The sequence below is a fragment of the Capra hircus genome, chromosome 2, assembly GCF_001704415.2.
Source record: "Capra hircus breed San Clemente chromosome 2, ASM170441v1, whole genome shotgun sequence".
Taxonomy (NCBI): Eukaryota; Metazoa; Chordata; class Mammalia; order Artiodactyla; family Bovidae; genus Capra; species Capra hircus.
In genome coordinates this window covers 97,335,111-97,407,199 of record NC_030809.1, presented here as the reverse complement: position 1 = coordinate 97,407,199, position 72,089 = coordinate 97,335,111, and the positions used below count along the sequence as shown (strand labels likewise).

Below are 72,089 nucleotides of genomic sequence, written 5' to 3'. Positions count from 1 at the left end.
TATTCCTTGAAAGGTGCTAATAAGAGAATGAAAAAACAAGCTGAAAGCTGGGAGATAATAATTGCAAGACACATATTTTATAAAACACTTAATTCAGAATACATGAGGGATTCTCAGGACTCAATGACAAGGAAACAAAGAACCCAGTAAGAAGTGAGCAAAAGACCTGAACAGGAAGATACCTGAATAGAAGTAAGCACACCAAAAAAATGAGGAAATGCTTATTATAACCACAAGGACATGCCACTGCGTACCTGATTCAATGGCTAAAAGACAAAACAATGAACAAACAAAAAGCAAGATGACAATACCAAGTGCTGGCAGGACTGCTAAGTACCTGAAGCTCTTAAATATTACTGGTAGGAATATAAAATGCTACTTTGAAAAATACTGGTAACTTTCTATAAATTTAAAATACACTTTGTATAAGATGTGGTAATCTCACTCCTAGTTATTTAAAGAAGAGAAATGAAACTTATTTTATATAAAAATCTGTATATTAATATTTCTTACAGAGTTGTTCCTAATCAGCAAAAACTGGGGAAATATGTCCTTTAACTTGTGAATGAATCAACAAACTCTTGAGCCTTCATTCAATGAACTTTCTTTAATTAAAAATTTAAAAAATTTTCTACTTCTGTTTTGTAAATAATTCATTTGTATCTTTTTTTAGATTCCACTTGCAAATGATATTATATGATATTTGTCTTTGTTTGACTTACTTCACTTAGTATGATAATCTGTAGGTTCATCCTCATTGAATGACTTGTATGCAACAACATGAATGAATCTCAGATGCCTTAAGCTGAATGGCAGAAGCCAGAATCAAAAGGCTACACATTTATTCAGCATTCTAGAGAAGGCAAATGTATAAGAACAGAAAACATCATTTGCCATGGGTTGGGGTGGAGGGGGGAGTTTTCTAAAAGGTGTAAGAGGAAATTTGGGGGAGGCATGACTGAGCTGAAGTTGTCAAAACTGAAATCTGTATACTAAAAAGGAGCAATGTTACAGTATGTAAATCATATCTCAATAAACTTGACCTACTTCCCAAACTGGAGGGCATGTAAAGTCAGCAGACAGTTGTTCAAATTGGTTAATCAAGAACAGCACTGTATTTTTAGATTAATGCCCTAAAATAAGATAATACAAAAATAATTAAGAGTAGATGCCTCTGGAATGTGAGACTGGACAGATCCTTTTCATTTCAATTTTTCCTAACCTACTTTATTTTTTTTTTAAGTTTAACCACTTGCATTTATAACAACAAAACAAATAATTGATTACAAATAATTGATTTACTTTTGTTAACTGCTGTTATATAAGTAAGGGGTTTCTGTACATATTAAAATGTTTTTGTGTGTATCATCTTCAGTCTGTAAAATGGCATAGAGTGAAATGAAATAAAATTAGGATAAATAAGTCTATGTTTCATTCATTAGCATGGATTAGAGATTTTTTCCTTCTCTTAGGAAATTGCAACTGAGGGTCATTATCCATACACAGATAAAGTCCATTGTAAAAGTGGTATTGCTTACCTGCTTTTTTAGGTTAAAGTATTTGGTTCAAATTGAAAAGTCATTTATCACCTTCAGGAGAGCACTTAGGGGCTGCTTTGGCTCTTTTTGTTGGTTTACTATAACATTAAGCTTGCTTATGGAGAATTTTGCTTACAGCTGCAGTCTATACAAAGAGCCTTTAATGCATTAACAAACCTTATTTTGCTGAGTCAGGTTAGAGGTACCCCTTGCTTAATACAGTGTCATGCACCCAGTGGGCAGTCAGCATTTTCTTGATTGTCTTCCACACACTCAGGGAAAGTCACCATGCCGATTTTGACCCTCTTCTAAGACAAAAGATGAGAGGAAATGTTATAGAAAGATCATCAAGCTAGGCTAGTTTGTTGGTTTACGTCCTCGAGATCAGGTAAGCTTCCAGTGTAGAGCAGGGGTCATTATATTATATTCATGTATGTGAATTTTCAGGGATAGCCTTATTTTCAAATATACTAGCCTATTTTCAGAGCACAAATTTAAATTTTTGAACTTGGAAGTAGAGTTACTATAAGCCATGGAGTAACACGGTAGTGCACACGTGGGTGAATACCAGACTCTACGATCAGTGTTTTTTTAAAGGCATATGCAGAAGAGTTGGCTGAAGATATTCCTATGATATCCTCAGTGACTATCGGTGAACTAAGTACTTTAACAGAATGTGAAGTGATGTTAAAATCTTGTTGTTTCTGACTGCAGGATTAATATGTGTTCATTATAGAAGATTAGGGAAAAGTGTTGAAAAATGTGAAAATCATCGTTTAGTTTGATACTTCAGAGATAATCACTATTAATGTTTTGATATATTTCCTCCTAATCCTTATTTCTATGCATATGTATGTAAATTAAGATCATATCCTATATGTTTTATGATTCTACTTTTCATTTGATTTTATGATTCTACTTTTCATTTGATAGAGTAGTGAGCTGCTGTAATTAAATGGGCTTCCGCCGTGGCTCAGTGGTCAAGAATCTGCCTGTAAAGCAGGAGCCACAGGAAACTTGGGTTTGATCCCTGGGTCAGGAAGGTCCCCTGGAAGAGGGCATGGAGACCCGCTCCTGTGTTCTTGCCTGAAAAATCCCACGGATAAAGGAGCCTGATGGGATACAGTCTATGTGGTTGCAAAGAGTTGGACACAACTGAAGTGACTGAGCGTGGTGCTCTAGTTAAATATTATTAAATACAGAATATTATGCCATCATATGTATTACCAAAATTTATTTAAACATTTTGATTTGGAGATATGTAGGTTATTTCCATTTTTTACTTTTGTGAATAATAATTCTATAGTAGAAATTTTAAATAAAATTTTGTTTTTCTGATTATTTCATATAGAGGAAGTGGGAATACAACTGCAAAGATGATAAACATTTTTAGGACTCGAGGCAAATATGTCAAATTGTACTCCCTAAAGTTTGTAAATGAAACTCCATCTGTGTATGAAGATGAAATTTAATTGATCCCTTCTTGTCATTTCTGGGTGTTATAACTTACAAAATAATATTAAATAAAAATTATATCTTTGTTGTATTAATTTTCTGTTTTGATTATTAATGAGATCGAATCTTTCCATGTTTATTGACAGTTTTTCTTTCTCTGTTCATCTGCTTCATTCATTTCTCTACAACATACTTGTGTTTTTCAAATATATTTTGTCAAACTGAAGAAGTCATTGATTCTACTTTTTAGTAGAATCATTTTTGTGAAAAAATTTAGTATAGTTAATTATAGTATTATGATTATAGTTTAGTATAATTTTATATAAAATTTGAGAAAAATTTTAGTATAGCAATCAGTATGGGATTTAAGATTCTAGATCCTTCTACTCTTTGATCATACTACGATGCCAACATTTTTTGTTTTTGTTTTTAAGACAAAGAAAGTCTATTTGGAGTTGAAGCTGCTGATTTTATCACATTAGTGCTGCAGTTTCACTACCAAAGAAAACGTTAATCAAAGCCATAAAGAGTTAAATAGTCACAGTTATATTCAAGGAGTGTGGTTTGGGCTTTGAATGATGAGCTCTGAACAACTAATAGTCAATAACTTATAATAGGAACTTAATTTTTAGGTTTTTAACATCTGTGTGTCACGTGTCTTATATAAAATAGCTCTCTAACACCAAACCTTGTGAGATGAGAATTATTGTCCCTGCTTCCCCAGTGCATAGTCATGTTGAGAGAGGTGTAGAGACTTCCTAGGCTATGCAGCTGGTCAGGCGAGTGACTCAGGACTTCAAATACAGATGTGGAGTCTTCTGAGGCTGAGAATCCTCGCCCTACACCTTGCTGAATTCCCACAATGTTAAATGCAAATGAAGAGAGCTACAAAGATAAGGGTTGTTTTTTATTATTTTGCTATAGTTTTTTGTTTTGTTTTTATACTGGCTTATCATGACAATAGCAGCCAAACTCAGGACAACCTGCCTTAGACTTTGTCTGTTTTTTGGCTTAATATGAGTTGAGCCTTCCAAGGTCCTCTAATTTCTTGTATTTCTTCATTTTTATGTCTTGAAATATATTTGCATAGCTGGAAAAAAGCAGGGAGTTATTTTGTTTAATAATACTTTGATAAACAAAAATGTTAGTTGCTCAGTCATGTCTGACTCTTTGTGACCCCATGAACTATAGCCTGCCAAGCTCCTCTGTCCATGGAATTCTCCAGGCAAGAATACTAGAGTGGGTTGCCATTCCCTTCTCCAGGGAATCTTCCTGACCTAGGGATTGGCCCCCGGTCTCCTATATTGCAGGCAGATTCTTTATCCTCTGAGCCACTTGGAAAGCCCAGAAAGAAAACATAATTCCAGAGAAAGCCATGTAAGCCACCTTTCATAGCAGCTATGATAATCCCTCAAAGTCTGAGAATTACATATATTTTTTAAATTATGAATTTAAAAATTCCATCTCCCATTCATCAGCTTCCACTCCTACTCAACTTTTTTGAATAAAGGAGCAGATAATGCTGCCCCTTTTATGCTTGTACAGTGTAAGTTTTCTTCATAGTATCCAAGCTAAATAAACTTTTGAGTTTTAGGGTCAGTGTGGAAAAGTTGGGATCAGCCCTAGAGAAAACTTCCTTTTAAATCACTTGCCCTCCTCTTCCCCTTTCAACTCTTCACTTCTCTATTTTTAGTTAGAGCAGCTTCTAACTTTGTATAGTTTCCTTTTATTTCTAGATTGAGAATTATCTATTCTTTACCATATCTGATCATAGAAATGAAGAAATGTGGATTGTGATAAAAATTTCTGACAAGTGAGCCCTTGAGAACTCTGAAGACTAACTTCAGTTTTATTTGCTACTTTCATTCCAAATGTGAGACTGTCTTGTCTCTTTTTCTATCTGCCTATTCTTTTAGTCCTGTAGTTTGGTAATTATTACTCTTTTACTGATTGATTATTTTTAATTGCCTCTTTTAAATAAACCAGAACTTCTTTAGCTTTTAAAACTTTATATTTGTGTCAACTTTCTGTGTTTTATTCCATTTTTCACAAATAGATGAAATATGTCTTCTGCTTTCCTTTCATCACCAAATTCTCTGTGGTCTTCTCCTACATGATTTATATCTTCTCAACTTCAGTGAGCTTGAAAACACAAAACTAGGCTTCTACGATTCAGTGGAATTCCAAAGTATAAACTGATTATACAATTCAGTCTTTATCAGAATAATGTAATATTCTTCTGAACAGGTTTCTTTGAGAACTAAGATTCTAATATAACTTTTTTGTTCTCTGGATATGCATTCATTCACATTGCTCTGTCTCATACGGCCTGGTGGCCATCAATGCATTCACCATAAAGTCATAGAACTTTAGAACTGGGAAGGACAGTGTGTGTGTGTGTGTGTGTGTGTGTGTGTATTAGTTGCTTAGTCTTGTCTCACTCTTTGTGACTCTCATGAACTGGAGCCCACCAGGCTCCTCTGGCGATGAAATTCTCTAGGCAACAGTCCTGGAGTGGGTAGCCATTCTGTTCTCCAAGGGATCTTCCTGACCTAGGGATCGAACCCAATTCTCCTGCATTGCAGGCAGATTCTTTACCGCTTGAGCCACCACTCTTTCTTGGGTGGATCAGTTGAGGTCACAGAAGCCTCAAAGTTCATGTTACTAGAGCCAGGAATAACAGCCCCATCTCCTAAATACACTGGGCTGAATCAGGACTCCTGGGCTATTCTTTTCTTTACATAGGTTCATTTCTCCATGTAACAGAATAGCAATCTGTGCTTATCACTACAAGATGTTGCTGGAAATCATATCCTTCAGGAGTTGGTTATAATTGGTAATAATCTCATGGAAACAATATTAAAATTATGTGATTGTTCTGATCAAGACTTCATCATAGATTTGAGAAACAGTATATTGAACATAGGTCTATAATAATTTAAAAAAACACCATTGTCCAATAAAATAGACTTAAAAGTGCAGACTGATCAAATACAGTATTAATATCGGTGTCCCTATAATGGTGGAAGCATTTAAACAATGAATTAATGGCAGGTGAGCATTTGCCTAGGGTGAGCTCATTGAGTTGAGCCCAGAAGGCCCAGCAATCTGTTTTCTGAGCAAAGAAAACAATCGAACACTGGTCTCCTACTATTAGCTTTCTTTGTAGCTTGGGATGCATGGCTTTTATTATTCAGCTTTATTCAGGTTTTGTTTTTTTTTCTAACATTTCATATTGAACAGAAACAGCACTATGGATGTTTGCATCTTCCATTTAAGAGAAAATTCCTGTGTGGATTGTGGCCATTAATCATCAAGAAAACAGTTTAGAAACAGGTTGAACACTCTGAGTTCCACTTTTTGATGCACAGTCCACCCCCAGATTAACAGTTTGTATCAGAAAAAGACAAAGAAATGTAACGGGGTGTCATTGCCTTCTCCAAACATGATAATAGCAATTATTTTTCAACATTTGAAAAATTTAAAAGATATCCTTCATCTTTTAAGCCCTATCCTTAGATCTATGACTTATATCCTTACTTGGCTGGTTTTATAATTCCCTTTCTTTTTGAAAATGATGGTAATAGAGATTGCTTTTTTTTTTTTTCCCAGTGTTCTTCCTTGGGAAAGCAAAAATTTAGTTCAATCTTTGATTAAGTCCTAGAATTATTTTTGAGATTTTTACAGGTGGGTGATATCCCCAAATCTAGTAATCAGTATTGTCAAGTATGATTTTATATGAACATCAACATAACTGCTCAATGGGCAGTGGGATCTTACTGAATATGCCAGTACGACTTACAGGCTTAATTATAAATTTTTCTTTTCTCACAATTTGGAAAAACTTTGCTAGCAGTATTTGGATAGCTGGGATCTTGTGGGGGCAAGCAAGAGATTTCTTTTAATAAATTCTCATCTAGCAAGCAGCAGCTTTCAAAGCCCTTCCCCTGGGCTAGGGGTGTGACAGTCTAGGGAATCGGAGAGCAGAAGCCCACTTTTCCAATGGAGAAGCGCATTCAAGTCACCACTGCGTTGATTTGTTTCTAGATAAGTCGTGCTCCCTGTGTGTATGTGTGTCCAGCCCCTCAGTCGTGCTCCACTCTGCGACCCCTTGGACTGTAGCCCCCTGGGCCCCTCTGTCCATGGTCTTCTCCAGGCAAGAAGACTGGAATGGGTTGCCACTTCCGTGTTCCTTACCACTTGTGGCTCAGCTGGTGAAGAAACCGCCTGCAACGCGGGAGACCTGGATTCGATCCCTGGGTTGGGAAGATCCTCTGGAGAAGGGAAAGGCTATCCACTCCAGTATTCTGGCCTAGAGAATTCCATGGACTAGTCCATGGGGTTGCAAAGAGTCGGACACGACTGAGCGACTTTCACTTTCCTTACCACTAGCGTCACCTGAGAAGCCCGTACTTTCTATTTTAAATGTCAAATAACAGAAAACCAAGGGCGGCAGATTAACGAGGCTTGAGAACGCTCTTCGGGAATGGTTCCCGTAAAAAGTAGCCGGCATCTTCTCTCTGGTGCCGCTAGGTGGCACCCGGGATCCCCGGGAAGGCATCTCTGGACTGAGACTGGGCAGGCAGGGGAGAAGCCAGGCTGAGCAGACACACGGTCCGGAATTCACTCACGCCAAGGCCCGGCTGACCACCCTTCGGGTCCCGGCGACCCCGGGGAGGACCTGCAAAGCCACCAGGCGAACAGGAGGTGGAAGTTCCCGGGCCCTGCGCTGGGGGAGGGCTCCGACCCCCAAACTGCAACTCTGGGGAAGGTGACCGAACCTTCCCAGATAGTAGCAGAGTCCAGAGGGGCCTTGGGAGGGTGGTGCTCCGGACGCCAACATGCTTGGACTGGGAATGAAGTTCCATCTGCTGAGTGGGTGTTACAGGAACATACTGGTAAAGTGGAGACAAGTTAGTGCCCATGTATTTCACTCCACAGGAGGAGCTATTTCCCCACTGTCCAGTGGGTGACGACTGCCCGTGGTTTCCCCAGGCTGGTGGGACAGATTGGAAGCTAATTTGAGGACTGCCGAGAGGGTGGGGTGGGACAGGTACTCTGAATGGCGGAGGTGGGGGTGTGTGGGGGGAATGGGGGTGGGTGATGGCGGTGGGGGTCGCGGGGAGACTGGGGATGGTGAAGAATTATTGTGTTCCTCAAGACTCACCTCAAAGAAGCCTCCCCTATCTATCCTGCCCCCTCCCCTGCTGAAATAAGTAACGTTCAGCCGCTGTGTCCTAATACACTGTATACCACCTCTGGCTCCGTTTAGCACACTGTAGTAATGTCCTTTCGGAGAAGGCAATGGCACCCCACTCCAGTACTCTTGCCTGGAAAATCCCATGGACAGAGGAGCCTGGTAGGCTGCAGTCCACCGGGTAGCGAAGAATCGGACACGACTGAGCGACTTCACTTTCACTTTTCACTTTTATGCATTGGAGAAGGAAATGGCAACCCACTCCAGTGTTCATGCCTGGAGAATCCCAGGGACGAGGGAGCCTGGTGGGCTGCCGTCTTTGGGGTCGCACAGAGTCAGACACGACTGAAGCGGCTTAGCAGCAGCAGCAGCAGCAGTAATGTCCTTTAACACTGCCATTCATTTAGAGAATGGTCTTTTTGCTCTTCTCCCTGCCTCCTTTCTTACCATGGTGTTTGATACATAGTAAATATTTGTGATGGTTAATTTTACAAGTCAACTAGACTAGACCATGGTACCCAGATTTTTGGTCAACCACCAGTCTGGATATTGCTGTGAAGTTATTTTTAAGATGAGATTAACATTTAAATCAATAGTCTCTGAGTAAAGCAGATTCCTCTCCTTTACTGGGTGGGCCTCATCAAATCAGTTAAAGGCATTATGAGGAAAACAAACTGAGGTCTCCAGAAGAAAGAATTATGCCTTCAAACCATCTTCAGACTTGAGGTGCAACATCCACTCTTCCCTAGGTCTCCTTCCTGCTGGCCTAATCTGCAGATTTGGAATTGTCAGCCTCCACAATCTAGTGAGCCAGTTTCTCAAACTGAATCTCTCTGTTTGTAGATATAGATGTTTATAGATATATGTATACATGTGTGTATGTATGCTCTACTGGTTGTGTATCTCTGGAAAACCCTAACTAATACAATATCCTTTTAAAAAAATCTAGTTTACATTTATCACCATATATCATAATAAGACTTTATTTTCAGATTCCACATATAGATGAAATCGTGTATTTGTCTTTCTCTGTCTGCCTGTTTTCGCTTAGTACAATGTTCAAGGTGCATGCTTGTCACAAATGGCAAGACTTCATTTCTTTTTATGGCTGAATAATATTCCAGTGTATGTGAGAGTATGTGTGTGTGTATACCATATTTTCTTTATCCATTCATCTGTTGATGGACACTTAGGTTCTTTCGCTATCTTGGCAATTGTAAATAATATTGCAGTGAACATGGGTATCCATATCTTTTCATGTTTGTATGTTTGTTTTCTTTGGATACATATGCAGAAGTGGAATTGCTTAATTGTATGATAGTTCTGGGCTTCCCAGGTGGCTCTAGGGGTAAAGAACCTGCCTGCCAATGCAGGAGACATAATGAGCCACAGGTTTTATCCCTAGATCAGGAAGACACCCTGGAGGAGGGCATGGCAATCCACTCCAGTATTCTTCTCTGGAGAATCCCATGGACAGAGGAGCCTGGAAGGCTACAGTCCATAGGGTTGCAAAGAGTCAGACACAACTGAAGTGACTTAGCATAGAGCACACACGCGTGATAGTTCTATTTTAAATTTTTTGGAGGAACTGTGACTCCATAGTGCCAAGGTCATGATGTGGGAAAGAAACTTGTTATTTAGAGCTATAAAATAGGGACAAGTGGGTCTAGGAGCCTTAGTTATAAGAAATGACGTTCAGGGATTTGGAAGAATCCAGACTTTCTAGCCTATTAGGTTATAGTAACAATTGTAGATTTTGTTTTATTCAATGTAATTGGATTGTAATTAGAATCCATTGAGAATTAGTCTTCCCTTAAGGAGACAGAACAGATCTCAGGACTTCAAATAAAAGTTTGATAAAGGGCCCCTTAGGCTGCCAAAGTAAAAAAATAGCTTCTCAGCTTAAGTCAGAATTATATGGGACGTTAGCAGAAGAAACGTGTCTTGTGATTAGGAACAACCTTTTCTTTGACATGCTTTGCTATAGGAGACTCCAAATAGAGTCAGTCCTTTTCTTCACTACATGATTATAGTCAAATCTAAAGTTGTAATTGTGTATATATTGTGATTTTAGGGATTAATCGAATCTTGATGTCTACACCAATTCAGAGAGGCTTTGAAATTTCCTCTACTTCTCCCAAATATCATGTTGACATTGGAAAGAACAATGGATTCTCATATGATAAATATAGGGTAAGATAAACTTTCATATTGACTGGAGAAGTTTTGTTGGATTATAAATTGGTAGGATCAGCTCACCCACTGAAATATCAATGTGTGAATCTGGGATTGCAAACCTGTCCTTCACTGGGTGCTCATGTTTCTAACCCCAGCTTTCTGTCTGTCATAGATACGGTAACCCTAAAGTTACTTAAGTTGAGAATGAGCTCAGAGTCACAAAGGGCTGTAAAACTGGAGGGGTCTTTGTGTGTGTTAGTCGCTCAGTGGTGTCTGACTTTGCGACCCCATGGACTGTAGCCATCCAGGCTCCTCTGTCTATGGAATGCTCCAGGCAAGAATACTGGAGTAGGTTGCCATGCCCTCCTCCATGGGATCTTTCTGATCCAGGCATTGAACCCAGGATTTGGGTTGAGGATATTCTGAGCAGCAAGTACTCGAATTCAAGATGTGCTGGACTCTTCCTAAACTGAACCTTGCAACTGGAGGTGAAAGCAGTTGTCCTGGGTAGAATCTCTCCTATTAGGGTAGTTCCATTCCTTCTCAGTTAGGAGAGTGAGACCTTCTTAAACAGGGAACATAATAGCCACTTGCACAAAGGAATAATTTTCCTTTGTGTTTGGTATACAATATTTTAGGAGTTTTGAATTTCTTTGGATATATCTGGGCAAATGGAATTCTAGAAGTTGAATTTCGGCTGAAGGGTCATTTGGCCAAAAAGTTTGCATTTGGGACTTCTCATGTGGCACTAGTGGTAAAGAACCCGCCTGCCAAAGCAGTAGATGTAAGAGATGTAGGTTCGATCCCTGGGTTGGGAAGATCCCCGGAGAAGGACATGGCAATGCCACTCCAGTATTCTTGCCTGGAGAATTTCATGGACAGAGGAGCCTGGCGGGCTAATAGTCCATGGGGTTGCACATAACTGGACATGACTGAAATGACTTAGCACTAAACTAAACTAATATTTTATTAAAGCTACTTTCTTTCTCTATTCTTTCTTGCCATTAAGAAAGGCAAATACTTTGAAATGACTACATGACAAGAAAATAAAAATTTGAAAAGAAATAAAAAAGAAAGATCCCTGACTGGTTGCCTTTGACCCTGTCTAGCTTTATTTTGCAGACAGTAATTCTGGGTGTCCTGGCTCCTTTCTTGTTGCTATACTTTTCATATTCAGCACACTGATGAGCTTGAATTATTCTTTTGTTAACTCAGAAGGCTGCAAATGATAAAAGGCAGCAGGTCAAACTTGAGACAGTTTTCTAAATGAAAAAAATATTTTGTTTAATATCCAACTCCCAAATTAGGGACATTGAATCAACTAATTTCTGGAAAAGAAGAAAGGGCATGTATCAGAAATTTAGGTAAGGCACTGGCTGATAGATGTGTTAGCATACAGCCCCCAAATGTAGGAAATCAGTTTATTGAAAAGAATATCTAATTCAAAACAACTAATATTTCCCCACTGAATATTATGAGTAAGAATAGCACACAAACACAAGTGATACATTTGGTTCTTTTATGTAATCTGATGTTTTTTGCATTTCCAGACACCAGGATATGCTTGCCCTCACGTGTAAATATGGATGAACATTTATTTTCTGGTTGATTAGGAATGTTCACATCCTTTGGTTTCATGTGGGTAACAGATGTCTTGTGGGTAACAGATGTCTTGGCTTTTATAGACTAATTGGCAAAAAGGGGGAAGAAGAGGATAATTAAAAGGGTGGGAGGAGACACAAGAAAAGTGCAATCTTCCTTGTGGGGAAAAGTCTAATAGGCCTTCTTATTACGGGTAATTACCTTCTTCTTCAACTTCATTTGCTATCCCTTTCTGTATGACTCAAGTACAGTATAATGAGAAAGTATAAAATAAATAAATGTTAAGTCTGGCCTGTTGTCTGCTAACAGATTATCCTATCGTAGAATATTCTAGTGCAATTGACTCAATTAACGTCAGTTTTTTTAAAAAACAAAATATGAATGTGTCTTGTCTCTAATGGCAACCTATGTTTTAACTGGAAACACTAGAATTCTGTGTTGAGTCATGCATTTTTTATTTCCCACCAATTCACTATGTGCAAGATTAACTATGTTGTAGATTATGTGTTAGATACACATCTTAGGTTCTTTTTAATTTGCTGTTTGTTCTCTGTCAGTGATATACAGTAGAGCTAATTAACTTAGAGTAAATGAGGACATTTAGCAATTGTTTGAAGCCACTATCATCAATAAATTCTCAATTTTGTCAGTGTTTTCCATTGTGCAGGATTTAAAGTAAACATGTCACTTGTCACTTACTATGACTTAACTGTATCACTTTGGTCTGTATTATTCTTCTGATTGGTACCTTTTACTTTAAACTGAGGGATATTTTTATAGCCTGTTAAACATTCAGTAAGTATCTACATTATTCCTTGATAAGAACTATTATGTAATCGTTTCTATAAGGAGCTAGTAATGCTTCCAAGAGAAAGTATTGATTAGGTATACTTAGAAACTTACACTTAAAAAACACTGAAACCAACTGAAAGGTAAGGTTATTTATACTAGATGTAAGGCACAGGATATTTGACCACCAGTCTCTCAATCTCATGAACGGAGGAGCCTGGTAGGCCGTAGTCCATGGGGTCGCTAAGAGTCGGACACGACTGAACGACTTCATTTTCACTTTTTACTTTCATGCATTGGAGAAGGAAATGGCAACCTACTGCAGTGTTCTTGCCTGGAGAATCCCAGGGACGGGGGAGCCTCATGGGCTGCCTTCTATGGGGTCTCACAGAGTCAGACACTACTGAAGCGATTTAGCAGCACCAGCAGCAGCAGTTCTCAAAAAATAGGTAGAATTTGTTTAAAAAGATTATTTGAACAATGAAGATAAAAATCTCAATTGTCCATTGTTAAGTAATTTTAATTTGTTTTTGCTGTATTAGAATTATATGTTATTCTAAAAGTAAAATATTATTTTCTTATATATAAAATATAAATGTTATAATAAGTTATATTTCGTTTACCATTGCTAGCAACTGGTGAGGTGGGAAGATGATTTTTGTACTCATCTTGTTTTTAAAATAATATCAGCTTTGGTAGGATAGAAACAACATTGTTTAGGTAGTCTAATGACTGACACATCAGTTCAGTCAGTTGATCTTTTTGAGCCTCATTTCATTGTCTGTGAAATGGAGAGAGTGATAACTAACTCCTGTGGTTGCGCTGGGAATTGTACGCAATGATAAGCACATATGAGACTAGTGTATGTTTAGCTGCTGAGGACCTTATGGTTGTCTTCACTCACTGGACCCATATCCGTAAGTTATGTGCCTTGATTTCCAGGTCTGATGAGGAATGTAGTAACAAATGGTTCAAAACTATGTGTGGGGACATTTATTCTTCCCAACTTCAAATGCTTGAAGTATGAGGCTGAAGAATAACCACAGTAGGGTGGGTTGTTTTTTTTTTTTAACTTTAAAAGAGCTTTCCATACTTTGTGGTTGTAAATTTCCATAAGTTGTAATTTAATAGAATCGTAAAATAAATAATACTCAGTGAAACTTCAGGATTTCTGGACCTACTGCCCCTCCCCTGGTTCATTTCCCATTTTCAGAGGAAGGCATTGAAACCCTGTAAGGTTAAAGACCTTCTTCAAAGTCAATCAGCAAGGGAGCAATAGAGCTAGGACTGGAACCTTCATCTTTTCCTGAACTCTTTATCTGTACCATCACCAGATCATCCTGCTGTGTCATCATTTGGGATCTAGCCTGGGCCATTAAAAGAATGAGAACATTCAACTCACTTGGCAGTATGAAGGAGACGCATTTCTTTGTAATGTTTTTCCAACGGTCTGTGTACCTAGTTCTTTCAATCATTCCTATATGAATTACAAATGTATTTTGATTGTTTCATAGAACAACTAGCTCTAACTCCTCCAGTATAAGGAGACATAGTCACCAATTACATAGTAATTAGTAGTCACTAATTGACATAGTGCTCTCTAGGTATCAGGCATTATTCTAAGGGCTTCACATAGATTAATTATTTTATTTTCCACAACAGCACTATGAGGAGGAATCCCCTGTCATTCATATAAGGAAATGGAGGCACAGAGGAGGCAAGCAGTAGCCAAATATGAAGGTCTCTGTCAAATTTGAATCAGAAGATGCTAGAGAGAGAGATTCTACTGTCAGAAGATACCTGGGTGGATGGATCTTTATTATATGAGCTCTGTTTTATGCAGAAAGAGTGCCTTAAAACCTTTCAAATCATCTACATTTTATATATCTAGTTCTATTGAATCCCAATCAGTCTACATTATAAGGTTCTACCACAGCACATAAATATCAACAAAAGATTATATTTATTTATATTGATAACCAGTGGTATAAATATAACCAGTTATGCTTGGTCCAGTGTTGATAACAAAATGGTATTTTATTTCATGATTGTAAGTCCCTTAGTATGTAATAATAAAAACAGTTATGGAGATAGTATTTTACTGGTCAAGAAAAATTATCAAAAGAAGAGAGAATTTCTATTAATCAATATGTGGTTTTTCTTTCTTACACATGCAATTATATAGAAATATTATCTGTATTGCTTACATTGATATTTGAATTTGAGCATAAAAATAGCCATTAATGTATCAAATATTTTACAGGTAGAAAATCAGCTCCAATTTGAGTAATTAGCAATTTCAAGACTAATTTGAGTAAAAACGGTTGGATGGAAAAACTTTGGACATTCATTTATTGCAGAGGGGTGTTGTGATTTAACAAAACCTTCATTAAGTAATGATACAAAAGGCTTATTCAGTACTTTTCTATTTAAAAGTAATTCAAATGAAATCTGAATAAGTTACTCACAACCACTGGATTGTTCATGATAGATATTTTACATCAGAACAGAAGTACTCTACTACTTTGATCATGTGAGTTAATATGGGGTGTGTGTGTGTGTGTGTTTATTAAGTGGGGAATGTTGTGCAAACTTGCGAAGGGAACAGATTGACAAAGTCTAATTTTTGTTGATGTAGATTTATTGCATTCTACAATTGATGTGTTTTGCTCTATTGAATAGATGTGTTCATTAAAGAAACTTGCCTGGAGGTCATGGTCTGTATTCAAATGACTCTCATTCTAAGATAGTGAAAAGGGGGATATATAATGGCTCATCAGTGCCTTAAAGGTACTGTGACAATACAATACTGTTAAAATATCATAGAATATAAATGTAAAGAGTCACACAATTTTTTAAAGCTGTGGCTATCTGCGGTTAGATCTGTGTTTTTAGCACGTTGACTTTAAAGTTTAAAGGAGAAATTGTAAATGAACAGAATACATTGGATTGTTTGGATAGTGAGCTCCTTAAACAATGCTTAAATGCTCTATAAATGATGCTGGACTGCACTTTCAGGTTGCTGTGTTACTGTATCCTAGCGTTTCATAGGAACTATTGATTTAGGAATGAGCTGGTTGAGTTTGAAAAGGAGGGATTTACACCAAGGGTGAGAAAATTGTTTAAAGATATAGTATCAACTGAAGAGATTGCTTATAAAAATATAAGCAATAGTAAGTGCTGATTGGGCAATGCTTTTGATAAAGCGCATGGCCGAGAGAGTAACAGCTTTAGCATGTACGTGTTATCCAGTGCTATTAAACTGCCTCTCAGTTTTCATGAAGATTGACTTTCTTTGCATGATAACTTTCGCATCTTAAAGCGTTTTGCCTTATCTTTTCCAGGTTTGAAGTGTGTTTGTCTTTTGTGTGACTCTTCAAACTTTACCTGCCAAACAGAAGGAGCATGTTGGGCTTCTGTTATGTTAACCAATGGAAAGGAACAGGTGATCAAGTCCTGTGTCTCTCTCCCAGAATTAAATGCACAAGTCTTCTGTCATAGTTCCAACAATGTTACCAAAACGGAATGCTGCTTCACAGATTTTTGCAACAACATAACACTGCACCTTCCAACAGGTAAAGGGTTTATCTTTGTTCTTTCCAAATTTCATTTTACTCTTGGGAAATTATAAGCATGATAGAAATCAAACTGTCTTATGTTTCTTTAAATAACAAAATCTGTTTTAGAGTTCTTTCTATTTTTTTGCTAAAATTCTCTAGAGCCTAGCTGAGGTTGATTTTTTAAAAATTGTACAAGACTGTCGAAACACTGACAACAGCATAACAATTTTGAAGAAATCTGTCCACATGAATTGTATTTTTTGAAGTGATTAATGAATCTAGAATAAAATATAAACTTTTCTGTATCCTTTTAAAGGAAAGAAATTAAAATGTATATCAAGAAAAAAGAGAAAAAAGAGCAAAAGTAAAAATAGTAGATTACCAACTTTTATGGAAACAGAATCTTTTTCTCATGGGTGCCTTCTGCATATCTTCGTCTGACCACACTCAAGTGAGAGCACTTGTTAGCAGAAAGACAGAGTAGAATTTGACCTTCTATTATTGTGTGAATATATTGCTGCCTTTCCCACAATTTCATGGAGTTTCATTCTAATTTATAAGATACAAAAATCTTAATCTGGCCTTTTATCTGGAATCTGAAATTTGAGGGACTATTAAAGAGGTAAGCAATTCAAATTAAAAACTAATTTATAACATGAAAATGTCCTGATAGTAAGTTTTCTTTAATATGTTAGTATATATACAGAAATAGATATCCTTCTTCACAAATGAATGTTTGAAAGTACTGTTATCCAGTCTCAGATATTCATATATCACCGTATTCTACTATAGTATTTTAACATATTATTATTATTAATAAATTAACGGCTCCTTTTTTTTTTGCTGGAAAACATTTACTTTATGCAAAAAACAAGTTTACTTGGCATAAATAGAAGATAACTAAGTAAATAAACAAACAAATGTACTGACTGTATTTCTGGTAGCTATTTTACATTTTCTTTTTAAGAGAAGATAGTCATGTTAAAAACATACTGACATGAAATGAGACATTTTGATACATAATCAGAAAAACTAAGAGAACCAGAGAAGAAAATCTGGTGTGATTTAATGTTATTTAGTATCATATTGGTTTACCACTTCAATAAAATCATTTCATATACCACTGTTGATACTTGTCACATTCTCTGGGAAACATTATTCTAAAGCATTATCTATTATTATGTGTTACAACCTCAGAGGAATATTTCATCCCTGAAAGCTACTAGGAGTCTTGGATTTTGCCCCACAATTATTCTGTCTCAGATTCCACAGACTTCCTTGATTTGGTAGTCATTTGATACCTATTGTGATACAAGAATTTGTTTTCCATATGCTTTTTTCCCTGGTTTTGGTAGACTAGAGACATGAAGATCCCTTATATTTGATGATGTTCTTCCCATGACCAAGATCAAAAAGACTGAGGGGAAGGAAATTCTCCATATTAGTCTGTGGCAATGACCTCTTTAATGTGTCTTCTCAATAAAGAATTATCCATAAGAACATTTTCTGCCAGTCAGTAGGGGTACAAGATAATATTGTACAACAAAATGTCTAGGAGGACAAAATGTTTCACATACAGCTGGGCAAATTAAAGGTACTGAGTGCAGTAAGGATGTGAATCCTTCCCAGTTCAGCTCTAAATTCTGCCTAACTACTGAGATGCCTGTATTCTACCTTCAAGTCCAGTTGGGAACCAGCCTTTCTTAAAAAAATAAAAACAGTTTTATTGAGGTATAATTTAGATATAATGAAATGCACACATCTTAAGTGTATGGTTTGATGTGTTTTGACACATACATTTATGTAACTGCCACATTTCTATTACGTCAAAATGTCCTCAGGCAGTCTCCACTTTCACCAAAGCCAGGAGACTGATTTTCTAATCCTTGTAGATTAGATTTATTTTTCCTGGAGTTTCACATCAGAGGAGTCCTATGGAGGAGATTATTTTGCACTTGGCTTCTTTCATTCATCCTGTTTTTGAGATTTATTCAGGAAGCTTGTTACCTTTTAACTGCTGGGTAATATGCCTTTGTCTGTTTTGCTTTGTTCTTTTTACACACCCATCCACAATGGGGATTCAGGTTGTTTCCACTTGTGGGCTGTTGTTAACAAAGCTGCTGTGAACAACTGATTACTAGTCTTTGGATATATGTCATCTTCTCTTGAGAAAGTATCTAAGAGTAGAATTGAAGGGTCGTATGCCAAAGCCTTTGACTGTGTGGATCACAATAAACTGTGGAAAATTCTGAAAGAGATGGGAATACCAGACCACCTGACCTGCCTCTTGAGAAATCTGTATGCAGGTCAGGAAGCAACAGTTAGAACTGGACATGGAACAACAGACTGGCTCCAAATAGGAAAAGGAGTATGTCAAGTCTGTATATTGTCACCCTGCTTATTTAACTTATATGCAGAGAAAATGCATCATCATGAGAAATGCTGGACTGGAAGAAACACAAGCTGGAATCAAGATTGCCAGGAGAAATATCAATAACCTCAGATATGCAGATGACACCACCCTTATGGCAGAAAATGAAGAGGAGCTAAAAAGCCTCTTGATGAAAGTGAAAGTGGAGAGTGAAAAAGTTGGCTTAAAGCTCAACATTCAGAAAATGAAGATCATGGCATCCGGTCCCATCACTTCATGGAAAATAGATGGGGAAACAGTGGAAACAGTGTCAGACTTTATTTTGGGGGGCTCCAAAATCACTGCAGATGGTGATTGCAGCCATGAAATTAAAAGACGCTTACTCCTTGAAAGAAAAGTTATGACCAACCTAGATGGCATATTCAAAAGCAGAGACATTACTTTGCCGATTAAGGTCTGTCTAGTCAAAGCTATGTTTTTTCTTGTGGTCATGTATGGGTGTGAGAGTTGGACTGTGAAGAAGGCAGAGCGCCGAAGAATTGATGCTTTTGAACTGTGGTGTTGGAGAAGACTCTTGAGAGTCCCTTGGACTGCAAGGAGATCCAACCAGTCCATTCTGAAGGAGATCAGCCCTGGGATTTCTTTGGAAGGAATGGTGCAGAAGCTGAAACTCCAGTACTTTGGCCACCTCATGCAAAGAGTTGACTCATTGGAAAAGACTGTGATGCTGGGAGGGATTGGGGGCAGGAGGAGAAGGGGACAACAGAAGATGAGATGGCTGGATGGCGTCACTGACTCAATGGACGTGAGTCTGAGTGAACTCTGGGAGTTGGTGATGGACAGGGAGGCCTGGCGTGCTGCAATTCATGGGGTCGCAAAGAGTCAGACACGACTGAGCAACTGAACTGAACTGATGATAACTATATGTTTAATTTTTAAATCTAATCTCCCAAATAGTTTTCAAATTGCTTGTACCATTTTGTATCCCCAATAGAAATGTCTGATAGTTCCAGTTGGTCCATACATTTTAGCACTTAGTATAGTCAGTCTTTTAAATTGTGGACATTCAAGTGATTGTGTAGTGGTATTTCATTGTGGTTTTCATTTGCATTGCCTTAATGATTCAGTCAGTCAGTTCAGTTCAGTCGCTCAGTTGTGTCCGACTCTTTGTGACCCCACAAATTGCAGCACGCCAGGCCTCCCGGTCCATCACCAACTCCCAGAGTTCACTCAAACTCACGACCATCGAGTAGGTGATGCCATCCAGCCATCTCATCCTCTGTCGTCCCCTCCTCCTCCTGCCCCTAATCCCTCCCAACATCAGAGTCTTTTCCAATGAGCCAACTCTTCACATGAGGTGGCCAAAGCACTGGAGTTTCAGCTTCAGCATCATTCCTTCCAAAGAAATCCCAGGACCGATCTTCTTTAGAATGGTCTGGTTGGAGCTCCTTGCAGTCCAAGAGACTCTCAAGAGTCTTCTCCAATACCACAGTTCAAAAGCATCAATTCTTCGGCACTCAGCTTTCTTCACAGTCCAACTCTCACTTCCATACATGACCACAGGAAAAACCATAGCCTTGACTAGACGAATCTTTGTTGGCAATGTCTCTGCCTTTGAATGTGCTATCTAGGTTGGTCATAACTTTCCTTCCAAGGAGAAAGCGTGGATTTCTTGGCTGCAATCACCATCTGCAGTGATTTTGGAGCCCCCCAAAATAAATTCTGACACTGTTTCCATTGTTTCCCCATCTATTACACGTGAAGTGATGGGACCGGATGCCATAATCTTAGTTTTCTGAATGTTGAGCTATAAGCCAACTTTTTCACTCTCCACTTTCAGTTTCATCAAGAGGCTTTTGAGTTCCTCTTCACTTTCTGCCATAAGGGTGGTGTCATCTGCATATCTGAGGTTACTGATATTTCTCCTGGCAATCTTGATTCCAGCTTGTGCTTCTTCCAGCCCAGCATTTCTCAGGATGTACTCTGCATATAAGTTAAATAAGCAAGGTGACAATATAAGCCTTGACGTACTCCTTTTTTATTTGGAACCAGTCTGTTGTTCCATGTCCAGTTCTAACTGTTGCTTCCTGACCTGCATACACGTTTCTCAAGAGGCAGGTCAGGTGGTCTGGTATTCCCATCTCTTTCAGAATTTTTCACAGTTTATTGTGATCCACACAATCAAAGGCTTTGGCATAGTCAATAAGGTAGAAATAGATGTTTTTCTGGAACTCTCTTTCTTTTTCGATGATCCAGCGGATGTTGGCAATTTGATCTCTGGTTCCTCTGCCTTTTCTAAAGCCAGCTTGAACGTCTGGAAGTTCACGGTTCACGTATTGCTGAAGCCTGGCTTGGAGAATTTTGAGCATTACTTTACTAGTGTGTGAGATGAGTGCAATTGTGCGGTGGTTTGAGCATTCTTTGGCATTGCCTTTCTTTGGGATTGGAATGAAAACTGACCTTTTCTGGTCCTGTGGCCGCTGCTGAATTTTCCAAATTTGCTGACATATTGAGTGCAGCACTTCATGTTAAATTATTTTTTCTTGTGCATATTAGACATTTATATTTCTTTCTTTATAAAGTGTAAAATCTTTTGCATATTAAATTCATTTTTCTTGTTATGGATGACTTTAAGATTCTTTATATATTCTGAATACAAGTCCTTCATCTGACAGGTTTATTATGAGGATTTTCTCACATTCTATGGATTTTGACATTTTGTTTCCTTGAAGGTGTCTTTTGGAGAGTAGAAGATAAAATTTGAAGTGTACTTTATTTTTTAAAAAATTATTAATGGTTCATATATTTCATGTCCTAAGAAATCTTTATGTATCCAAAGGTCATAAATTTTTTCTTTTATGGCTTCTTCTAGGAATTGTAACATTTTAGCTTTTACATTTAAGCCCATGTTTAGTTTAAATTTAATTTTTGTTATTTTGTGAGGTTAAGTGGAATATTTATTGTTTCCATGTGTATTTGAAGTTGTTCCCAGCATCATTTATTGCAAAATCCATCCTTTCAATTTCTTTGACCTTTTGATTGAAAATAAAGTGACCATATGTATATGGGTATCTTTCTGGCCTCCAAATGTCTATACTTATGTCACTATGAAACTTATGTCACTCTTGATTATTATAGCTTTAAAGTAAGTATTAAAATCAGATAATATGACCCTTCCAACTTCGTTCATTTTCAAGTTGATTTGCTATCCTCAGTTATTTGCATTTCCATTTTAGAATTGGTAATTCCCTGGAAGTCCAGTGGTCAAGACTACAGTCCCACTGCAGAGTGCACAGGTTTGATCCCTGGTTAGGGAACTCCGGGATACTGCTGCACAGCCAAAAAAAGAAAAAGTGGAAAAAATAAATTTTTGAATCATTTTGAGAACTTTCTTAAAAATAACAATGCTGAATTTTTTATTAGATTGAGTTGAGTATGGATTAGTTGGAGAAAATAGTCATGTAACAATGTTAACTTTTTTGATCCATAAACATAGTATATTTTTCCATTTATTTAGTTTTACTTCAGTTACTCTTAGTACATCTTATACATATTTTGCTTGGATTTTTCTCTAAATATTGCATGTTTTTGATGCTATCATAAATGGTATTTTTGACATCTCCATTTCTAAATGTTAACTGCCAGTATATGAAAATAAAATTAATGTTATATATTGACCTTATATCCTATAAGCTTATGAGAATAACATATTTTAGTAGCTTTTAAAAAATTCTCTGACATTTTCTACATACAGAATAATTTTGTCTGTGAGTACAGTCAAAATTACATCTTCCTTTCTGGTCTCTATGCATTTTATTTTATTTTTTTCTTGCTTTTTTTGCACTGACTAGGATCACCAATATGATGATGAGTAGGAGTGGTTAACGTAAATATCCTTGTCTTTTTCCTGGTTCTAGGAGGAATGCCCTCACTCTTTTACCATCAAGTATGAAGGTATTTTTTGGTTTGTTTGTGTTTTGGTAGACCATTGTTATCAACTGAGAAAATTTGCTTTTATTCCTGGTTTGGGGAAAGTCTTTTAAAAAATCATGAATGAATATTAAGATTATAACATGATTTCTTTACTGATATGATGGATTACCTTGATTAATTTTCAAAGATTACTTATAACTGGGAAGGTATGTACGCTAGTAATTAATTTGTCTACAAAGAAATGCTTTGTGACCTTTAATGATATCAAATTTCTTTAATAAACTAAGAATTTGTTTCCTTTAGTGACATGGTATGATAAATTGACATTCAGTTGAGTAGGATTGCATGTGCAGTCATCTTGTATTGGATGTTCTCTCTGTGAGGTAGTGCTGAATGGTTATTAGCTGTGTTTGGAACAGCAGCTGTTGGAGAGGAGTTGGAGTTGGGGACCCTCAGACTGAGCAGTGACACAGCCAGTGCCAGTAACTTTGCTATTTTTGTGTCATCAGTAAGTGTGGTTGATATCCCCTGCTTTGCCTAAAGAGAATGTATCCATTTCAAATGTGATCATGTATATATGAAATATATAAATGTGCTCTGAAAAGCAGACAGTGTGACATTTCTACAGTACTTAATACACTGCATCACACTCATGAGTAAACTGGTAGGAGAAAAGGTCGAGAGGTAACCAGAACAGGGTGAAGAAAATCTGGGACTTCTCTTTTCAGTTGCAGCTGAAAGCCAAGTGGGTGCTTGCCTCTTGGCTCTTTCAGCCATCACCCTAGACTACGGGGTCGCTTCTGGATAGCTGACTTGGTGTAGATATAGTGACTACTCTTGTCATGTTTCAGCCATCTCTTTTCTGTCCTTGAGTCCTGCTTATAATGATTGAGCTCTGGCTATATTTCTTTGTGACAAAATTCCTACCCTCAATACATCTTGTGACTGTTTTCTCCTCAATTCCTCTTCCTGATGGTGTCCTTATAACTCAGCACCTGGAAATCTGTAGTCACAAACTCTTGCCCTCCTAAAATCCTTCTAAGTGTTTGATTCTAATTCTTCGTAGACTAGGAGCTTTCGTACAGGTTTCCACTATGACACACAGAAACACATTTTGTATAATTTCCCCCATATGCACATATATCTGAAATAGAATTTTACAAAATATTCTTACTTGTAAAATGTGTAAGATACTCCATGCTTTCATTAAGTAACCAAGATTTGATTTAGATCACATAAAATTCAATCACTTGCCCTTAAAAAAGTACTTCTTTGTTTGACATTGCATGCAGGTTTAATCCTTAGGAGTTAATTTTTTTGATAGAAGTAATTTTATAGTTTGGTAGACATATAACATTAGAAAAAAATCGCTTGTTTCCCTGGAGCTTATTCTGTTAGTATATTTGATGTCACTGGAGTGACCTTCAAGTTCAACTATTATCACAAATATTTAGAGGGTTTTTTCTTATGTAAACTTGAAAGCCAACAATCATTTCCAAAAACAGTTGTGTTTTGACTAGTGCTTGGAGTTCATGTCTCTGCTAATAGCAAATATGTTATTATTTTCATTAGGCAGCATACCAAATATATTTAAAAATTATAATTAAATACAGGCAATGCAAATCAATTAAGCAAGAGAAACATATTTTATGTAGTGTAACCTAATTTCTTATTACCATTTATTTTTAGACCAGATAAAAACAACTCTTTTAAACTCCAAAAATATCCACCCACCTTTCCAGATGCTGCTTGTCTTGCCCTGACTCCAGTGACTTTAGATTTAGTACTTCTCAGGCTTTATTAAATTTCTTTCACAGTAACTCATGCAGATTGTCCATTCACAACTCCCTCTGAAATTAAGAGAGAATCCACTTTGGTAGGAAAAATTCAGCTTCAAAAGTAAATGATGTATTATTAACTCTTAAAGAATATTTCCATTTCAATAAAAAAAAAGGACTTATTTACCCAAATGTGTACTTTTTGGGTGGAGGATGAGGGAGGGAGGTTGTTTGTAGGGTGAAAAAACAAATAATAAATGAAAGGGTTACATTTTTTGGAAAAAGTTCCAAGAGATATTTTGGTTGTGTGTCCCTATAATGGGTTCTGTCTGTGAGCCCTCTAATAAATTTCACAGTTTCTTCACTGATTTAGTTTAAGTTGGACGTTTTGTATCTATTCTTCAAGCTTCTTAAATTATTTTCCCTATATTTTCTAATATTTGAGTCTCTGATCATTTTAATATCTACAGCTCCTATGAATTTGAATCTGCTGATTTCTATTCTTGGTTGGCCACTTTCCTTGTGTGTTTTGTAATTTTTTGATTATGAGCTCATGTTTTGAGAATCATATCTGGAGGAAACTTTTTTTAAATATAAATTTATTTATTTTAATTGGAAGTTAATTACTTTACAATATTGTATTGGTTTTGCCATACAAATATCATATATAGAGGATATAATATAATACAATATAATATAATATATATATATCATATCATATCATATATAGAGGAAACTTTTGAGGCCTATTTTAAAATATATTCCTCCAGAGGAGATTTATATTAGCTTCTGCCAGGTATCTGGAGGTGCTACCAGCTGAAATCTATTCAGTGTTTTGATTAGGTTTTTTTTTTTGCCAACATATAGCATGAATTCTGGCTCTAAGTATGCCTATACAGATGCACACTTATGGTGAGAATCTCTTTAAGAGATGTTTTTTTTTCCTGCTCTACTGAAAGTGAAGATTGAGACAAACAAATAGATGAATATAGACCCAGTGTCTCTCTGCAGAACATTTCCTATTTAGTTTCATTTTCAGTGTAATACCATTCATTTAACTGATTTATACTAGGATCTCTGACCTGACCTTTTGTGATTTCAGGAACCATGTTTTATCGCCTGATAAACTAAGCACTTAACTACCAAGGACTAGGAGATGCCTCCAGGGTAAATGGACTTCCTAGTGCTCAGATATCTCTTTGGATCTGAATTTTATTTTTGGTTGCTGAGTAATTCATTTATTTCCCTACCAGGTTAATCATATAATAGAAAAAAATTTTCATTTGTATTTTATTCAGCATTTTTTGTGTATGCTGTACTAAGAAGGGCTTCTGTGGACATCTAAAGTGTAACTTGGCAGAAGTGGAAATTCCATGATGGTTTATTTTTGAAATGATGCTGGCGTAATTATCTATCCATCTGGAAGACGACAGGGCTGTACCACAGTGTCATACCATATACAAAAATAAATTACAGCTTGATTAAATATCTAATTGTGAAACATAAAACAATTTAAATGTCAGAGGAAAATTTAGGGAGAAAAAAGATTTTTATGACTTTACAGTATGGAAGCTGTTTTAGATAAGACAGGAAATCCAACTGTTATAAAAGGAAAAGACATAATTGACTACATGGAAACTAAAATAAAAATGAATAATAAAAGATAACATAAGTGAAACTAAAGATAAATGAAATATGGTATAGAAATATTTGTATTATATATGACTAGAAAAAAAGGTAACTATTTAAAAAGTAATGAGCCTCTGTGTGTGTGTGTGTGTGTGTGTGTGTGTGTGTGTGTCCATGTACATGGCAAGAGAAGGAGTGAAAAGAGGGAGGAAAGAGTGTTAAATGAAAAAAATGGGCAAAAAACACATTTTACAGAAATTTTATAGAAGAAAATATTCAAAGTGGTCAAGTATTAAAAAGATGATCACATACTGAAAAAATAAATGTTGGGGAGAGGCAAACTGTAGTAACATACCATTTTTTCCCATCCATTGGATTGGTAAAAGTTAAAGGAGGATGTTTTCAACTAAAAGTGTCAGACACTTAGATAATATCTTAACCAATGAGGGAGTTCACAGCCTCAACATGATAAGAAATCTGAAATAGGTTCTTTCTTTGATTTGTTAACATACAGACTCAACAATGTCAACAGCCTACGTTCAGTTTTCTTTTCCTGAGAGTCAGTGAACATCATCGTTGTTTACAGTATTATTATCTAACTTTCTGATACTCTTATTTGGAAAGCTTTTTCCTCCTGCATATCTGCTTTTTCTAGCAAGGGAAATGTTGGGTTTTGCTACTAGCAATCTCAAGATTCAGAGAAAAGTGAAAAAACACGAGTGGCTCAATTTGAGTCGTCTAATAGAAACTGCCATGTTTAGCAGAAATATCAAAGGTCTCTTTCCTTACTACCAGTTTGAAATGGATGTAAATTCATCTCCTTCTAACCCCAGGGAGGAGGCTTAGATTTATTACTAAGCAGAACGGGGGTGGGGGGGGGCGGAAACCAAAAACAAAGATAAAACAACTTTAAAAGAAACCCAAAACCTTATTTTTAGAAAGGTGCAGACATAGCCTAGCCATCACAGAGATTTTACACCTGAGTTTCCATTGCCTGAGTGGTACTCTCCAGAAGAAAAGCTTAAAAAAAAAAAAAAAAAATTTGACCCAGATTAATAGTGTCCCCAGTGGCCTGCCAGAAGAAAGTTCAGACTCTCTGGAGAGAGGTAATTTAATATTAGGTCTCAGAGAGACACACACAAACACTTTTGCAAGGACATGAGGAGTACATAGTGAAGAACAAGCACTCCAAGTTCACAGGGTTTCAAAATGACATGAGCATGAGCCAGCGGAAGAGGGCACAAGGTTTCATATGTTGGAGTTATCAGACAATAATCATAGAGCACCCATTCTTCTAAGTTTAAAGAAGCAAAAGGAACATTTAAAACATTTCTTAGAGAATAGGAAATTGTAAAAATATAATGGACTAGTAGATTTGAACAATAAAAGAAGAAAACTTTTTAATATTAAAAATACAGTAACAAAAATTAGAAAATTAATGTATAGGTTTAACAACAATTGGTACAACAGCAACTGAAGAGAGAATTAGGGATCTGAAATACAGGTCAAAAGAAACTATTTTGTATGCAGTAATATAGAGAATACAAAATAGAAAATATGGAAGAGAGGATGATAATTAGAGGAAAGTATGAGAAGGTTTGATATGTGCTTTGATATACATATATGTGATATATGTGCATTAATATACAATGCATATATTAAATAAAAATGTTGACATTTCTATTAGTAGCAGGTAAAATTATATTACTAGAGTTAAAAAAGATCCCTTTTTAATGTCTAAAGTTTCAATATATGAGAAATTCTTAATAAAGTAAAATTTTTGTGTGCTTAAGAATATGGTCTCAGAAATAGAGAAAATATTTACAGATGTATAAGGAAAAATAGAGAAGTCCATGATCTCAGAAGGGGATTTTAATATACCATTGTTAAAAAAAACAGTGAGACTACATGAGGCTGAAAACAACATGATTTATGAACAACCTAACTTTTAGAAAATTATAACAGAAATTATAATAGTCTTATGACATATCTGTAAGGAACATTTCAAAGCCCAAGAGGTTCTACCACAAAATTCCACTAAATTTCCAGGAATAGATAATTGTGTAATTATTACACAAACTCCTCCAAACCGTGCACAAAGAGGAAACACTCCTTAACCCATTCTGTGCATAACTTTGATATCAAAACCCTACAAAGACAGTATGAAAAAAGAAACAGCAAGTCATTCTCATCCATGAACATTATATGCAAATACCCCAGGCTTCCCTGGTGTCTCAGACAGTAAAGAATCCACCTGCAATGTGGGAGACCTGGGTTCGATCCTTGGGTTGGGAAGATTCCCTGGAGAATGACATGGCAACCCACACCAGTATTCTTGCTGGAGAATCCCCATGGACAGAGGAGGCTGGCGGGCTATGGTCCATGGGGTCTCAAAGAGTCGGACAGGACTGAGCGACTAACAGCACAACACATGCAAATATCCCGACTTTAACCTGTAACAATACAGGAAAAGGGATTCTGGGAAAAACAATACAAGGACAGAGAAGTGATTATTCCCCAAATCAGGATAATGATACCCTGGGGGATGGGAAAGGATCTGATCATGTGAGTTATCTCTTGAGTGGGGAACAGGGAAGGGATAATGGGGCCAGAGATGTATGGGGATTTATAATTCTATGTTGTATGTATATATTATATGCACTTTTCTGTGTATTTGTTATATTTCACAACAAAAGAGCAAAACATCAAGTTTCAAAGTAACTTTTGACAATGGGTGAATTTACAAAACTTAGGCATTTTCTTAACATATGGAGTTGATATTGGAGAACTACCAGGTTAAGGACATTATTCAGTTCTTTCCTTATAAATTTTTATGCTGTCTGTTTTGCTGCACATGTGTTCTTTTTCTAATGGAAAAAAATCGAATGGCTCAAAGTTTACGAAGGCTATTAAGTATTTCAAAGACATCTAGTTTCCTCCAATACCCATTTAGTAGCAGAACCTAGACTTAGATGGGTGTGCGGCTGTCTAACTAACTGACAGTATTTTGAGCTACTCTTAATGGTAAGTGTGGCCATATGACTAAGTTCTGGCTAAGTTGTGGCAGCGTTTTGGAGAACTTCTGAAAAGACTCATTTATAATACAACTGACACCTTATTATGCCATCTTCCATCATGCTGCCTGGAGGTAAATGGTAAAATATAGGAGCTTGCTTGTACCATGAGGATAATGACTACACCACAGGAATGGAAGTGGGAGATAATAGGAGCCTGACCAAAAACTTCATGGAGCCAACCTGCTAGCATTGGACTCTTGTTATTTAGTCTCTAAGTCATGTCTGATTATTTTGTGACCCCAAGAACTGTAGCCCGCTATGCTCCCCAGTCCATGGCATTCTCCAGGCAAGAATACTGGAGTGGGCAGCCATTCCCTTCTCTAGGGAATCTTCCCACCCAGGAATTGAACCTGTGTCTCCTGCCTTGCAGGTGGGTTTGCTTACTGATGAGCCACCAGGGAGGCCCAAACATTGAACTACCCATCTTCAAATTTTTTTTATGTGAAAGAGAAAGGGAAACTTCTGTATAGTTTCCTCTGTCGTTACTAGCTAAACCCAGTTTTAATGAATATAGAAACAGCAAAACAAGTCATCCAGAGTTCTACCTACTTATGGGTTGTATTTGACCTACAGACAGCTTTCATTTGATGTATGTAGTTTCTGGGGGAAAAGTGAATTTCTTTATAATGTTAAACATTGAGTCATAATATAAAAATATAGATACCTGGCTTATCTTGGGGCTTCCCTGATAGCTCAGTTGGTAAAGAATCCACCTGCAATGCAAGAGACTCTGGTTCAATTCCTGGTTTGGGAAGATCCGCTGGAGAAAGGATAGGCTACCCACTCCAGTATTCTTGGGCTTTCCTTGTGGCTCAGCTGGTAAAGAATCTGCCTGCAATGCATGAGACCTGGGTACGATCCCTGGGTTGGGAAGATCCCTTGGAGAAAGGAAAGGTTACCCACTCCAGTATTCTGGCCTAGAGAATTCCATGGACTAAAAATCAGAAGATTTGGCATCCTTGAAGTCTCCCTCTTGGTATCAGATGGCTGAAGCAGAAATGACTGACTTCCATATTGGGCATGAGCTTTCCTTGTTCATTCATTCACTCATTCAGTCCTTATTGAGCTTATATCCTGGTAACCTTGGGCTTCCCTGGTGGCTCAGATGGTAAAGAATCTGCCGGCAATGAGAGAGACATTGGTTTGATCCCAGGGTTGGGAAGATTCCCTGGAAGAGAGCATGGCAACCCACTCCAGTATTCTTGCCTGGAGAATCCCCATGGACAGAGGAGCCTGGAGGGCTACAGTCCATGGGGCTGCAAAGAGTTGGATGAGACTGAGCAACTTTCACTTTCAGAGTTCCTACTTTCAGTAGTTTAATATATTTTCTATTTTAACATAGTCGAGTTATTCTGTTTAATACAATTTTATGTCTGGCTTTCTTTTCTTGTTATTAAAACATGTCTTTTCCTATGTGAAGGAGTCATATTTTGTTGCTTGCTTCTTTTATAGCTGTGTTACATTGTAATTTGTAGCAGAAATGATTTTTGGTAACTGTAGGTGACATCAGAAAGATGCTCAGAGAAACAGTGGTGATGTCAAATAGTATCAAGAGCGCATTAAAACTGTCATCAAAATTCATCCAGGATAAGGTCAGGAAACCTAGGCGAGAGAAACCTGTTATTTATACTGTTAATTTTTATAAGACTTGCTATTTAGTTTATGCTTGCACTGCTTACCAACCTTCATATGGAAATAGACTATTCAGCAAAGCATTCCAGTTCTGAGTGTCTTTGTTCCTCTGTTGCTACCAAAACATACAGTGCTTTAAAGGGTAAGTGTAATAAGAATTTCTGATTTTTCCTTTTGGAGTTCAGTACACTATTTTAACACTATTGTATTTTTGACTAATTTAAATAATTAGTTTCAATCCAGAAAATATGTGCACAACTTTAAAATGTGAGTACTTTCTTAACCTCAGTACAGTTTTCACCTTCCTGTTCTCAGTTGTGTAAAGAAAAAAAGAACAATTTGTTATTTATATAACCTAGGGTGGATGGACAACGCATATTGATTAGGTGCATGTCTAAATTAGACTTATTGAAACCAAACTGAAGGATTGCATTTAAAGGAAGATAAAGGGCCAAAACATTAGAATTGAATTTATCAAAAATTAATAAGTTTAAAGCATGTTATAATTATAAAATTTTGCGGACTCAGATACCAAGTATTATTCTTTGGGGAGTTGAAAAGTCTCCTTATTTCAATTCCTTTAAAGAAACCCATTGATGTCTCTGTCATGGTTTTCTATTTTAAACGTAAATTCATAGCTCTAGGCAGTGTAAGGTGGCAGGACATGCTGAGAAATACTCATGGGACCCCTTGTGGAATTGTTCTGCCATCACATCAACAAATCCGTTTGTAGCTCATTCTCTGAGGACTCACCCACACCTGACAGGTGTGCCAGACAGGCATATTTTTTTCCCTATGAACTGAAAGATGCTATAATTTTTGCATTTTGGAAAGCATCTGAAATGTAAGCATACAAAAAGTCAAACTTGTGCTCCAAGAGATTAATATAGGAAGCATTTCTTGTCTCAAGGAACAAGTACACTGATTTTAATTATGAAATTTGTTCACAGGGATATAATAGGAAATTGAAAGTGAAATTTATAAGCAATCCTAAATTGAGGATTTTACACTATATAAGCCATACTCTTCTCAATTATGTAAATACTATTACCTGTTTATTGAAATACTTTTGCGGGTCATTATAACATACAGATATTGTACTGACTGAAAATATCATTATCTCAATGTCACTCCTTTCAAGTGAACAAGCTGCCCCATGTGAATGTGTTATGTGTTCAGTTCAGTCGACAGTCGTATCCGACTTGGCGACCCCACAACCACAGCACACCAGGCCTCCCTGACCATCATCAACTCCCAGAGTTTACCCAAACTCACGTTCATTGAGTCGGTGATGCCATCTAACCGTCTCATCCTCTGTCGTCCCCTTCCCCTCCTGCCTTTGTGTTATCTGTAGGAGTAATTATATTAGCTGGAACTTTAAGGCAGAGAAGTGTAACTTTTCCTTCACCATCAATATTTTAACTGCTTTCTCTGAACAATGCTCTCAGCTATGAGATTGGGTGCTGTTTCCAAGGAACTTTCATTTTTTCTTATGGAAAAGATGGACTAATTAAAAAAAAAACCTAACATATTCCTTGAGTAATTACTATCTAATTTCTTTATAGAAATGTATCATTGAAGAATAAAGTGAAAGTAAAAGTGAAGTCTTAGTTGCTCAGTTGTGTCTGACATTTTGTGACCCCATGGACTGTAGCCTGCCAGGTTCCTCTGTCCAAGGAATTCTCCAGGCAAGAACACTGGAGTGGGTCGCCATTTCCTTCTCCAGGGGATCTTCCTGACCCAGGGATCAAACTCAGTCTCAATCATTGCAGACAGGTTCTTTACTGCCTGAGCCACGAGGGAAGCCTCATTTAAGAGTACTCAGTTCAGTTCAGTTCAGTTCAGTTACTCAGTTGTGTCTGACTCTTTGTGACCCCATGGACTGCAGCACGCCAGGCTTCCCTGTCCATAACCAGCTCCCAGAGCTTTCCCAAACTCATGTCCATTGAGTTGGTGATGCCATCCAACCATCTTATCCTCTGTCATTCCATCTCCTCCTGCCTTCAATCTTTCCCAGCATCAGAGTCTTTTTCAGTGAGTCAGTTCTTTGCATCAGGTGGCCAAAGCACTGGAATTTCAGCTTCAGCATCAGTCCTTCCAATGAATATTCAGGACTGATTTCCCTTTAGGGTTGACTCGTTTGATCTTCTTGCAGTCCAAAGGATTCTCAAGAGTCTTCTCCAACACCACAGTTCAAAAGCATCAATTCTTCAACACTCAGCATTCTTTATAATCCAACTCTCACATCCATACGTGACTACTGGAAAAACCATAGTTTTGACTAGAATAGAATAGACTAGAATAGTAGTATAATACATGCTACTATATATAAAATAGATAATCAATAAGGATCTACTATATTAACACAGGGAACTCTACTCAATACTCTGTAATAACCTATAATGGAAAAAGAATCTGAAAAAAAGATGGATATATGAATATATAACTAAATCACTTTTCTCTACACCTGAAACTAACTTTGTAAATCAAACTTTGAACAAAACTTTGTAAATCAAATACATTCTAATATAAAATGAATAAATAAAAGACTATGTGTTTTGATGACAGATTAATAAACTAATCCTGGTACATGTCCTGAAATGAAGAAAAACTGTGAAACCAATTTTAATTTTTCTACATTGTATTAGTCTCACCTCTGCTTGAGTCAAAGGTCTTCCTACCCCTGATGCCAAAGATTATATTCTTCATTCTTCAGTCTAATATTCCTATTTCCTTAAAATATAAAGTAATTATTATTCTTAAATTCAGGTGCTGGTGGACAAAAGAAGATTTGAAGCTTCTCAGTGTTCCTCCCAGAAACCAGGAGGACAAGGAGAACTAGCCAGGAAATATTTTAATGTGTGGAGCTCCCTGTCTGTTCCACACTCATGAAATCCGGCCACATACGTAGAACATGTATGCAGATAGCCATTTACAGATTGAGCACCGAATGATGGAATGGCCCCGTCAATACCTCATCTGATTTGGTCAAAAGGCAGAAATAATTCTCCTATTATTTCTGTCACTGTTAGGGTTCAGTTGAATGTCTAGAGCAGAAAATATTCTGCCACTGTTCACCTACTCGAGGTTCACATTAATCAGAAACAACCTGTTTGACATGACTATTCTCTCTGTGAAGAAGGGGGACCATATAATGCCCCCTCTAGTGGAGCATATTGGAAGGATCTAACCAAATTAACTTTTTTTTTTTTTTCCAAATTAACTTCTAATTGGACTTTTCCTGATAACATTTATAAGGGTCACTGTGAAGGTGATGGTGGTGGTGGAGGGACCCTGTAATCGGGAGTAAAAAATTACATCGACGTGTCAGACAAATAAAACCAGCATTTGCGATGTAATTCCTTCGACCCATTCTTCTTCCCATGTGTGTACTTCACGCATATAAGTTTAGTTACATATTCTTTATATCAGACTGATTCATCATGAATGGAACTCTTCATTATGATCTTTTTATCCCCCATATCTCTTGCTCCTATAAAGTTTTCTCCATAGTTTTGCCTGCAGACCTGGCCTGCCCTGCTGCAGTCCATAGCGTCACGAAGAGTCAGACATGACTTGGTTGACTGAGTGACAACAAAGTTGTTTTGGAATTGCACCCTGGATGGGTCATGTATCCTTTGTAGATTTTAAACTACACAAAGATATGGAGTCTGCCCAACTTCCTGCCTCCAACCCCAGAGTTGTTCTCAGAGGAATATTATACAATACACACCAATCCTTTTGGTTCCAGGTTTTGAACCAATGTAGTAAAGCAACAAGAAATAAATTAGACATGTACTTTCATTACAATCAAGCAAATGTTTGAAATAATGCTACCCATATTTAAAGGAGCTTTGAAATGGCAGGTAAAGTAGGTTAATCATGAAGATTTGAGAAATTTCTCATTTCTTAACATGTCATTCTGTTTTTGACAAAAGAAATGCCTGTTGAGCTAATTAACAAGGTAGCTTTGAATATCTTTAATGTATTTCTTTTTTCTGTTTCAGTTGCAATTATTTCTATAGTTTCCCCCCAGAAATGTGTGAACTAAACAAAAAGCTCTTTAATTGAATTCAAAGGTCAAAGAAGTTTATAGGGTAGATAGACGGACAGTACATCACCATGTCATTTATATGTTCCTGGTGGCATTTCTTCTGGTGCCAGGATAGAAACAGACCCATCAGGAGGCATCCCAGCAACACTGTCTTTTTGGTTATTTATTCTGAGAACATTTCAAAGCCACAAGCTTGGAGAAAGAAATGCTTCTCTTTTGTGGGGGAGTTGGTGGTAGTTGGGAGGCAGTCGAAGGTTTGATATTTATATTAATACATTCATGGATTCAACCTTGCAATAATAGCATCTTTTCACTTGAGGAAAAATTTAATGAAAGGAAGAAGAGCAGTTTTAATGATAAATTACTCTATGGTTTCTTTAGGGATGTTTTGGACCCTTTTAAATTGATGTAGCTGCTTGCTATAGCAACTTTTGGGAAGGAAGCACTAACCTTGAAATGGTTCATAAAAATTCACATTGTCTGGATGAAGGCCTCTGTTTTCTTTGCGCGAATGTGTTTTTAAACAGCTGTCCAGTCCGTACATATCTTTTCAGTCTCTGTATCTTCATTTTCTATACATCTCTCCATTGTAATATCTTAGTTTCTATTCAGTTGAATGTCATTCACATACAGTTAAGAAATATACCTTTAAGTTGAACATAAATATAATACAGACTTTTGTGCCGTGGTCAATACGAGTTATTTGAAGCAATTGATCAAGTCCACATCTCTGCCTAGTTCTAAGGCATCTCCTCCTCATAGCATGTACTAAGGAAATGCAAATTAATTGATGTGAAGGTCACATAAATCTCATACACATTGATGATTTTTCATACTTTTCATAAACAGAAAAGGTCAGCAGGGGAGGAAACACAGAGCCCATCCTCACATTTTGTCATTTTTTTCTTTTAATCTTGAGGAGTTTGTTTCCCTAAAGCCAGAAATAGGAGATGGTGAGGAGGTCATGAAAGCTGTCCTGGGAGAAGCTGAGGTGTCTAAACTGGCTCTGAACTTCATCTGAGCATTGGTGACCACCACTGCTTTCACCATCACCAGTCTCACTCTTTTTTTTTTCTCTAGGGAATTTGTAAATTCACAAAGATTAAAAAATGTCTCCTTTCTTTCCTTCTTCCTTCCTCCCTTCCTCCTTCCTTCCTTTCTTCTCTTTTTCCTCCTTTGTTTTTTTCTTTTTCCCTTTGGTCTTTGTTCTTTAGTTGCTAAATCGTGTTCAACTCCTTGTGACCCCATGGACTGCAACCTGCCAGGCTCCTCTGTCCATGGAATTTTCCAGATGAGAATAGCGGAGTCGGTTATCATTTCCTTCTCCGTTTTTGGTGTTATTTAGCTTCTTACAGGGGCTTCCTAGGTGGCTCAGTGGGCAAAGAATCTGCCTGGAATGCAGGAGACATCAGAGACACCAGTTTGATTCCTGGTGTCCAGGAAAATCTCTTGAAGGAGGGCATGGCATGGAGTAGGTACTCCAGTATTCTTACCTGGAGAATCCCATGGACAGAGGGTCTCGGAGGGCTACAGTCCACGGGGTTATGAAGAGTTGGACATGACTGAATCGACTGAGCACGTCCAAACACACCTTCTTACAATCTTTTGACTTCTGCACGATTCCCTCTAGCTGTGCGGAATCTCCCACCTAATGCATGCCCTTCTTCCTGCCCTATCTGTGCTTCCTTCCCCTGCTCTGTCTTGGTTTAATGTATTGCAGAACTTATATAGCAGAGACTTTTGTAAGCTAAGCACTCCTCCATCTGGGCTAGTACCTGTCTCTATCTTCCCATCTTCTTCTATTTAATTTACTAGAGAGTGAAATAACTAGAATTAGCAATGCAGCACTCCCAGAACTCACTTTTGGTATTAATATATACCCCACCATGGAGCTATTATTCCGTGGAGAAATCATCTCAGTTGACATGGCCTGAGAAATTAGAAATTGTCATCAAATAGGAGTTCTCCTATGATCAAGACTGTAAAACCTGCTAGAAAAATTAATAGGCTCATCCAAGATAACTTACCAAAATGTATTCTTACCATGAATTTTTCTACCATGACTCTTTCTACCATGACTCATTGGGTGTAGACTACAGTTTTCTTCATTTGTCCCTTGTAGCGATTACAATCAGCATTTGGTTTAGAAGATAGTTTTACAGATGTTTGCCTTAAAAATTGCTCAGTGCTTAGGGAGCTTTCTGGATGGTGTTGCTAGCCTTTTTCTAGCCAAGTCATCTCTTTTTCTTACTAACTCATATCAGTAAATTTGTTCACAAAAGTAGAAACATTGCCCATCTGTAATAAACATCCCTGAGTGCAGTACCCATCACCAGAGAAGAGCACTTTTATAGATATTGTGCTATTTTCAGGCTTGCTGACCTTTTGCCTCTTTATTGGTTGCTATAGTGATGATCTGAGCTCTGCTTAATAGAGCTTTACTAAAATGAAAGCAATCAATAAGCTTTTTAACTATAATGTTTATATTGATAGTTCCTAGTAACATGTATCAAAATAAAATTTATCCATATAAATGTATCCAATAGTGGAATTTTATTTTTTAAAATCATGTGTCAGTACATGTTTATGTAAATTGCAAATTATTAAGTGCATTCTGTGGCTTTCTTAGAATTCTTGAACTACTTCTGTGAGGACATAAAAATATGGATGCAACTTGAAATGTAGATTTGAAAGACTATTTTGAAGTGGACAATAAGACTTTTTCATAACAGCAAATTTTGAAGTTTCTTATTCTAAAGAGTTTCTAAACTCTTTTTTTATTTTTATTTTAACCTTGTCCTAAGAACATTCAAGGCCAAGCTGTCCTTCTATGCACCTGTACAACTTCTAATGATTTCAGAGGAACCCTGTGACACTCACAATGGTTTGATCTGCCAAAATTCACCTGGCAAAGTAAATAGAAGAGCATGAAATATGTTTCCAAAGCTCACTTAACAGTTTTAAATCTTTTATTCATTAGTAGTAGATAGACTACTATTTTTAGGATTATAGTGAAACTTTTGTGAACACATTTTTGAGGATTTTGATGGTTTTTCCTTTAGAATTAAATAATATTTATTTTTGAATTATGTTCTCATATTCTGATTAACATGTTGTAAGTGAAATTCAAGTACATTTAATATAATAAGCTCTCTTGGATTGTCATTGCAAAGAAGAAAGTCTGAGAAATGACTTAGTTCTTCCTCTCATGAAGAACTAGCATATGTGCTTTGGAAGGAATTGGATAATAAGTAAATGAATATATGATGTTCCAGATAGTGATAAGATTCAGGAAGTTAAATAAATCAGGAAAAAGGTATAGAGAATAAACAAGCAATAAGAAGGAGATGCTATTTTAGAGTTGTCAGCCAAAACCATCATCTTCTGCCTCAATTATTGCATCAGGTTTCTAATTGGGCTGTATGTATTCTCCAGGTAAGCATCTTTACAGCAAACATTTTTGCAGCAAACAGTTTTTGTCATATAACTAATTGGCCTTAAGGTAATTTTGCTGTAGAAGATGAAATAACTGGTTGACACTTTGGTGTGATAGTTTAGTTTCATTTCTCCATTGATGGAGTGCCCCCATTTTTATATTAGATGAATGTTAGCTGTCATACTGGTCTATAGAGAGATAAGTAGATGGTCATCTTAAAACATTGGATGACAACAATTATTGAAATGTGAAATAAGAGAAGGTAAAGCCAAATTGTGTACAATACTAGAAAATGATAACGTTGGTTTTCAAATCCTTCGGTGACTTGAAGGTGCAGAGTTGAACCTACATTTTCCATGCAACTTTGGGATGTCTGTCAGTGGACATGGACTATCAACATGTGACTTATCTATCAACATGTGATAGTTTGCAAGAACAAACAACAACATAGAGGCTTTCACAAAGCAATACAAAACTCAGTTACAAATATACACCCTAGTATTTGGAGACTGATACCTCTCTTTCTCTTCTTTTTTAAATTTCTTACTGTTTTTTGGCTGTGGTGGGTCTTTGTTGCTGCATGTGGGCTTTCTCTTAGTCGCCGCGAGCAGGGGCTATTCTCCAGTTGCGGTGCATGGCCTTCTCATTGTGGTTTCTCTTGTTGCAGAGCACAGGCTCTAGGGTGCACAGGCTTGAGTAGCTGCAGCACATGGGATCAGTAGTTGTGGTTTCCTGGCTCTAGAGGGCTGGCTCAGTAGTTGTTGCACAGGGGCTTAGTTGCTCCACGGAACATGCGATCTTCCTGGATCAGGGATTGAACTAGTGTCCCTTGCATTGCAAGGCAGACTCTTAACCATTGGACTATCAGGGAAGCCCTGGTACCTCTCTTAAGGAAGGAATACATTTTAGTGAAAAAGTGTTACACTAAACGAGGAGATGAATCGGCAAGCCTATATATATATATATATATGTAAAATACTATGAACAAAAGACTTGGAAGACAAGTTCTTAGGTACAACTCACTAAATAAAATTATTTATGCAGTACACACCATGAACCTTTGCACATTTTAAATATATTCAAATATTTTATATTTAACTATAAAATATTTAAAACTGTATTATTCATTTTCACATTTCATTTTTTTTTTAATGTTTATTTATTTATTTTTTGGCGACACCAAACAGAATATGGGATCTTAGTTCTCCAGCCAGGGATTAAACCCATTAAACACTGGAAGTACGGAGTCTTAACCACTGGATGGCCAGGGAAGTCCCTCATTGTTTCCTTTTTAATGTCACCCTTTTATTTTTTGTTATTTTATCTTTTACAGCAAAACTGCCTTGTGGCCAACTGGTTATTCAGCAAAAATATTTGTGGCAAAAATGCTTACACTGAAAATACCAGACACGTTGTAACTGGTTTCTTAGCTTTTACTTTCATGCCCCTAGCGTCTGTTCATACAGCAGCCACTCAGTATATATTAGATACTATCTTTTGTCTGTTCAAAAGTCTGCGACAGCTTCTACTTGGAATAAAATTCAGAGTCCTTTCAGCCTGCAAGAGCCCACATGATCCTTCTCTCTTTGACCTCACTGACCCCATATCCTTTCACCTTTCTCCTTATTTACTGTGCTCCAGGCAAAGATTATTCCTGAACTGTGCCCAGTAGGTCTCTGCCTCAGGGCTCCTTGTTACACCTGATTTCCTTCTGCTGAGAATAGGCTTCCTGGAGCTACTTCCCTTATTGCTCCCTGATACCTCCCCGCAGTGGCCTTATGTGACCATCTGTCTATAAGGAGCATCCCACCATCAGTCTGTGTCTGCTCGACTTTATTTTCTTCGACTTAAGATCTCTTGCTTTTGTATCACATTTCCATCTGTGGGTGAAGTCGCTCAGTCATATCTGACTCTTTGCGACCCCATGGACTGTAGCCTATCAGGCTCCTCCGTCCATGGGATTTTCCAGGCAAGAGTGCTGGAGTGGATTACCATTATCTTCTCTAGGGGATCTTCCCGAGCCAGGAATCGAACCCGGGTCTCCCACATTGCAGGCAGACCCTTTACCGTCTGAGCCACCAGGGAAGCCCTTGCTTTTGTATCACGTTTCCATCCGTGGGTATGTGAGCATAAAGCACCACAGAGCAAGCATTTGGGCTATCACTCACTACCCTATCTCCAGCACCTGGAATAGTGGCAACGTGTTGTAAGAGCTCAGTGATCATTTGTGGCAAAAAGGAACAAACATGCCTTAAGGATGGATGACTGAAACATGGGGAGAAAATAGTCATGAAATGTTAAATGGTTTGGAAGCTTTAAAAAGGATCCCAGGTGCTAGTGCTTTCCACGATCCTGATACTGTCTCCCACTGTCACCTGACAGAACCTAACCGCAGTTGCGTCCTAACCTCGACTCTCTTTCCCCACCTTTGCTTTTTACCACAGAAACTCTTTACCAACTAGCATGATTGAATATTGTGTAGCTGCACATTATAGATGTGAATTTTTGGTGACTGTATTTCCAGTTATAAAATACTTAACATGAATTGACTTATGGTCATGTTCTTTCTTTTCTTAATTAAAGCATCACCAAATGCCCCAAAGCTTGGACCCATGGAGCTGACCATTGTTATTACTGTGCCAGTTTTCCTCCTGTCCGTAGCTTCAGTGCTGACAGTATGGGCATGCCAAGCTCGACAGTGCACCTACAGAAAGAAAAAGAGATCGAATGTGGAGGAGCCCCTCTCTGAATGCAATCTGGTAAATGCTGGGAAAACTCTAAAAGATCTGATTTACGATGTGACTGCCTCTGGATCTGGCTCTGGTATGTGCCTGTTGTTCATTTTTTCAGTAAGAAAAACTCTTATTTAAAAATAAATCCCTTTTTTTTCTTAAATTTTTTTATTGTGGTAAAAGTCACATAATATACAGCACACTATTTTAACTATATTTAAGTGTAGAGTTCAGCGGCGCTAAAGACATTCACATTGTTGTACAACTCTCACCATCTTCCCATCTTCTGAAATGTTCACCTTCCTAAGCTGAAGCTATGTCCCCATTAACCACTAACTCTCCATCCCCTCCCCCGTCTCTCCCGCCTATCCCCCATCCCCTGGCATCTACCTATGTACTTTCTGACTCTATGACTTTGAGTCTTCTAGGTACCTCACTTTTTAACAAAAAAGGGGCCCAAATATTATTAATTCCACTGTTTAAAATACTTGAAATGGTACATGGTAAATTCTGGCATAGAAACTTCTTTCAGGATTTGATGAAGAGTAAAAACTGTCCTGGCCTAAAGAATTAAATCTTCTCAGTTGCTTTTTGTGCCTTTAGGTATTCAGATTCTCATTTTCACATGCTTTCAGAATTTATTTCTGAAGACAGGAGTTTCTTTTCTCAGCCCTCTGCCACTTTCTGGTTAGCAATAATAGTTGTTGCTGTCTTGGTCATGTTTCGGGGGCACAAAAGTGTTATAGGGCTTAAGCATTGAATTCTGGGGAAAAGATATTAGTTATGCAAAGTAGTGTTCTTTGCTTGTGATTATGAAAGTCTTTGGAATCTGTAATCAACCCCTGGGATGTGTGTGTGTGTGTGTGTGTGTGTGTGAAGTTAATAGGGAGCTGACCTGAAATTCAAATCAAGAATATGTTCTTAAAGCTTAGAAACAGAAGACAAAAGGGAAGAGTACAGCATTTCTGTGTTGGCTGCTGCTGCTGCTAAGGTTATATGATAACTCTTTCCATCTTTAATGGAACTTCAGAACCCCTGATGAAGCTGTTCAAAATGCCAGGCTGTGTTTTGGCTTAAATGAGCCTTTCTCATAGCACAAAGCATCCAAGGGCTTTTTGTGTTTCGGGTAACAGAGCAGCTTCTCCCCAGTAATCACAAACTCCCTCAGATGGCAGAGGACTCCCAGCCATCATGTGTTATGCCCAGAGTCCGAGTCCCTAAAACTGAGAGAATAAGACATCCACAGCAATGCAAAAGCGTGATGGGGTTTTATTTCTAGCTCAAGCTAGGGCTCCCGCCACATCCAACGCGGTGGAGTGGAGCAAGGAGCCCTGAGCCCAGATTTACAACAGTATTTATAGGTTTTAGAACAGAGAGTTGGCAAGGGCTGATTGGCTGCAGGAGTTTCCTAGTATTTACTAATTGGCTAATCTTTGTTGGCTGCAGGGGTTTCCTGGTATTTACTAATTGGCTATTGGCTGCAGGGGGATGTCTTTTACGTCCTGATAAACTCAAACCAGGTTACAGGGAGTATGCTGATTAGACAAGTCCTGGCATCCACGGGGATGACCTCACTGGGCAATGACTCAGCCTTTCCCATGGGTCCTACCTTAGTCCCTGAAGCCTATCATGGCATTTGTTAGGTCCCAACACATGTATATTTCAGCACATGGTGCTGCAGAAACATGAACTAGGGTGAGCATCAGTGACCCATTTCGGTCATTCCTGCTTTGGAAAGATCATTAAGGATGATTACCCCAAACAGATTTTGAAAACCTCCCTTGCCCATGGCCTTTAGGAGCATCCAGGCAGGCACAATTAACAAGGGCAGATGACAGAGGAGAGGGTAGCTTCTGTATGGGCATCCATATTTAACACAAAGCAGCTTTGGACTCAGAAGTGTTTATCAGAAGAGAGACCTAATTACACCATCCAGAAAGCCCAAGTAGTTTCCTGGCTCTGGGGGCATGATCGCTTGCTGACTGACCAAAGCCTCAGTGTTTACACCACCACACAAATCAGGAGACATGTTTTCAAAGGAGGAATATTGAAAAGAATATTGCCAAACTGTGAAGCTTGTGAAAGAAATCCAAATTATGTTGCTGTATAGAAAGATGGCACTTTTTCTTTTCTTTCTTTCTTTATTTTAACCATTTATCATTTATTTATTATTATTATTATTATTTTACTTTACAATATTGTATTGGTTTTTGCCATACATCAACATGAATCCACCACGGGTGTACATGTATTCCCCATCCTGACCCCTCCTCCCACCTTCCCTCCCTGTACCATCCCTCTGGGTCATCCCAGTGCACCAGCCCCAAGCATCCTGTATCCTGCATCGAACCTGGACTGGCGATTCATTTCTTATATGATATTATACACGTTTCAATGCCATTTTCCCAAATCATCCCACCCTCTCCCTCTCCCACAGAGTCCAAAAGACTGTTCTATACATCTGTGTCTCTTTTGCTGTCTTGCATACAGGGTTATCGTTACCATCTTTCTAAATTCCATATATATGTGTTAGTATACCGTGCTGGTGTTTTTCTTTCTGGCTTACTTCATTCTGTATAATAGGCTCCAGTTTCATCCACCTCATTAGAACTGATTCAAATGTATTCTTTTTAATGGCTGAGTAATACTCCATTGTGTATATGTACCACAGCTTTCTTATCCATTCATCTGCTGATGAGCATCTAGGTTGCTTCCATGTCCTGGCTATTATAAAGAGAGCTGTGATGAACATTATCCTCAATGGTGAAAAACTGAAAGCATTTCCCCTAAAGTCACTTTTTCCTTAAAAGTAAAACCTGTTAGGATTTAATACTCTTTCTTGCTTGAGTGTTACATTCTGGGGTCCACTGGGCCTTAATTTCTTGAGCCCTGGAGATGGTCTAGGTTCAGAATATCGGCCCAGAAAGCTCTGATTTGTGCCAACTTCCTTGAAATCTTGTATAATTTCTGAAATGTTTAAGTGATTAAATAGCCATCTATTTCATCCCCACCAAAACATTTCAGTTCATATGAAGATGTAAAGCAGAAATATATGTTTTGGAGCTACTCCCACTTTTAAAATAATTTGTTTATTTTCCTACATATGGTTGTAGTGGGTCTTTGTTTCTGTGAGGGCTTTTCTTAGCTGTGGTGTGGGCTTCTCATTGCTGTAGCTTCTCTTCTGGCAGAGTGCAGTCTCTAGGGTGCGCATGTACTTGCAGCATGTAGGTTCAGTAGTTGCAGGTTCTGGGCTCTAGAGCCTAGGCTCAATAGTTGCGGCTCATGTACTTAGTTTCTCTTTGGCAAGTGGCATCTGCCTGGACTAGGGATTGAACCGGTGTCTCCTGCATTGGCAGGCAGATCCTTTGCCACTGAACCAACAGGGAAGCCCTGGAACTACTTCTTGAATATGTTTAAGATGATCAAGGATTTCCCTTTCTAATAAAAATAATGGAGATTTTATAACTGGAAGCTTAGTATTTAGTTTAAGAAAGTATTCATGAGCCAGGGCATAAAATCAGAAATTAAGTTTTTTTGGTATTTTTGTTCATCTGGAAACCTAGATCTAGACTTAACTAATTGCTGGACCCTCTCTTTAGATTATTCTAAGTTCTTTCTTAAAAGAAAGCTGTAAATGTACCCAGACATGGATGATTTTTCAAATGATCAACTTAAAAGCGTTCTAGAGATTTTTCTCCAAAGCCAGTGGCATATGTTTGGCAGTAACTAGTGGATAACAGGAATGGATGGCTATATTGCCTTGGATCACCAGGGAGAATATATCCATGTGTAGCAAGGCTTCTGTCACAAAAACTCACCGATCAGAAGGAAATCAGGCATTTTCCTTCCCCTCTGCTTCTCTTCCCTGGCCAGTGACTTTAAACAAGAAGCAACTTTGTCAGGTATTGAGAGATAAAAATTGTGAAGCATATCCCAACCTGATCAGGGACAAATTTCAAAGCAATACAATGCCTGCAAGAGAGGAGAACTGACTGAGGTTTGACTGCATTGTCTTTGAGAGATGATGGTGTCTCAGGTGGCTTCAAAGAGGCTGGGTAGGTTGCTGGTTTCTGTTGTGATATTACACTCCTGATAAATGATGATGTTTCTATCAGGTAGGGCTCAGTTTCTACGTGCTGTATGCTAAGTCGCTTCGGTTATGTCCGACTCTTTGGACCCCATGGACTGTAGCCCATTAAGCTCCTCTGTCCATAGGGTTCTCTAGGCGCAATACTGGAGTGGATTGCCATGCCCTCCTCCAGGGGATCTTCGATTTGCAGGGAAAACCAAAGTCCGTGTGTTTGCAAAGGAAATCTTTAAGAGTGTAACACTTACTCAGATTATTTTTGGTGGTTGCTTTCAAAGATCCTGAAGCAACTTTCATTGAATTTTACTCTCTCAACTTAATTGCTGTGCTGATTACCTTAGATGATATCCTACTTTGTCCCTGGTCTGGAGTATTGATCATGTGCCTAATAAGTTTGCAATTTAAATATTGACTTATGTAGTTTTCTAGCCAGTTGTCATTGTTGTGTTTTCATAGGTAGTGATTGGTCATGGTTATGCTTTTTTGAATTTGTGCGTGCAAAATAAGGGGAGGGAGGAGAGATATCGAAATTGTAATTTGGGTTAATAATTGTTCGTACAACTCTCGTTATGTGTCAGGTGGTAAAACTGACGATAGCTTACAAAAATAGCCTAGAAAGTTTGCTGCTAGAAATGTTTCCAATAGGCAAGGATTGTAGTCATATCCATTGAAATGGTGAGAGAGCAAGAATTTGGATTGAAAGCCAGTGTTTTAGTTGTATGTCTGCCTTCCAGTTATTCCTGGGCAAGTTTTTGATTACCCTGCAGGCCCAATTTTCTCATCTGTAAAATGATAACATTGAACCAGGTGATCGCAGAAGAAGCTTCTGGCTGTGGGGCTTTGTGGCTAATTGTTGAGACGTATAATAGCAGACTTATAGTCTGTGCTTATTTAGTCATAGTGTGTGGTTCTCATGAAGAAAAGAACATTTGAACAAATTGTGGCTCATTTCAGGACTGGAGGTGAAGCCTACAGGAGCTTACAGGATTGATGCTATCAGGGTTTCCCAGCCATCAGAGTACAATGATCACTAAACATCACTCTTCTGAATAAATTATACTGTGACGTCTTCAGTTATTTTCTCTCTAATTATAAAAGTAACAAATATTTGGGGAAATCAAGAAAATGTACAGCATTAGAAAGAAGAATCTCACAATTTACTTCACCCAATTCCCACTAAATAGAAATACCCATCATAAATCTAGCATATATTCTTTTTAGTCTTTTTCCTAGACATATTTTGAATAGCTAGATACACTTATTTAGATGGATAGAATTTGCTGCTTTTCGTTAGCAAAAGTATTTTTTCATTTAACAAAGTGTTTTTATTATAGCAAAAGTATTCTCCTATATCATTAAGAAATATCTCTATAAACAACATCGTTATTTTTGGCTCTAAGTAATCCTTCCTTGGACTTCACTGGTAGCTCAGTGGTAAAGAATCTGCCTGCTAATGCTGGAGATGCAGGTTTAATCCCTGAGTCAGGAAGAGCCCCTGGAGAAGGAAACAGCAACCCACTCCAGTATTCTTGCCTGAGAAATCCGATGGACAGAGAAGCCTGGTGAGCTCTAGTCCATGGGGTCACAAAAGAGTTGAGAGTGACTTAGTGACTAAACAACAACAACCACTCCTTAGACTTAATGTTAAGGGCAAACCATTATGGAGCATGTAATATGCCAGGTACCATGGTGGGTGCTCAATATGCTGATGAATTCTCACAGTGTTCCTTTGAGAGAGGTAATATTATTGCAGTTTAGCAGGTAAGGAAGCTGAAGCTTCAGTTCAGTTCAGTCGCTCAGTAGTGTCCGACTCTTTGCGACCCCATGAATCACAGCACGCCAGGCCTCCCTGTCCATCACCAACTCCCGGAGTTCACTCAGACTCACGTCCATCGAGTCGGTGATGCCATCCAGCCATCTCATCCTCTGTCGTCCCCTTCTCCTCCTGCCCCCAATCCCTCCCAGCATTAGAGTCTTTTCCAATGAGTCAACTCTTCACATGAGGTGGCCAAAGTATTGGAGTTTCAGCTTCAGCATCAATCCTTCTAATGACTACCCAGGGCTGATCTCCTTTAGGATGGACTGGTTAGATCTCCTTGCAGTCCAAGGGACTCTCAAGAGTCTTCTCCAACACCACATTTCAAAGCTTAGAGAAGTTCAATAACTTGTTCATGATTACCATTGGTTCAGCTAAAATTGGAATCCATCTTTCTTATCTCTGGTCTTAATCTCTGTACTGTATTTAAAATTTTTTCTATTATCAGACATTTTCTCTTTCTTTTTCTCTAAGTAATAATATATTAAATAATTTTACAAATTCTTCTGCATTTTATGTTACATCTTTAGAATTCTAGAGGTATAAAGCTATTGGTTCAAAAGAATCTAAACATTTTAATACACTCAGAATATATTTTCTTTGACTTTCTTTTATTCCACAGAAAATATCCATTTGATACTTTCCATGACTGTACCTTGCTTTCAATGTAACATAATTACTTCACTTCATTATTGAATCTGGTTCATTTTCTAATTTTAATTTGTTTTTAAAAAATAATTTATAAAGAATTCTTCTGCATTCTCAGTTGTACTGAAGTGAAGTGAAGTCGCTCAGTTGTGTCCGACTCTTTGCGACCCCATGGACTATAGCCTACCGGGCTCCTCTGTCCATGGGATTCTCCAGGCAAGAGTACTGGAGTGGGTTGCCATTTCCTTCTCCAGGAGATCTTCCCAACCCAGGGATCAAACCCGGGTCTCCTACATTGCGGGCAGATGCTTTACCATCTCGAGCCACCAGGGAAGACTCAAGGAACCATATATTTTATTTAAGAGGATAACAGCATATAGTTCTTAACCTTTATATATTTAGTAAACTGACTGATTTTAATGTGCAAATCAAATAAATTTCCGACAATTTTGGAAAGTTAGATATCTGACACGGCAGGCTATGTTCAGGAAATTTTTATTTGTGAATATGAATAGGGAAATTCATAGTAAGAACCTATAGTATTTTTTGAGCATGATTTGACATTTAAGTTTGGTATAATGGTGCTTATTTCTTCAAAATCAATAAAATTATTAAAGCGCTTAAATGTTTGCCTTTTATGTAAAAATAATGGTCACATCATGACCATTATTTTCTGTCCATTACTTGTTTTTAATAATCAGTTTCATGTTTTCTTTGGTTAGGTCTGCCTCTGTTGGTTCAAAGAACAATTGCAAGGACAATTGTACTTCAGGAAATAGTAGGAAAAGGTAGATTTGGTGAGGTCTGGCATGGAAGATGGTGTGGGGAAGATGTGGCTGTGAAAATATTCTCCTCCAGAGATGAAAGATCATGGTTTCGAGAGGCAGAAATTTATCAGACTGTTATGCTGAGACATGAAAACATCCTTGGTTTCATTGCTGCTGACAACAAAGGTATTTTCAACCTAATTGAATTCAGCAAATAAAATGTTATGTTTATTAGCAGAGGAGAATAAATAATCTCTTTGTTTTAATCTCCATGAAAGTCTGATTTCATTTTTGAAAAAAGAAGATGCTTTCCTCTTCTCTGCAGGTAAATGTGCAATGAATGTACAAGGAAGCAGGGCAGATGAGTGATATATAGCCATGATGACACTATAGCCAGTTTCATATTTAAAACATTTGATGACTGGTATGGCACAGGAACTAACCAATCAGAACAGAAACTTCAACTGTAACAGAGTTCTGGGAGAACCCTGCCATGCTAGGTTTTATCCCTTTAGTTGCTGAGTCATAAAAAGATGGAGGCATCTTGAGGGTTCCAGAGTTGCTTTGGGTGTCTAGGGCAAAGGAATACCATTGGAGGTTTTGAATAGCAGCTGTTAAGTAAACAGGACAGAAATATTTCAATATTTTGATAATTGATACAAAAATACCAATGAACGATGGGTGAATATTCATCTTTGTTAGGACTATACTTTCCTCTGTACATCACAATTCAACTCCAGGACTCAAGTTTTCTGTGAACTTTATTAGAATGGTAGCAAGCAAGGTAATTTTAGTGAAATTAATGTACTTTAGGTATGGTTTATATCTTGAGGTTTAACAACCCCAAATAATAAAACTTTCTGAGATTTGTGGAACAAGACAGATCATCACTTTTTTGGTATATAATTCAGTAGTCACATGCCCAGTAATCAGGGACTGAATATAAAGCCTATGTATTACCTATGCTGTCTTTCTTCTTTTTGCATAGCTTTTACTCATTCGGCTGTGAAATAGTTCCCTTAAAGACAAACAGAGAACAAAAGTGAGCAAAATTTGATCCAGTCAATTATTTTATTATTTAAATCAGTAATCCTCATTAAGAACCTTGGAAAGGTATTGACTGTAACCTCTGTCTAAAAAACCAAGTTATCTGTGGCTATTAGAAACCTACCATTACCTATGAAATTTAAAATCTATGGTTACTTCTATTTAATATAAGCTTGATCATGAAAGTATTTATGATTAATTAGATAGTCAAAGAGCAGCTTATTGTTGTACATTTTGCCCATAGTTACATTTGCTGATGCCTTGTCTTTTCTGATTTGCCAGAGAGAAGGTGAGTAAAACCAAGTAAAGCCAGGGAGAATCTTAAAAAAAAGATTCTTTCCAAATTCTTAACTACACTATTGAAAATGAAACATTTCTGATTAAGTTGTTAAGAACTTATACTTTCTCTGTGTAACATTTAGCTAAACTATCTACTAATTAGCCTAATTTGCAATGTTATGAAAGTAGTAATGACGGTAGTTATATGGTTTATCCTGATGGACCTAATTTAATCATTACATTTATTGGATTATAAAATAATGTGCACAAGAAAGATAACCCTTGATTGTTTCTTATTCAGTTTAACTGGTTTGGCTTCGTTGATGGCCTCCTTGGCTGTGGCTTTGATTCCACACGGTCTCTAACGTCACTTTCATCTTCATGCATTTCTGTGTCTTTTGCAATGTTTACAGTCTCACTTTTTAGTCAGCTGTCTGACAAAGACATTGATAGGAGAGGGCAAAGATAGCCACTGGTGTTAAGCAGGGAGAGAGGTGTGAGTAAGGATTAGTTTTATTAATATATGTAGTCTTTTTTTTTATTAGTAAAATTTATTGTGTTATGTTGATCTTTGAATTCCTCAGAAATTTTATCACTACTTGGATTTGGAAACTAAATATTTGGATAACCAGGAGCTCTTGTATGTAAAGCACTAGGTGGAAAAACTCCTTATCAAATGTTCATTAATTATGATTTCTTTTCACTGAGTATAAAAACTGGTCAGGATTTCCCAGGGCTATTGTAGGCATTTTATTTTGAAAGCTAAAAGGAAGTCTTAACACCTAGATAATTTTTTAGGCTAATTTGTGTTCTGGTGAAAATCTTTTATAAACTGGATTAGCTTTTGGTTAAATAAGGTAACTTTTTTGAAAAGGCCTAGTAATTGTGATTGGTACTTAATATAAGCTTTGAAGGAAATTGTAAACTTCGTATTTTAAAGGTGAATAAGATGAACATGCTTGGAATAGTAGAGCTTTTATGATAGTAATAATACTTTGTGTAAATTTGCTATATTTCTGTTTCCTATTGGTACAATCTTTCTTAAAAGCTCAAGAATAATTTATAACACAATGCTGAGCCTAAATGGATCTCTCAGTAGTCTCTCCTATAGTGTGGTTGCTATTACCAGCAGGTATTGATATAGAGGGAATAAGAAAGGATTGTTCAGTTGTTGGAATCAATGCCTCACAGAGTCCTATGGTGATGGTGGGTACATGTAATGTGTTCTACTCTATCAATAGGAATTCATTGAAAATTGCCATTCTACTAACTCAGACTGTATTATCATTGAAGGAATTAACTTTGCTTTGTTAACAATACAGATGTACTTTAAATGCTGACATTGGTTAAAAGCTTTTGGCTTCTTTCTTAACATAAACTCACAGCAACAAAATAATTTTTCTGTTAGATAATGGAACTTGGACTCAGCTTTGGCTTGTCTCTGAATATCATGAACAGGGTTCCTTATATGACTATTTGAATAGAAACGTAGTGACAGTGGCTGGAATGATCAAGCTGGCACTATCAATAGCTAGTGGTCTGGCCCACCTTCACATGGAGATTGTTGGTACACAAGGTACGTAGTTTCTACTTTTTTTTCTCCTTGAATAAGAGGATAGAAGCACTAAGTTGTATTTTAGTGTTCAGCTGGGTTTTAGTTTATTACAAAAAGTTATCAAATGTAAAGAAACGCTAAAAGTACTTTATAAAGCTGAGGGTTTTGGTATGATATAGCCAACTCTTGCCTACATACTCACCATTTTGTATACCAGCCATAATAATATTTTTATTCCTAGTGGCTCTCTTGTCACCATTTAGCATATGTATCTGAGAGATCTTGCTTTGGTAGCAAATGCTCCATTCTCAGAGGTTACAAATAATTGAACTGTTTTTAACAAATTGGGAAGGGTAAGGTGATCTTAAAAATACTTCTATATCTTGTATTTGAAAGCCAAATAATACACACTGTCTCATCTATTTATTGAGTTAATAGAGAACTGGCTCTAGAAAGTTATTCTTGTCACTGTAGTGCTTTCCAGATTTGGATTCTTGATCCCTTTAAATGCTTAAAAATTATTGAGGACCCAAAAGTTTGTGGATGTTGGTTATATCTGTTAATATTTACTATATTAGAAACTAAAATTGAGAGATTTAAAAATATTTATTAATTTACTTAAAGTACAATAATTAATAATTAATATTAAAATAGTTTTAAAACATAATTTTATAATATAAAACCCAATCTAGCTAAAATAATGGTTTTGTTTCACACATTTGCAAATCTCCTTAATATCTGGATTTTCATACCTGTTCTTCATTTAGTCTGCCCCAGTACGTTGTTATTGGTTAAAGTGTATAAAGAAAAGGTGACATCACACAGATATGTCATTGGAAAAGAGCTTCAAGGACCCCAGGGATCTTTGGGCCAAATTTGAGGACTTTTGGTCTAGGATAATAAAAGTTTGAAACTTGTTTTTTAGGAGAATATTTGCTACGTTCTTATGTGGATGTAATAATGCTAATACTTTCCCTTAGTGGTTACTAAATGTCACCTAGTATCCTAAGCAAGGAGGAATGGTGATGAGTAAGACATAACCACTGTCTTATGTAGCCTACAGTCTACTTGGGAATGACAAATAATGTCTGTAAATAAATAAGATAACTCAGTGATAAAAGCTATGAAGAAGGCAAAATGAGGGTAGTCTGATAAGGGTGAATTGGGATGTTGATTAGGGGTCAGGGAAGACCTTTCTTAGAAGGTAACATCTGAGCCAAGTCTTTCAAAATGAATCCATTTGGAGAGATTCAGTCTTCAGTAATGGAAAAAGTGAATATATCTATCTTATGCTTCATAGGTAAACCTGCTATCGCTCATCGAGATATAAAATCAAAGAATATCTTAGTGAAAAAATGTGAAACTTGTGCCATAGCAGACTTAGGGTTGGCTGTGAAGCATGATTCAATACTGAACACTATCGACATACCTCAGAACCCTAAAGTAGGAACCAAAAGGTAAGACAACATACTTTGGAAGCATATGTTGTGGTTTAGTTGCTAAGTCGTGTTCGAGTCTATGCTGCATCATGCACTGTAGCCCACCAGGCTCCTTTGTCCATGGCATTTCCCAGGCAAGAATACTGGAATAGGTTGCCATTTCCTACTCCAAAGACTTATGACTGTCCCATAAACATGAATGCCTGGGATATGTGTTTAGAGAGGAGGGCAGCATATACAACATCATTAGGCCTAAGAAAGCAAGAATTCTTCTCTGGTTCACTGAGAAATCAGCGGCACAATGGCTATAAAGCAAGGAGAGTTGGCATTTAATCATACAGAAAGTAGCTATTTGGGTGGGGAATCAGTATAGAGGAATGATGGAATTGATGGTGATATATTACTTTTAGTGTGCCACATCTGAGAATATGTTTTCTTACAGAGAGGAGGGAAAAAAAAAAAAAAACCACATCAGCAAGGTATAGCTCCTCCAAAGCCTCTATATTTCATAAATGATCTGAAATTCAAGGCTAGTTGTGTATATTCAGACTCTAAACAATAGATATAGAATCAATATACAGATAAGTAAGGGACTCTTACAATGAATATATATTTGTGCTATTATATAGCAAACACCCTCTTCCAACAACATAAGAGAAGACTCTACACATGGACATCACCAGATGGTCAACACTGAAATCAGATTGATTATATTCTTTGCAGCCAAAGATGGAGAAGATCTATACAGTCAGCAAAAACAAGACCAGGAGTTGACTGTGGCTCAGATTATGAACTCCTTATTGCCAAATTCAGGCTTAAATTGAAGAAAGTAGGGAAAACCACTAGACCATTCAGGTATGACCTAAATCAAATCCCTTATGATTATACAGTGGAAGTGAGAAATAGATTTAAGGGACTAGATCAGATAGATAGAGTGCCTGATGAATTATGGACTGAGGTTCATGACATTGTACAGGAGACAGGGATCAAGAACATCCCCATGGAAAAGAAATGCAAAAAACCAAAATGGCTGTCTGGGGAGGCCTTACAAATAGCTGTGATAAGAAGAGAGGGGAAAAGCAAAGGAGAAAAGGAAAGATATAAGCATCTGAATGCAGCGTTCCAAAGAATAGCAAAAAGAGATAAGAAAGCCTTCCTCAGCAATCAATGCAAAGAAATAGAGGAAAACAACAGAATGGGAAAGACTAGAGATCTCTTCAAGAAAATTAGAGATACCAAGGGAACATTTCATGCAAAGATGGTCTCAATAAAGGACAGAAATGGTATGGACCTAACAGAAGAAGAAGATATTAAGAAGAGGTGGCAAGAATACATAGAAGAACTGTACAAAAAAGATCTTCACGACCCAGATAATCACGATGGTGTGATCACTCACCTAGAGCCAGACATCCTGGAATGTGAAGTCAAGAGGGCCTTAGAAAGCATCACTATGAACAAAGCTAATCGGAGAAGGCAATGGCACCCCACTCCAGTACTCTTGCCTGGAAAATCCCATGGACTGAGGAGCCTGGTGGGCTGTAGTCCATGGGGTCGCTAAGAGTTGGACAGGACTGAGCGACTTCACTTTGACTTTTCAGTTTCATGCATTTGAGAAGGAAATGGCAACCCATTCCAGTGTTCTTGCCTGGAGAATCCCAGGGATGGGGGAGCCTAGTGGGTTGCCGTCTATGGGATCGCACAGAGTCGGACACGACTGAAGCGACTTAGCAGCAGTAGCAGCAGCAGCAGTAGAGGTGATGGAATTCCAGTGGAGCTATTTCAAATCCTGAAAGATGATGCTGTGAAAGTGCTGCACTCAATATGCCAGCAAATTTGGAAAACTCAGCAGTGGCCACAGGACCAGAAAAGGTCAGTTTTCATTCCAATCCCAAAGAAGGGCAATGCCAAAGAATGCTCAAACTACTGCACAATTGCACTCATCTCACACGCTAGTAAAGTAATGCTCAAAATTCTCCAAGCCAGGCTTCAGCAATACGTGAACCATGAACTTCCAGATGTTCAAGCTGGTTTTAGAAAAGGCAGAGGAACCAGAGATCAAATTCCCAGCATCGGCTGGATCTTGGAGATAGCAAGAGAGTTACAGAAAAACATCTATTTCTGTTTTATTGACTATGCCAAACCCTTTGACTGTGTGGATCATAATACACTGTGGAAAATTCTGAAAGAGATGGGAATACCAGACCACTTGACCTGCCTCTTGAGAAACCTGTATGCAGGTCAGGAAGCAACAATTAGAACTGGATGTGAAACAACAGACTGGTTCCAAATAGGAAAAGGAGTACGTCAAGGCTGTATATTGTCACCCTGCTTATTTAACTTATATGCAGAATACATCATGAGAAACTTTGGGCTGGAAGAAGCACAAGCTGGAATCAAGATTGCCAGGAGAAATATCAATAATCTCAGATATGCAGATGACACCACCCTTATGGCAGAAAGTGAAAAAGAACTAAAAAGCCTCTTGATGAAAGTGAAAGTGGAGAGTGAAAAAGTTGGCCTAAAGCTCAACATTCAGAAAATGAAGATCATGGCATCTGGTCCCATCACTTCATGGGAAATAGATGGGGAAACAGTAGAAACAGTGTCAGACTCTAGTTTTCTGGGCTCCAAAATCACTGCAGATGGTGATTGCAGCCATGAAATTAAAAGACACTTACTCCTTGGAAGAAAAGTTATGACCAACCTAGATAGTATATTCAAAAGCAGAGATATTACTTTGCCAACAAAGGTCCGTCTAGTCAAGGCTATGGTTTTTCCTGTGGTCATGTATGGATGTGAGAGTTGGACTGTGAAGAAAGCTGAGTGCTGAAGAATCGATGCTTTTGAACTGTGGTGTTGGAGAAGACTCTTGAGAGTCCCTTGGACTGCAAGGAGATCCAACCAGTCCATTCTGAAGGAGATCAGCCCTGGGATTTCTTTGGAAGGAATGATGCTAAAGCTGACACTCCAGTACTTTGGCCACCTCATGCGAAGAGTTGACTCATTGGAAAAGACTGTGATGCTGGGAGGGATTGGGGGCAGAAGGAGAAGGGGACGACAGAGGATGAGATGGCTGGATGGCATCACTGACTCAATGGGCATGAGTCTTAGTGAACTCCGGGAATTGGTGATGGAAAGGGAGGCCTGGCGTGCTGTGATTCATGGGGTTGCAAAGAGTCGGACACGACTGAACTGAACTGATAGTTATCTTATGATTGTACTTATCCCGAAGTCTCCCAAGTTGATGTGTATTAAGATACTATGAGTTTGGACACAGTTCCCACTTCCAAGGAACGGAATCTCTGAAAGTTACGAACAAACAGGATATAAATAGAGCATACCACACATATGTCAGGACAGACCCATTAGTAATGGGATTTATGGTGTTTTCCTCTTATAGCCAGACTGTAGCCATATGGCCAGCATACTTCCATTTCCTTTCATTTGAATTTCAGGATCTGTGCTATTTAGTATAATTCCAGGTTTATTGACCTTGAAATCAGAAACAACCAAAACACTTCCCTGGAGTTAAAAGCCCTTGAGAGTAGAGAATTTCTAAGCTGGTATAGTTAGTGTCCAAGCCATATTTGAGATTCCAGGCTGAGTCCTTCACTTGGTTTCCTGGGAGACTTTAATGGTCCCCAGAAAAACTTCAGGATGGTTTATTCAGACTGGGCAAGCCCTAAGAGATCTCTCCTCTTTTCCCTTTAAAAAGCAAGCTTTAACCTGTACTTCAGGGGAGCCTTGGATACTAGATTCCTTCAGAGAATTGAAAACTTAAGATTGGGAATAGTGTTGCATCCTCACATCACTATTCTGAGAAATCCTCAAAACCTCCCTAGGACAGCTTGGCTCAGCCAGGTCCCATGGATTGTAGAATTTGATATAATTCTATTTAAACATCCTGAATTATCTTGGTGCCAGTATGTAATATGAATATATGTTTCAAAGCCAGTGTATTCAGTTGGCCAAAAAGTTCATTGGCCAAGCCAATATAATAAAATTGTTTATTTGGAGCAGGTATTTGTGGAATAATTCTGAGCACTGTGTACTAGGCCCACCATGATGAATAAAATATACTCCTTGACCTCAAAGAGCTTTCTTGGCTACAAACTGCTGGTGGAACTTGAGTCCCATCTTTTCTGTTAGGTGCTTTCCAAGTATTTGGCTCCTGACCCACATGTTTTAACACTAGGATGACCTCTAGTTCTATTTTTAAAGTTTTTAAAATTATCTTTTGATAACTGTATTATTTAATTTTATTCTATTATAGTGGCTCAGATCAACCTGTAAATTTGATGTAAACTGCCTTAACTTATATATCAGGATTAATTAAGAGTGTGTTTTACCAGACTGCTATAAAATCATAGATGTAATCTGAAATATGCATGTTTTTGAAGGTATATGGCCCCTGAAATGCTTGATGATACAATAAATGTGAATATCTTTGAGTCCTTCAAACGAGCTGACATCTATTCTGTTGGTCTGGTTTACTGGGAAATAGCCCGGAGGTGTTCAGTTGGAGGTAAGATTTTGGAAATACTCTTTGTGTCTGCCTTTCCTTGGTGCTTGAATTCAATGCACTATATCAAATTATTTCTTAATATTTAAAAGATTATCTTTTGGTGATATCTTTCCAGTGGTAAAAATGGAGTATCTTGAACAGAATGGAGATTTTAAGTTGTAATTACTGCTTAGTTCTAATAATTCTGGTTTCCATAATAATATTTTGCAAAGCCCTTGAAATTTTTTCTGTTCAAGGTGTTTTCCTATTTTATATCAGAAATGAAACCCAAAGAAGCTAAATGCCTTGCCAGGGCTACAGGATTTAAATTGAAGTGTTCTGGTTCTCAGGCTTTTCTTGTTCTTTTCTTTTCGGTGATGATGAATATGTGAGAATTAAAGTGGAGGGCAGAGGTGAGCAAAGGCTAACTTCCTGATTCTGCTCCCAGCAGTTTTGAGATTAACGAGAGGAAGAATTTGGGAGGATGAAACCCTGTAAACACGGGCTGATGAAATTGTTGCATCAGTGGAGAAAAGTAAAATCCTGGTAGAAAATGATTTAGAGTTTTCAGTTTCAAGTGAGACAGAGTTAGGCCTAAGCCTTGGTTTAGCAACTTCCTGAATATCCGACTATAGGTGAGGCCTGTGGGCTCACTTTCCTTGTCTGTAGAATGAAGATAATAAAACTGACCTCTTGGGCTTTAAGGATTTAATGGACTAATTCAATTAACTCATGTAAAGCTTTTAGTACAGAGCCTACTCTGTAAACAGTAACTGTCAAGATTAAACCACTGTCAGTTATTGCATTTTGTATTGATGTCATTTTGCCTTACCTCAATCTTATTTTTTTAAAAAATGAAAACCTTACAAGGTTAAAATTATATTTGAATGAGGAAACATGCTTTTCCCCTTTTATTCCTAGGTTAGATAGTGAAATATTCAGGAAGATGAAACTGTTTATAGAAGCAATAGAGTGGTGCAGAAGCAAAACATGGACGCTGGAATCCCCAAACTTGGGACTGAGTTCCAGATCTGCCACTCAGTAGTGACGTAACCTTGAGCAAATTCACCACACTTTGTGCCTCAGTTTACTGATTCTGTAAACATGGGATAATCTGGTATTTTCTTTAGTCACTGGTTTTGAGGAATAATTAGTTAAAACATGTAAAGGGCTTAGATAGATACTCAATAGATTGCAAGATTCAAAAATATTTGTTATTATTTTTTCAAATTTCATACCGATATTTGCCTAGATTTGCTTTTAGATTTTTATCTTTAAATTTTCTTCCATAGTTGAAATACTAATTTAGTAACATGATTTGAATTTCACTTTCTAATTATGGCACTTTTTATATACTTAAATTAAAAAAAGCATAGTTAATTAGACTGATTTTGTAAGAAAATTCTTAAATTCAAGTATCATTTTGATAATTAAGATCATCTTCAAATACTTTTGGCCATTTCTCTGGAACATTCTCTGATGTAGTACTTCTAAAATCCAAATGTTAAAAAACTCAGCTTTTGAAAAGTTACCTAATAATTTTCAAGAAGAAGAAAGCCATTTTGTTTTGAAAAGGATAAACATACTTTATTCATAGAGAAATATACATCATTCACAGATCAATGAGGCTCTGCTATAAATTTTGCAATTAGGTATTACTTTTGAATTGCATGATGGCATTTTATGGAAATCCAAATTTATGTAATTTTATAATATAAAATTATATTTTATAGTTAAAAGTTCTAGAAATGTAATAATGTTTTTATATAAAATTAAGTGTAATATATAATGTAAAACAGTATATTTTATATAATAATTATATATTTTTATTTTATATCATATAATTATCAAAATTATATAAATTTTCATAATAAAAATTTTATAAACATATAACTACTCAACTGAGAGCTTTCCTCTTGTAGGTCTGATTATTACAGTGATACATAATTTGAATAAGCCTGATTTTCCAGTTTTCCAGCATGCCACTTGTTCCTAGAAAACTTAATTGGTATTATTTTCAAATAAATATCTTTATTATTCACACCAGGAAATTTATTATGTAAATTTTTTATAGGAATTGTTGAGGAGTACCAGTTGCCTTATTATGACATGGTGCCCTCAGATCCCTCGGTAGAAGAAATGAGGAAGGTTGTTTGTGACCAGAAGTTCCGACCAAGTATTCCAAACCAGTGGCAAAGCTGTGAAGTAAGGCTATGTTCTTATATATATTTTTCCCATTATAATTTTGAGGCAAGTATCAGAAGATTTTCAGACACCATGTAGTTTCTTTCTCTTAATCTAGGCCTCCAGTTCATTTCAGGTATGTGGGTATATGTCTTTGTATAAGCTTCAGAAGGATTTTATTCCCATTAGCTGTTGGTATCGTAATGCTAAATTATGTGACAGGCACTACCTTGACATCCCAGTGACTTTACATAAGACTTTATTTCCTGCTATGCCAGGTCCCTTACAGGTTAGGCAACTTCCATCAGCATCAGTGCTATATTTGGTGACTCAGTAATCCAGGTGACTTTGACTTGAGATGCTGCTATTTCATCCCATAGTTCCAGAGGTATAGGTCAGGGGAAGGGAGAAGCTAGAAAGTCAGACACCAGCTCTCTAATGCTTTGCCTCAAGTGAAACACTGGAGAAGGCAATAGCACCCTACTCCAGTACTCTTGCCTGGAAAATCCCATGGATGGAGGAGCCTGGTGAGCTGCAGTCCATGGGGTCGCTAAGAGTCAGATACGACTGAACGACTTCATTTTCACTTTTCAGTTTCATGCATTGGAGAAGGAAATGGCAACCCACTCCAGTATTCTTGCCTGGAGAATCCCAGGGACGGGGGAGCCTGGCGGGCTGCCGTATATGGGGTCACACAGAGTCGGACACGACTGAAGCGACTTAGCAGCAGCAGCAGCAAGTGACACACAGCACTTCCACTCATGGTTCATAGACCAGAACCAATTACACAGTCTCATCTAACTGAAGGGGGCTGGGGATGTCAGAAACGCAGGCATATTCAGAGGGTAGTCAGTGTTTGTGCTACACGATTATTACAGTTTTAGTCATCCTTATATTCAACAAATTATTCTTAATCCCTAACTTACAGTTTTCTTTCGTCAGAAAACTTCCCCATGGCAGGGATCATTGTTGCTTATCTCCTTATCCTGAACCACACATGTAGTAACCATCATAGAGCAGATATATTGCAATGCTTGTTTTGCCTATGTGAAGAGAAAGATTTTTCTAACTCCCACAGGAAGTAGAAGGGAAGGTAAGGGAAAGACTATAAATCATCTAACAAATTCCAAAACTATTTTAATGCTTTAATCTCCCTATCCCAATTACAACTGTTTATCTTCGATCATGTTTATGTATAATGCTTGAGGTCTTTTTTTAGGTGACATCTTTTAGTTTTGGCTTTGTCATATGTCATGTCTTAAACAGTTAATTTTTCCCTCATTTTTCCTTTCCTTCATGTTTCACTCAACTCATTTTCTATTTAAGGCAAGATTTATGTCCTGATATTTCTATTTTGTTTAGAATACAGGTAAAGTATTCTATGTAGGTAAAATATACTTATTTTAGAAGCAGAATTTGAGGCATTTATAACAAAATTGAAATTAAATTAAAACTTTTTCTAACATTAACCATTTCATGCATAAATGAAAGAATATTAACATATATATAAATTTAAAAGATAATATTAGAATTTCGCATTAAAAAAATAGAACACTTCTAATACTTTTGAATATTCTTCACCCCTCTGAGAGGTGCTATTGTAACTAATCATTTTATTATTACTTTTCTTTTCTTTAGAATTTAGCTATATATTTATGGCTAACTTTTGTTTATTTATGAAATATATTATTGATACTATGGATATTCTTCTTAGTTTTTTTTAGCTTTATCTTATATAGTACAGCTATTATTGGTTTTATTTTCATATCTGTATAGTATTCTATTGTATGGATATAGCACAATTTCTATTTTTCATTCTGCTGTTGATTGTCATATGTGTGATTTTTAGCTTCTTTTAGAACAACACTGCTCTGGGTGTATATGTCTGTACAAATTATTTCTTTAGGATATACAACTGTAGATTCTTTTAGAGTGTCCACATAGATGATCATTACCTCCAAATAATGAGAGTTCTAGAACTAATCCTCATAGCTTTGTTATTGCAATTTCTAGGACTTCCAGTATAATGTTGCCTGGAAGGGATGATAGTATTGCCTCCACATGTCTCACCTTTGAATGCCATTTTTGCTTTGGGTTTTGCTCATAAAACCTGACTTTGGTTTGATAAAAGCTTTCTTCCTATCTCTGAGGTGATATGTCATTTCTGCTTTAGTGTCTTATTGTGATAGATTGCATTTATGGATTTTCCACTATTAAACCAATCATGCATTCCTAGAATAAGCCTAACAATTTCATTTTTATACAATGAATTTTCGATATTTTATGCAATGAATTTGTTCATTTTTGCCCAATATTTTAGTTCCCTTTTGTTTTGTATTAATCCCACATATTAGATATTCATGAGAGTTTTACTCCATCATCGTTTTTTTCTGAAATTGTGAACATGTTTATCATGTTCTTTGTTCAACATCCTTCTTGGCTCTCAGAGCTTCATTTTAAGGTAATTTTCTGATTTCTTCATGTGCATCTTTTAAATGTATTTTATTTGAATTGCTTTTTAGTGAGGATCTAGAAGTTTTAAGTTCTTTCGGTGTTTGGGTGTCTGAAAACATCTTTATTTTGTCCTCAATTCTGAACAAATAGTTTATCTGGGCATTAGAATTTAGGTTTACAGTTATTTTCTCTAAGTACTTTAAAGATGTTATTCTACAGTCTTCTGACTTCCATTATTGTTGTTGAGAAGTCAGCTAATTTTAGATTATTTTTAGTTAATTTATCTTTTCTTCCAGACCTCTTTAAGAACTTCTTTATGTCTTTTGCATTCTGAGTTTCTCTATGATGTATTTGGTATGGATATCTCTTGATTAATTTTGCCTGGATGTTTTGGGCTTTCTGATTCTTAAGATTTGTGACTGTCCTCCGTTGTGGAAAATTCTGAACCATTATCTCTTCAAATAGTTCATCTTTTCCTGTTTTTATTGCCCATTTTTAGAGAACTCATTGTGTGCATGTTAGACCTTTCATTTTACTTTGCTTGTCTCTTGTTCTTTCCTATTATTCAATATTCCTGCATTTATGAATAATCTCTCATATTTATCTTCCAGTTCACCAATTCTGTATTTACATGTGTCTAATCTGCCATTTGGGCTTCCTAGGTGGCACTAGTAGTGAAGAACCCACCTGCCAAAGAGGGAGCTGCAAGAGATGCGAATTTTACCATCCCTGGGTTGGGAAGGTCCCCTGGAGGAAGACATGGCAACCCACTCCAATAGTCTTACCTGGAGAATCCCATGGATGGAGGAGCCTGGTGGGCTATAGTCCATACAGTCATGAAGAGTCAGATACAAATGATGCGACTTAGCACAGCACAGCACTATCTGTCATTTAACTTATCCATTTAGGTTTTTATTATAATGGTTATATTTTTCATGTCAAGTTTTACTGACATGAAAGGTACTTTTTCTTTTATAAATATACTTTTTTATACTAATGTTTAGACTTTTCTCTTTGCTTTTTACTTATTTTATTTTTCGTATCGTTTAACTATAACATCTAGTGTTTTGATAGGTTTGATTTTCCTATTTTTTGTTTTAACTGCCTCTTGTTAAAGATGGTTTGTTTCCTCATCTACTTGTGAATTTTCATTATGAACTCAGGTTTACTGCAACATCATAAGGCTAAGGTTTGATTTTTTTTCTTTACCAAGTGTCAAGATTTAGACAATTTTCTTTACAAAGTTCCTTCTACGACCAATTCATCCTTACAGTCTAGACTTTGTAAACACCTTCATCTGACACTTTTTGTGTGCTTCAAACTATGTTTCCTGTCTTTCACATGTAGCCCATCAATTTTGAAATTCTAGACTGTAAGATCCAAAGAAGCCCCCAGAGCAGCTCCTTGCTACAGTGATTTCTTTTACCACTCTGGATTCATGCCTTCTCATTGTTTTCCCCTCTGAATATTTATCTTATTTATTTACCAGTTCACTGATTTTTATCATTATTTTATTGTGGTATAATTTACATATGATAAAATGCATAAAGTTTAGTGTCCAGCTTGATGACTTAAGAAAGAAAATACGTGTATACATACTATCCAGATCAACACAGGGAATTTCCAGCCCATCCCATATCCATTTTTGTCTTTCACGTCCTTTCTTAGAATATTTTGTAGAATAGTCATTTTGTAGAATAGTAAATATTCCCATAATTAAATTAATTTAATGAAATTTTAAATTTCAATTAAAGGAAAATGTATATCCTGTATAGTGTTAATATCTGTATTTTTACAGAATTTTAAAAAATATCTTAATTTCACTGTTCAGTTCAGTCGCTCAGTCTGTCCAAGTCTAGGCGACACTGTGGACTGCAGCAGGTCAGGCCTCCCTGTCCATCACCAACTCCCAGAGTTTACTCAAACTCATGTCCATTGAGTCGGTGATGCCTTCCAACCATCTCATCCTCTGTTGTTCCCTTCTCTTCCCACTTTCAATCTTTCCCAGCATCAGGGTCTTTTCCAATGAGTCGGTTCTTCACATCAGGTGGCCAAAGTAATGGAGTTTCAGCTTCAGCATCAGTCCTTGCAATGAATATTCATGACTGATTTCCCTTAGGATGGACTGGTTGGATCTCCTTGCAGTCCAAGGGACTTTCAAAAGTCTTCTCCAACACCACAGTTCAAAAGCATCAATTCTTCAGCACTCAGCTTTCTTTATAGTCCAACTCTCACATCCATACATGACTATTGGAAAAGCCATAGCTTTGACTAGACAGATCTTTTTTGGAAAACTAATGTGTCTGCTTTTTAATATGCTGTCTAAGTTGGTCATAACTTTTCTTCCAAAGAGCAATTGTCTTTTAATTTCATGGCTGCAGTCACCATCTGCAGTGATTTTGGATCCCCCTCAAAATAAAGTCTGTCACTGTTTCCTTTGTTTCCCTATCTATTTGCCATGAAGTGATGGGACTGGATGCCATGATCTTAGCTTTCTGAATTTTGAGGGTTTTTAAATTTATGTATTTATTTATTTTTAACTTTACAATACTGTATTGGTTTTGCCATACATCAACATGAATCCACCACAGGTGTACATAAGTTCCCACTCCTGAACCCCCGTCCCACCTCCCTCCCCATACCATCCTTCTGGGTTATCCCAGTGCACCAGCCCCAAGCATCCTGTATCCTGCATTGACCTAGACTGGCGATTCATTTTTTCTATGATATTATACATATTTCAATGCCATTCTCCCAAATCATCCCACCCTCTCCCTCTCCCACAGAGTCAAAAAGTCTGTTCTGTACATCTGCGTCTCTTTTGCTGTCTCACATACAGGGTTATCGTTACCATCTTTCTAAATTCCATATATATGTGTTAGTATACTGTATTGGTGTTTTTTTTTCTGGCTTACTTCACTCTGTATAATAGGCTCCAGTTTCATCCACCTCATTAGAACTGATTCAAATGTATTCTTTTTGATGGCTGAGTAATACTCCATTGTGTATATGTACCACAGCTTTCTTTTTCACTCTCTTCTTTCATTTTCATCAAGAGACTCTTTAGTTCTTCTTCACTTTCTACCATTAGGGTAGTGTCATCTGCATATCCAAGGTTGTTGATATTTCTCTCAGCAATCTTGATTCCAGCTTGTGCTTCATCCAGCTCAGCGTTTCTCATGATGTACTGTGCATATAAGTTAATAAGCAAGGTGATAATATACAGCCTTGACATACTCCTTTTCCTATTGGAACCAGTCTGTTGTTCCATGTCCAGTACTAAGTGTTGCATAAAGATTTCTGTACACATATTCTGAATACCAGACCCCCTGACCTTCATACAGTTTTCTCAGGAGGCAGGTCAGGTGGTCTGTATTCCCATCTCTTGAATTTTCCACAGTTTATTGTGATCCACATAGTCAAAGGCTTTAGCATAGTCAGTTAAGCAGAAGTAGATGATTTCTGCAACTGTCTTGCTTTTTCGATGATCCAATGGATGTTGGCAATTTGATCTCTTGTTCCTCTGCCTTTTCTAAATCCAGCTTGAACATCTGAAAGTTCATGGCTAAAATACTGTTGAAGCCTGGCTTGGAGTATTTTGAGCATTACTTTGCTAGCGTGTGAGATGAGTACAATTGTGCAATTGTTTGAGCATTCTTTGGCATTGCCTTTCTTCGGGATTGGAATGAAAACTGACCTTTTCCAGTCCTGTGGCCACTGCTGAGTTTTCCAAATTTGCTGGCATATTTTGTGCAGTACTTTCACAGCATCATCTTTTAGGATTTGAAATAGTTCAACTGGAATTCCATCACCTTCACTAGCTTTGTTCCTAGTGACGCTTCCTAAAGCCCACTTGACTTCGCATTCCAGGATGTCTGGCTCTAGGTGAGTGATCTTACCATTGTTATCTGGGTTGTAAAGATCTTTTTTGCATAGTTCTTCTGTGTATTCTTGCCACCGCTTCTTAATGTCTTCTGCTTATGTTCAGTCAGTTCAGTCACTCAGTCGTGTCCGACTCTTTGCAACCCCATGAATCACAGCACGCCAGGCCTCCCTGTCCATCACCATCTCCCGGAGTTCACTCACTTGTGCCCATTGAGTCAGTGATGCCATCCAGCCATCTCATCCTCTGTCGTCCACTTCTCCTCCTGCCCCCAATCCCTCCCAGCATCACAGTCTTTTCCAATGAGTCAACTCTTCGCATGAGGTGGCCTAAGTACTGGAGTTTCAGCTTTAGCATCATTCCTTCCAAAGAACAACCAGGACTGATCTCCTTCAGAATGGACTGGTTGGATCTCCTTGCAGTCCAAGGGACTCTCAAGAGTCTTCTCCAACACCACAGTTCAAAAGCATCAATTCTTCGGCGCTCAGCCTTCTTCACAGTCCAACTCTCACATCCATACATTACCACAGGAAATACCATAGCCTTGATTAGACGTACCTTTGTTGGCAAAGTAATGTCTCTGCTTTTGAATATGCTATCTAGGTTGGTCATAACTTTCCTTCCAAGGAGTAAGCGTCTTTTAATTTCATGGCTGCAATCACCATCTGCAGTGATTTTGGAGCCCCCCAAAATAAAGTCTGACACTGTTTCCACTGTTTTCCCATCTATTTCCCATGAAGTGATGGGACCAGATACCATGATCTTCATTTTCTGAATGTTGAGCTTTAGGCCAACTTTTTCACTCTCCACTTTCACTTTCATCAAGAGGCTTTTTAGTTCCTCTTCACTTTCTGCCATAAGGGTGGTGTCATCTGCATATCTGAGGTTATTGGTATTTCTCCCAGCAATCTTGATTCCATCTTGTGTTTCTTCCAGTCTAGCATTTCTCATGATGTACTCTGCATATAAGTTAAATAATTTTTGTCCTTTATTGTACCCACCTTTGCATGAAATGTTCCCTTGGTATCTCTAATTTACTTGAAGAGATCTCTAGTCTTTCCCATTCTATAGTTTTCTTCTATTTCTTTGCATTGATCACTGAAGAAAGCTTTCTTTTCTCTCCTTGCTATTCTTTGGAACTCTGCATTCAAATGTGTGTATATTCCCTTTTATCCTTTGCTTTTTACTTCTGTTCTTTTCATAGCTATTTGTAAGGCCTCTTCAGACAATCATTTTGCCTTTTTGCATTTCTTTTTCTTGGGGATAGGTCTTGATCCCTGCCTCCTGTACAATGTCACAAACCTCCGTCCATAGTTCTTCGGGCACTCTATCAGATCTAATCCCTTGAATCTCTTTGTCACTTCCACTGTATAATCAATCATAAGATATTAGATTTAGGTCAGGGAGAAGGCAATGGCAACCCACTATAGTACTCTTGCCTGGGAAATCCCATGGACAGAGGAGGCTGGTAGGCCACAGTCCATGGGTTTTCAAAGAGTCGGCCACGACTGAGCGACTTCACTTTCACTTTTCACTTTCATGCACTGGAGAAGGAAATGGCAACCCACTGCAGTATTCTTGCTTGGAGAATCCCAGGGACAGGAACCTGATGGGCTGCAGACTATGAGGTTGCAGAGAGTCGCACATGACTGACGTGACTTAGCAGCAGCAGCAGATTTAGGTCATACCTGAATGTTCTAGTAGTTTTTCCTTACTTTCTTCAAGTTAAGTCTGAATTTTGCCATAAGGGGTTAATGATCTAAGCCACAGTCATCTCCTGGTCTTGCTTTTGCTGATTGTATAGAGCTTCTCCATCTTCGGCTGCAAAGAATATCATCACTCTGATTTTGGTATTAACCATCTGGTGATGTCCATGTGTAGAATCGTCTCTTGTGTTGCTGGAAGAGGGTGTTTGCTATGACCAGTGCATTCTCTTGGCAAAACTCTTAGTCTTTGCCCTGCTTCATTCTGTACTACAAAGCCAAATTTGACTGTTACTCCAGTTATCTCTTGACTTCCTACTTTTACATTCCAGTCCTCTATAATGAAAAGGACATCCTTTTTGAGTGTTAGTTCTAGAAGGTCTTGTGGTGTTCATAGAACCATTCAACTTCAGCTTCTTCAGCATTACTGGTCAGGGCATAGACTTGGATTACTGTGATGTGGAATGGTTCGCCTTGGAAACAAACAGAGATCATTCTGTCATTTTTGAGATTGCATCCAGGTACTGCCTTTTGGACTCTTTTGTTGACTGTGATGGCTACTTTATTTTTTCTAAGGGATTCCTGCCCACAGTGGTAGATATAATGGTCAACTGAGTTAAATTCACCCATTCCAGTCCATTTTAGTTAGATGATTCCTAGAATGTTCATGTTTACTCTTGCCATCTCCTGTTTGACCCCTTCTAATTTGCCTTGATTCATGGACCTAACATTCCAGGTTCCTACGCAATATTGCTCTTTACAGCACTGGATTTTACTTCCATCACCAGTCACATCCACAAATGGGTGTTATTTTTGCTTTGCCTCCTTCTCTTCATTCTTTCTGGAGTTATTTTTCCACTGATTTCCAGTAGCATTTTGGGCACCTACTGACTTGGGGAGTTCATCTTTCAGTGTCCTACCTTTTTGCCTTTTCATACGGTTCGTGGGGTTCTCAAGGCAAGAGTACTGAAGTGGTTTGCCATTCCCCTCTCCAGCGGACCACATTTTGTCAGAAGTCTCCACCATGACCCGTCTGTCTTGGGTGGCCCTACACGGCATGGCTCATAGTTTCACTGAGTTAGACAGGGCTGTGGTCCATGTGATCAGATTGGTTAGTTTTCTGTGATTGTGGTTTTCAGTCTGTCTGCCCTCTGATGGAGAAGGATGAGAGGCTTTTGGAAGCTTCCTGATGACAGAGACTGACTGAGGGGGAAACTGGGTCTTGTTCTGATGGGCGGGGCCATGCTCAGTAAATCTTTAATCCAATTTTCTGCTGATGGGTGGGGCTGTCAGGTCATGGTGTTAATTTCACTATAAAGGTTTTCAAGAAAGCTTATATGCTCTGAAAGCCCAAGGGTAGAAATTGTTAGCTATTTTATGTATAACATATATAATTTCTTAATTGAAAGCATATAATTTTTTATGCAGCTTGAAGGAAGAGGAAAATTTTCATAAAATGCATACATAAAATGCATGAAAATATTAACTAATTGCATTTAAATGATTATTGAGATTCTCAAGAAGATAAAGCTATTCAATTGATTTTACTTACTCTAAAAGGATGTAGTATAAGGTGACCACATTCTCTTTCCTAAAATTATGTTTAACATAGTAGGTGGAAGCCAAATAAATAACTAATCTCTATAGAAAAGATTAAATGAAACTGATCTTCATTTCACCTTATGCTAATCAAACATGCCCTTAAATATAATAGTATAATTCCATAAACCAAAATGCCATTGAGCAAAGGCTCCCTATCATCTCCTATAGCCACCTTCAAGGTCCACAAATGATAGCTGCAAACCATCTAGCAAGCAATGGGCCATGCACTCTGCCTGAGTGCAGAGCAGACCTCCTGGCTCCTTTATGAGAGGACATATCCTGGTCTTTTTCTGAGAGAAGTCACACGGTTCATGTCACAGGGGAGAATCTGTGGACACTGTCTGAGGGGAGATGACAGTTCTCTGTCATAGGGGAGACCCCCAGGTCTCTGTCTGAAAAGAGGCCCTCCCACTGTCTAGGGGAGAGCCCCAGTCTTTACGTGATAGAAGTCTCCGTGGTGTCTGTCTGAGGGGAGACACTCTAGTCTCTTTCTGAGAGGAAACACCCTGGTCCCTTTCTGAGAAGAGACACCCTGATCTCTGTCACAGGGGAGACACCCTGAACACTAGCTGAAGGGAGCATTCAGGTCTGGCTGAAGGGAAGCATCGTGAACTTTTTCTGAAAGAAGTTGTCCTGGTCATTCTCGGTCTGGGATGCCATGGTCCTTATCTAGGGGGAGATGCTCTGGTCTCTGTCTGAAGGGAAAGCCCTTGTCTGTGAGAGAAGTTGCTGGGGCCCCTTTCTGAGGGGGGATGCCCTGGTCCTTGTCTGAGGGGAGACACTCTGGTTCCTTTCTGAGAGGGGACACACAAGTCTGTGTCTGAGGGGCAAAACCTTTTTCTTGGAGGGGAAATGCCCTGGTCTTTTTGTGAGTTACCTTGATCTCTTTCGGTGAGGAGATGCTCTGGTTCCTCTGAGAGGAGATGCCCATCTATGTTCAAGGTCAGATGCCCTGGTTCCTTTCAGAAGGGGACGTCCTGCTCTCTGTTTGAGGAGAGCTGCGTTTGTCCTTCTCTGAGAGGAGACTCACTGGTCCCCAAGAATGGACACCTTGCTGTGTGTATGGGAAAATGCTCTGGTGTCTTTCTGAGGAGAGACACCCTGGTCTTTTTCTGAGAAAAGTTGTCCTGGTCTCTGCCTGAGAGGAGAAGCCATGGTCCTTGTCTGAGGTGAGACACTTTGGTCTCTGTCTGAAGGTAGAGCTCTGGTCTTTTTCTAAGAGAAATCCCTCTGGTCTCTGTCAAGAGGAGACACTCTGATCTTTTTATGAGAGGAGGACCCTGGTCTCTGTCTCTGGGGAAATGCTCTAGTTTCTGGGTTTTTTTTCCCTCAGATTTGTTTATTTATCATTTTCAGCACTGGGTCTTCATTGCTGAGCTTTGGCTTTCTCTAGTTGCACTGAGCAGGGGCTACTCTTGGTTGCAGTACATGGGCTTCTCACTGACGTCTTCTCTTGTTGCAGAGCACCAGCTCTAGGTGTGCAGGCTTCAGTAGTTGCAGCTTGAGGGCTCTAGGGTGCAGGCTCAGTAGTTGCGGTGTACAGGCTTAGTTCCTCCAGCATCTGGGATCTTCCCAGACCAGAGATCGAACCCATGTCCCCTGCATTAGCAGGCAGATTCTTAACCACTAGACCAGCAAGGAAGCCCTGGTTCTTTTCTGAGGGGAGACACTCTGATGCCTTTCTGAAGGGAGTTTCCCTGGTCTTTTTTCTGAAAGAAATCACCCTGGTTCTGTCTGAGAGGAGGTGCTCTAGTATTTTTCTAAGGAGAGGTGCCTTGACCCTTGTTGAGAGGAGACCGGTCCTCTCTTCTGGTTACCACGTGATCCTTGTCTCAGCGGAGACTCTAATCTCTGCCTGAGTGAAGACGACCCAGTCTGTGTTTGAAGGGAGACACCCTGGTGTCTGTCTGAGGGGAGACACCCTGGACAGGATTTTTGAGGTGATTTGACCCTGATCTCCTTCTCCTATTAATTTACTATTTCTGTATCAGAGCTTAGCATCAATTCCTGTGTTTGTGATTTTTCTTCTCTTGTATTGTGTTTTGTGCTGAAGATTTTGATTTTTTTTTCTCTTGAGGCACTCCGAGTCATGGGGAGAATAATGCGCGAGTGTTGGTATGCCAATGGGGCAGCACGGCTAACCGCTCTTCGGATTAAGAAGACTATATCTCAACTTTGCGTCAAAGACGACTGCAAAGCCTGATGATGAAAATCATGTTAAAAAGAAATAATCTCACAGCTTTCTTTCTCATTTTCCCTTTTTATGTGAATTTTTTGCCTTTGTTTTGTCCTTGTTTTTGTTCTACCTCAAAGATAATATAGTGCAGTATTTAAGTGCCCAAAGGCACCATGAAAAAATAACTAAAGTCAAGTGTGGGCTGGAGTTGATGTCATCTACTCCCCATGTTGTCTTTAATTTTATTTTGAAAAGCAGCGCATCAACTCATCTTTTTATTTAAGGAACATATTACAAAAGTATAAAATAAGCTATATAAAGTAATAAAAGTTATTAAAGTTTTATTTTACTTGAATCAGGAGCACATGAATGAATAGAAAAAAATATAAAAGCCCATTTTTTTTCCCCCGAGATGAAAACTTTTCATTAAAAATGTGAACTGGAACATATTATATCTAAACAAAATTTTTAGATTATATAATCTATGTTTTCCTCTATTTAAAAAAAAATGAATAGGACCTTTAAAAAATTAAACAGTGCTCTGGAGTTTAGGATACAAAATACGTAAAAGTAGAACTGCTTGATTGGAAGATGGAAGTGAGATCAGATCACTTACTTGGTTTCTCCTTCCCTGTCCTCCTCCTCGTCATAATGCACAACCATAGCAGCTCCTGAGACAAACAGTTTGAAAGTCACTGAGATTGTTACTTTCTCTTATTTTCACATGAGATACCTGACGTTTTGAATCATTGAGAAATGTCCCAAAGTGACACAGCTAGTGATAGAGCCGGCGTTAGGTCTGAATCTTGTGATAATCCACATGGTAGGTTCAGCTAGCTTCCTACTTTCCCTTTAATTCCTACAGTATTTCTTCTCCCTGTGGAGAAACAACATCTTTCATGATGATATTTGTGGTTTAGTCAAACAGAAGGCAAATTATTTTGCAGAATCCTAATGGACCTGGATGAACTCTCAGGAAAATAT

At 37.8% G+C, this 72,089-nt stretch overlaps 1 protein-coding gene across 1 annotated transcript; it reads left to right on the top strand.

The window, feature by feature from the left end:
* ACVR1C (activin A receptor type 1C) lies at window positions 16,105-71,411 on the top strand. Its single transcript, XM_005676114.3, has 8 exons — window positions 16,105-16,334; window positions 40,813-41,052; window positions 48,235-48,465; window positions 51,014-51,181; window positions 52,461-52,617; window positions 57,000-57,124; window positions 59,178-59,308; window positions 71,007-71,411. The coding sequence occupies exons 1-8, from the start codon at window positions 16,181-16,183 to the stop codon at window positions 71,130-71,132; spliced, it is 1,332 nt and encodes a 443-aa protein (XP_005676171.1). The 5' UTR covers window positions 16,105-16,180; the 3' UTR covers window positions 71,133-71,411.

Excerpts from the sequence above, each read along its gene's own strand:
- ACVR1C (XM_005676114.3), top strand. The coding sequence starts at position 16,181 with ATGTTAACCAATGGAAAGGAACAGGTGATCAAGTCCTGTGTCTCTCTC. Across the intron at positions 52,618-56,999 it reads CCTAAAGTAGGAACCAAAAG|GTATATGGCCCCTGAAATGC; the intron begins GTAAGACAACAT and ends ATGTTTTTGAAG. Across the intron at positions 59,309-71,006 it reads ACCAGTGGCAAAGCTGTGAA|GCACTCCGAGTCATGGGGAG; the intron begins GTAAGGCTATGT and ends TTTTCTCTTGAG.